Below are 58,037 nucleotides of genomic sequence, written 5' to 3' on the forward strand. Positions count from 1 at the left end.
TTCTATGACATCACTGTGAAAAAACATTATTGGAGAATTAGCTTATCCAAAAAAGAATATTTGGTCATCATTTACTCACCCTCATGTTGTTTAGATCCCTGGTGGCTTTAATTGTTTTGCGAAACTAAAACAATGATATTTGAAAAGGTGTTTGTATTGTCTTTAGTGTGTATGGTGAATGGTGAATGTCTCCAGCTTTAAAAGGACACCAAATAAAAGTGTATCATGCACGTTTTGGACAGTGTTCGAATTATGTCAAAGATTATGGGTGGTCCCCTAGCTAAGCCCCACCCACCCAAATATCCCCCCACACACCCACAAAGAAAGATGTGATCCTGGAATAACATTTTTGTTGGTTCTGCATCAATGTTTTAATCAAAGAAACCCCAAATTACCCCTTTAATTCAAACCATAACCATTTTTACCCTTCAAATAAGTATAAAAAAATAATATTTGCTAACCCTAAAGATTGCTAAAGATAATAACTAAAGATAGTAACTAAATTTTTTTACTGTCAATAGGTGAAAATGATCCACAAGACATTGGCCGTCTAAATCCGAAGGCTGCATCCTCCTGAGGCCGCATTTGTAGGCTGCATACGTCATCAAGACTGTTCTATTTTAGAATATTAACAATTATAAAGTTGACTATTATTCTTAGTTCATCGTAAATTGTTGTAATATGCTTATGACTTGCGAATGTAATGCTCAGTTACCGTAACTTAAATAAACCAGGCTTGATGACGTTTGCAGCCTGCATATGCGACCTCGGCTTTGACTCGGCTGTGTCAATTCCTCAAGAAAACAGCGTGAGGCGCACTTGAGAGTTTACATTTCAGACAGAAATCTTTTAGTTTATTGCGAAATTGGGACAAATATGAATTTAATATTTTTAATTTATATTTTTGTGTTTTATATGGGGTCACTCATAAGAGGTCCGGGACCACCCCAGTCCCCAGCCCCTCTTAATTCGAACACTGGTTGTGGATATCACTGCTGTTTTGGTTGTTACAGAGATTGTTACAAGTTGTTACGGGGGCATTGTTTTAAGTAATGAAGTAATGTCTTCAAACTGCAAGAAAGACGTAGGCCTCCTACATGACAAAATACTGTACTTTAGTATTAACTATAGTAAACTGTAGTAAATTATAGTATATTATAGTACACATACCAGTATTAACTATAGTAAACTGATAAACTGTAGTACTAGGTACCATAGTATACTTTAGTTCTTACTACAGTAAACTTTAGTGTATTGTAGTATACTATAGGATATTATAGTAGAAATGTTACATTTCCTATAGTAAGTTTACCATAAATTGCTATAGTATTTTAATAAAGTTTACTTTATTATAGAATGGTCAAAAATACTATAGTATTTGCTAGAGTAATTTTACTTTATTTTTCTATAGTTAGTTTACTATAAATTACTATAGTACTTTTAATACAGTTTACTGTAGTACATTTACTATAGTATGGTTCAAAAACACTATTTACTAGAGTAATTTTACTACATTTTTCTATGGTAATTTTACTATAATATACTATTTTTTCATTTGGGCTAGTTCATGCATAGAGAGAGAAACACAAGTTATAAAAGCACCATCAAACAATCATTATATTTAATATATTTAATTGTATAAATATATTTATACAAGTTATTTAATGATCTGTTTGTGTACTTTTTAAATTTAAAGAGGCAGTTAGGTCACTATCCACTCCTATTGTAAAAACAAACAAACAAGCAAGCAACCAAACAGTCATTGTGGGTTTGACCGACATGAGAGTAAATAAAGACACAATTTAATTTGTGAATAAACAATTCATTTAAACATCTTCATTTTTCAGAGTGCAAGGTAGTGCACATAAATACAGAAATGTAAATATAGAAAAGGATATGCATATGTATTGTTTAAGTAAATGTGATTTATTATTATTATTAATTAAGTTTTATTTTAAAAAAATCATATCAAGAATTTGATATGAAAAGACTGCTGATATCTGCAAGTCTATGGTTTATTTCACTTCAAAAATATAATTAGGAAGCATTTCCGGAAACTCACGCTAGAGGTCGCTGTTTCACAATATGTGCGGTCACATCGTGGCCGGGCGCCGCGCTCCAATACTCCCAGAATGCAGTGCGGCTGCTAGTGCGGTTAGCCGTAGCTTACCTGTGATCACACACAGCATACGGTATCAGAATTTCTCTACTTTTATAGTGGTTTATCTTACACGAGATGCCTCCAAAAAAGCCAGCTCCAGCTACGGGCAATAAGAAAACCCAAGAGAAGAAGAAAGAGAAGATCATTGAGGTGAGATCTATAACATTTTCGCACACATGCAGCATGCCGAACACCGGGCCTTGTGCTCTGATTCACTTACTGACACATTTCAGCAAGTTTTATTTACGTGTAATGTCTAAAAAGAATAGAATGACACGACGTTGAGTATAAAGTAGTTGTTAAACCGACAGTTTATCTGTCTGTCCGTTGCTGTCACCACGATTTTGTTTAAAGAGAAAATAACTAAAGAGATAAGCACTGCTGCTAACATTTAGTATCTCTCAAAAAGTCAAAACTCAGTGAGTCCTATAAAACATAGACATAATTTTTGGGTCTTGTGATTGCCTATAATGGACAAATGTATAGTGGTTTGTAGCTTGCTAGGTTTTGAGAGACCCTTACAAAAATATATTTTTTTATTTCTAATATGTTGAATTAATGTACTTTTGTTAATAGATATAGAGATATACATAAACTGTGTGAGACCCGGTCTGTGAAATCCAGGCATACAAGTATGATTTCATTCATTGATTTTACACCGATTTCAATATTTGACAATATTTCAATAAAGATAGCAAGGTTATCATTTCACAATGTTTTTTACATTATGCGTTAATATGTCAGATAATTTTGGTATAAAAGAGTAAATCACAAAAAATGACTTTAGCTGGCTTTTTACAGACTAAATATGTCATCTCTAACCATGCAAACCATTGTTAAACAGTTTGTTAATAAAGGTATATAATAATCCCATGACTATATTGTCACTATGATCTTTATTGAGGACAAAACCTTTGGGCTGAAAAACAAAAAGGGAGCAAAACAACAGAAGTTTATCAAAGCAGTCACACAGCAAGTCAAGTTTGGACAGCAGAATGCAAGACAGGTAAGAAATCGTGTGACAGCAGCACTGATTTTAATAGTCGGATTTCTATTATGAATTCCCTAGCCAGTGATCCAGAATTGTGTGATCGTTTTTGTTTGTTTGTAGATTGCTGCTGCTGAAGGTGAAAAGGGTAAAAAGAAGGATGACAAGAAGAAGGAGCTCTCTGAGCTGAATGAGCTCTTTAAACCAGTCGTAGCAGCTCAAAAAGTCAGCAAAGGTAAATAATGATTGACTTCCACAATTTGATGAGGGAAGCAAATTTAAACCTTTTCATAACCAATGTATAAAATGACCACACACTTATTAAGGGCACCAAGTAATGCTTCAGCTGACCAATTTTACAGCCATAACTGAATAAAAAACTGAATAAACAGCTGTGTTGAAGTACCGTATTGTCTTGAATATAACACAATTCTAATTAAAATACCAACTTTTGTCTTAGTATATTCAAATTAAAGAATTTTCTTTATAAGTCAAAAGGGAAAAGTTTGGTTCCCCACGTTCTTCAATGCTTTTTTTATATGGCATACCATATAGAGGGTTTTCACGGCGCGTCATCAGAGCGGACGTTGCCATATTGGAGGCACTCCGCATCACAACCGCAAGCACAGCCACTGAAGTATATCCCGAACGTCGTCAAGGAAAATGGTTCATTATTGCTGTGTTTAAGGTTATACCAATAGGACAGATCGAGAAAAAACTTTTGGAAGATTATCGACTTCCAAAAGTTATTAAAAACCAGGGAAAGGAATGCAAGAAATTATCAGAGGAGGCGCTTGTGGTTGGCAAAGCTCAAGAAAAGAGTAGTATTGTATTAGAAATATGATTGAAGTACTTAAAGTATAAAACAAGTATGCTTCTATCTGTTGTGCTTTATTTAAAGAGCAAGTTATTTAATATGTACTTTTTAAAGTATACTTTTAGTGTATGCACAAAATATACTTAAACACAACTAAAATTTGCCCTGCAATGCCTTAATGCCAGTGGCCTTAATTGCTCATAACACATTTTCTATTGTAATGACAATAATATTTTTAGTAGAGGGTTTTCACGACGCGTCATCAGAGCGGAAGTAGCCATATTGGAGGCACTCCACATCACAACAGAACACAGAAACTGATGTATATCCCGAATATTGCTTTTATAATTTTACTGTGTGTTTATTTTACTGTAAAGCACTTTGGTAGGACAATGACTATTTAAAATTTTCTATATAAATAAAGCTGACATTGACATATGGGCTCGGCATGAAAACCAGATTGTTGACTATATCGCGATCGGGAGATGCAACTGAAGGAAGAATCGCCGGGTCGTCACGGATCCTAGAACAGGGAGCTAACTCGTAAGGATCTGCATTGCCTTTAAATTGTAATTTCTCGAATTATCGTGCCTTTTCTTGTGGTCCAAGTCCTTCCCTATATGCCTTTGCATCTTGGACGCGTTTTCTGTTGTTTAGACATATCTTCATTCACTGAAAGTATCCAAAGCGCACAATAATCCATTGTACTCCGTTCAGTTCTTTACACCGAGTGCCTCCACAATGGCTGCGCATCCGGGTTACCACCCAGAACGTGACGTCGGTGAAAACCCTCTATAGTAAATTGTAAAAACCATTATTGCTTTTATTGTTTTACTGTGTGCTTATTTTACTGTAAAGCACTTTGGTAGGATACTGGCTATTTTAAATTTGATATATAAATATAGCTGACATTGACATGGGCTCGGCATGAAAACCAGGTAGTTGACTATCGGGATATGCAACTGAAGGAAGAATCGCCGGGTCGTCACGGATCCAAGAAGCAGGAGCTAACTCGTAGGGATCTGCACCGCCTATAAATTGTAATTTCTCGTAATATCGTGCCTTCTCTTGTGGTCCAAGTCCTTCCCTATATGCCTTTGCATCCTGGACGCGTTTTCTGTTGTATAGACATGTCTACATTCACTTAAAGTATCCAAAGTGCACAATACTCCATTATACTCCGTTCATCACCACTTAAAATAGTTACAGATTTTAGTTATGCTTTCTGAATAATGTATGTCTTTTGTAGTGATGATTTGATAATATTGTTCTTCCTTTTTCAGGTGTGGATCCAAAGTCAGTACTTTGTGCTTTCTTCAAACAAGGCCAGTGCACCAAAGGTGATAAGTGTAAATTCTCCCATGATCTCACCTTGGAGAGAAAATGTGAGAAGAGAAGTCTGTATGTTGATGGAAGAGATGAAGACCTTGAGAAAGGTGAGAGCACTGAGTTATTCTTAAAATGGCATTATAAGGCGCATTGTTTGTAGACGCTCACTTCGCAGTCATCCAACATGTATTCCAGAAGTTAGGTTTGTTTTTCATTTTAATTTATAAAATGAAAGTACTCTAATGTAAAATTAAGTAATTTTAAATTACATGTAGGCCTACTGGTCCACTCAGTTAAAAATAGATAGCCTTGCCACTGATGGACAGATTATGGCCAAATAAAATTATTGCTGATCTAAAATAGTAAGAGGATGCCACTTGTTACAGCTTTGCATATGTATCAATCCAGTTAATTACTTACTAGGTTACTAGTAAAATTTTTGCACAAAAGGCAGTCAAGTGCATTTCGGAGAATAGCGTGGACGTGCTTCACACCACGAGCGGGCTCACGTTATTTATGTGCATTATTTACATTACACTCCTTTAAGATAATGTAATTATTAGTGTGAAATAATAAATTTTTACAATCTTCGCGCTATCTATCATCATTCGCCAGATGTTCTACAACATCTTCTTCAGTTTGTGTTTATTAACCCTTTAGTTTCACTTATCACGCAGCTATTCCGTTATGGTGCGTTCAGACCAACCGCGGTAGAGGCATCAAGCACGAGTGATTTAAGTGTTAAGTCAATGCGTTGACGCGCGTCTGGAGGTCTCGCGGCGCGAATCAGGCGTTTAGCGTGGCGCGGTAGATGCGATTCCGCCACATTCGTGCGTCTAGTTCGCGTGGATGGCCCGAATTGAGCGCTGCCCTGGGAAACACGCGAGTTGAAAAATTGGAACTTTCGCGGAAAACCGCGCCACAGGAGCTTGCTCTAGTAGTGACGTGATTACAGGAAGCGAGCGAAGTCGCAGAAGCCTATGGAAGGCCCTCCCATGACGTGAATTTCTGCGTAAATGTCTCTGACTAGAATTTCATGCGCGAATAAAGCGAGCAGACTCAAAATGTTCAAGCGGCAAACTAGATGGGGTAGACGCGAATTTGACACCTCAAACGCGGCTGGTGTGAACCCACGGTTGGAGGTATCTGTTAAAAAAATTGTATTCATTAATAATCTAGTATGTGTTCATTTTCTGTCATAGTTTCTTCAAAATTAAGTTTTATTTGAGTGTTTTTAAAAAAATATTTTCATCATGACACATACGCCCCGCCCCTTTGATTAACTAACAATTTTTTTGCTGGAAACCCTGTGTGCATTTTGTTTCCGCGCCAGGGGTGTGGCGTTGGGTTCCTATCTACTTTTTTGTCCTTGGCCAATCACATGCCTGAATATTGTTATGTCAGTACAGTATTTGTGTGTATGTTATTTCTGTAAATTGTAAATTCATCTTTTATAATTTGTATCTTTGTTTAAAATTTACAGACACAATGGAAAATTGGGATGAAAAGAAGCTTGAGGAAGTTATAAACAAGAAACATGGAGAAAATGAAAAGAAGAAAGCAAAAACACAAATTGTACGTTTTAAAGAGTTTTTAATAAAAAACACTGAAGCAAATGTAACCAATGATCTAATAGTCATTAGTATTAATGTTTGACATGTTACTAAATGATTAAAATTTCCTATTATGATTTTTTTGTTAAATCTCATCTGTCTGTTTTTTAAGGTCTGCAAATATTTCCTTGATGCTATTGAAAACAACAAATACGGCTGGTTTTGGGTTTGTCCTGGAGGCGGTGATAACTGTATGTACCGCCACGCACTTCCTGCAGGCTTTGTTCTGAAGAAGGACAAGAAAAAGGAAGAAAAGATTGAGGAGGAGATTTCACTGGAGGACTTGATAGAGACCGAGGTAGGGTAAAGAAAAAAAGGATATCTCAAAATGTGTACATTATTTGAAAATATCTTGTCATAATGATTAACTCTTATTGCAGCGAGCTGCCCTTGGAGTAAACGTCACTCGAATTACTCTGGAAACATTCTTGGCCTGGAAGAAAAGGAAAAGGCAGGAGAAACTGGCTAGAATAGAGCAGGACATGGAAAAGAAGAAAGCCGACTTTAAAGCTGGCAGGGCACTGGGGGTCAGCAAAGATGATGTCAATGATTTTATTCACTTCTGTGTGCTTGCGCCGACAGCCACACGAATGTATTATTTAGTTGTTTTCCCTCATGTAAATAGCCATTTGGAGTGTGATGCTATAATTTTACCAGGTGGTGGCAGCAAAGCTTTGGCATTATGGACAGCTAATGCGGTCATTTTGACTCTCATACAATCCTGTGCATATTGTCTTTAACTTTGAATTGTTTCATGGTTTGTCTTGCAGGTCAGTGGAAGAGAAGTGTTTGAGTTCCGGCCTGAGCTTGTTGATGATGATGATGAGGAGGCTGATGATACTAAATACACAAAAGACGACGATGACTACAGTGAGAATGGGACAAATGAGGTGAGAATATCTAATATAAACTCTGAATGCAACACTGCACCTTTTGTTATAGTCTAAACTGTACAATATAGAATTAGTGTTTTAATGTTTCACCATCATTGAAATGATTGTTTCTCTCAGATGGACGACATTGATGACATTCAGGATCTCGACCTTGCTAGATTTGTACCTAAAGAGGTTGATAACGCCAATATAACAGTGGCATCGGCTGACAGATTTTCTACCAAACCCACGAATGACACGGATGGTAAGTGTTTTTTTTAAATATGTTAATAATATTCCGTTTCTGTATATGTTTGAGTACGAAGTTAGAGGATTAAAGGGCGAGGATGAGAGGGTCACTGGCCCTGCATGGGGTCGAAGTTATATGTGTTGTGTGTTTAACAGTTGTTAAACCTGTAAGGGCAGGGACACACCAACCCCGATGCCAACAAAGTAGTGCCGACTGTGAGGTTGGTTCACATTGCCCAAGTGCTGGCTGTGTTTTGGTCCAAAGTAGCCCTGGCACACAGACGACGGTCAAGTTGCACATTCGTTCTGCGTGAGATAATATTTCCCTACCAACAGGTGGCGATAGATGTTCATTACTCAAAATGGGAAACTGAAAGAGCTATGACAGCTGTGATAAAAAATAAGCAAAACAGTGCTCACTCGTTTGTGATTTATTGAAAATATTCACAACATTTGAGTAAGAGATAAAAAAATGTGATGGGCATTGTGATTGTTCCCTCTCAACGACGTTGTTTGTTTTGCTTCGTCACTTTCGTTTTTCGTCTTGTGCACTGGTTAGCTGTGTCGATCAGCCAATCAGAATGATCCGACTCTCAAACAGATGCTGCCAATGATTTGACATGATGAATCAGCCGAAAAAAGTAAAATAAGTATTTGACAGTAAGGGGATTTCTAAGTGGGCTATTGACACAGAATGTCCACCAGATGTAGCCATCAAGCCAAACATTGAATTCATACAAAGAAATCTTAACATTTAAGTATACAATTTGAGTCATAATAAATAAAGTGAAATGACATGGAGAATAAGTATTGAACACACTTTATTTAGTACTTTATAGAAAAGCTTTTGTTGGTGATTACAGCTTCTAAACGCCTCTTGTATGGAGAGACCAGTCGTCTGCATTGCTCAGAAGTGATTCTGGTCCATTCTTACACACAAATGGTCTTTAAATCTTGAAGGTTCCTTGGGCCTCTTTTATAAACTTTGATCTTGAGTTCTCTCCATAGATTTTCTTCAATGATTTGATTTTCTTTCTTTGGTATCAGTTCATTGTTTCCTTGGCGTTGTGTTTGGGATCATTGTCTTGCTGAAATGTCCACCCTCTTTTCATATTCAGCTTTCTGGTAGAATTTCACAGTACATTTCTCCATTTATCCTGCCTTCAATAATATGAAGTCTGCCAGAACCCCTTGCTAAAAAGCAGCCCCAAACCATGATGCTTCCCCCCTTAAACTTAACTGTTGGTATGGTGTTCTTGGGGTGGTGGGCAGTGCCATTCTTCTCCAAACATTGTGTAGAATGACTGCCAAAAAGTTTCATTTTGCTTTCATCTGACCATACTATCTATAGTCTCCCAATAACCCACAGGCTTCTCCAAATGCTCTTTCGCAAACTTTATCCGAGCTTCAACATGCTTTTTGTTCCGCAATGGAGTCTTGCGTGGTGAGCATGCATGGATGCCATGGCGGTTCAGTGCATTGCTTATAGTTTTCTTTGAAACAACAGTACCTGCTGATGCAAGGTCTTCCTGAAGTTCTCCCGAGTGGTTCTTGGCTCTTGGAGAACTCTCCTAAATATTATTTGGACTCCTCGGACAGGGATCTTACGTGGAGCACCTGATCGTGGCCGGTTTATGGTGAAGTGATGCTCTTGCTATTTTCGGATAATGGCCCCCACAGTGCTCACAAGAACATTCAGCATTCTGGAAATGTGCCTATAACCATTCCCATCAAAAAGCTTTTCAACGATAAGATTACGAAGATCTTGATTGAGTTATTTGCTTTTACCCATCATGAATCAGCTTTGTAGTGTGCCTCCTGAGTAATGAGAAGCCTTTATAGGCCATCAATTAGGATTAAAGCAGCTGATATTAATTAGTACTGATAGCGGGCAGGGTTTCTCTCTCAATATAAGATTTTAGGTGATCTCCCGGCTTTCTATGCCATTTTGCACTTTGTTCTCTTCATGTTTTCAATACTTATTCCCTGTGTCATTTCACTTTATTTATTATGACTCAACTTGTATACTTAAATGTTCTGATTTTTTTGTATGAATTCAATATTTGGCTTGATGGCTACATCTGGTTGAAATTTTGTGTCAGTAGCCCACTTAGAAATCCCCTTACTGATAAAAATGCTGATGTGTCAAATACTTCTTTTTCCCTTAAATACCTTAAACATTTTTTCTTTCTGAACCAATGAAATTATTTCAAATCAGGTATTGGTTGTCGTCCAGAAATGCTATTCTGTGATGAAATAGAATAAATGTTTATTGCATGCCTTCAGATGTTATTTAACAATAATTAATTTTGTGGTTTTGATCACCCTATAGACAATAAACTTAGCGAGGCCTCAGGTGGAGCCATGGAGAACGGAGAACACAGCCAGGACCAGACACTGGAGGACGGTGAGGACAATGAGTCGGAAGACGTGCCTGTGGATGAAAACCTTTTTACTGGTGAGGATCTAGATGAACTGGAGGAGGAGCTAAACACACTGGACCTGGATATGTAAAGATTGGGACTATTGCATCAATCATGAACTACACATGGCTTAAAGTGAATGACAGTGTTTTCACTAATAACTACCACCAATATCGCCATGACCGAAACCTCTCTGCCTGCAATACTCGCCCTCATCACCCAAGACTTCATCCCGGGAAACTACAGGATAGAATGGAGTAATTGTGGCTCTTGTTCTTTCTCAGATTTGATGATTTGTTTCCTTTATTTTCAATATTTTTCTAAATCTCAATCTACCCCAAAAGCACAGTTTTGCAGGTGAAAATCTTACATTTAGATCCATCTGATCCCATGCGGTTCTACAATGGGAACATGCTAAAATATTTATGAGGCTTTTGATTTGATTCTTTGAAATAAGATTTGATTTGATAATCATCTTTGTAAGGCCATGCTGCTGAAAAACCCAGCATAAATTACAGTGACCTCCTTTTAGAAATGTAATGTTAAGCACTATTGGAATCCGTTTTCTCCTCTTGTGCTGATGTGAAATGTTACTTTAATGACTACGAAGAGATCAGTTGAGTTGTATCATTTCAGTTTTAAAATGTAACCAACTGCATGCCTGTATCAGGATCAGAATGTAAGTGGTGAATAAATGTAACGCTGACCTTCATGTGCTCAATAATCAGCTGATGAGATTGAGGCGTTGAATGTGAAATCTCTCGGATGCAGACGTGGCATCTGGCCTTACAATATGAGATGAGGAAAGAGGCACCATTGCTAGTCTGATCTGATGTTTGAAGTGCTTTTGGAAAGCGAGAGTGAAAGATGAGCTAGTAATTTGTCTTCTTTTGTATTCAATTGTTTTAAAATTCCCTTCCACCAACACGCCACAAGAAATTGTAAATAAAAGGATATCAGATACGGATTTTGAGTTGAGATGATTCATTTGTTGCATTTTGTATTGAGAGTTGAGAGTTTAAGACTTAAGTGATCTCATAAAAGAATATGTTGGGTAGAATGTTACTTTTTTCCCAAAAAAACGTGTTTAGGCTTAGTAAATGTCTTGTATTTTGTTGCAGTGGAATTTCTATATTCTGTGGTAAAACATTGTACGTGTAAACATGTCTTCCTGAGCTTATCTTGGAGCGGGCATCTGTTTAATCTCATATCTTTAATAATGCACGGATCATCAGACAAATCCATGCAGATAATTTGCAACAGGTCATAAAGATTTTTGAAAGCACGACTCTACTAATAGCTTGGCCTGGGATGTTGAGAGAGGGATGACATGCAGAAACGGTCATAGGACTGGTATTTCCTATGATCTGCACGAGAAGGCATGACCTCACCCCGTTTCCCTGCCTCCCTCACTTTAATAGAGGTCAAAAAGGAGTGATGTTTGTTAAACAGTTCGGTTCTTACAAAAGAATCCTAAATAATTTATCTTGAGTTGAAACAGTACTAAATGCTTTAATCATATATTTATATTTAAAATGATGTAATAAAAATGTGTAAATGCAGTAATTTAATACTATGTAATATACAACATGGCTCTTAAGATTTTTTTGGCATGGTTTCACAGACAAGGCTAAAGCCTAGTCCCAGACTTTGAGCTGTCTCAACTAAAAATAACCTGCCCTGACAGATCTTAAAATAAGCCAGTGCCATGTCTTTTTTTAAGACATGATTATTAAAGATGCATAAACATCCTTATTTAACTAAGGCCTAGTCCTGGCTTTAGCTATTGTCTGTAAAACCAGGGACCAGTTGTCCTTGTTTTTCAAAGCAACTTTGGATTGGATCACCCTGATCCAGATACATACTTTTTCAGATTAGCAAATCTGGATTAAATGGGATCACATGTCAATGTTAACTATTAGCTATGTAAGAAACCGCAGGTAGTTTGGTTGGTATGGGGTCACTAAGTGTTTTTACTTGAAGAGACAATAAAAAAACACAACATTTCCTTACTTTTTATTTCAATTTAACATTCAGTCTGTTCGTCTGGCCCTCAGAAAAAGGAAAAAAAAAGAATATATTATACACAAACAGATTGGTGTGGTTTCCCAAACAGGGATTAGCTTAAGCCAGGACTAGGCCTTAGTTTATTTAGGAAATATAACTAGTTTTAACAAACGTGCCTTACTAAAAACATTACTTGTGTGCATTTTGAGGCAAAACAAATGGCACTGATGTATTTTAAGATATGTCAATACAAGTAGTTTTCAGTTTGGACAGCTCTTACATTTATTTTAGTCTAGGACTAGTCTAATCCCTGTCCAGGAAACCGCCCCATTGAAACATGAATTTTAAGTCATAAAGAGGCTATGTACAGTAGTTTCCATTTGTAGAAATTCCAGTTCTTAAAACTTTTGACTGTTTGGTTTCTGATGATTGCGATTTAAATGAATATACTGTACAGTGCCAAATGACGGTTAAAGTTAAAGGAACAGTATGTAAGAAATGTATATCAATTAATCCTAAAATGGCCCTGATATGTCACTAGACATTAAGAAATCATTTTCATTTCAAATACTTATATCACTGACAAAAGTGGTCCGGCCAGGATTTTGTCATTTAGAAAGTGGAGTTGCAGCCCTGAACTGATGTTAATGTTGTCATGTTGTGTATTGGCCACCATTTGTGTGATTGCAGTACCAGTTTTAGCCACAAGTTTTGTGATTGCAGTACCAGTTTTGGCCACAATCCTACATACTGTTCCTTTAAGGATTACTTTTGTTAAAATTAAAGGACAAGTTCGGTATTTTACACTTAAAGCACTGTTTTCAGATTGTTTATGATGAAATAGAAGGGTTTTGACTGAAATTTCGACATATGCGGCTGCCCCGAGAATTTTCGGGTGTTTGTGTTTCACCTCCCACCTCTACAATGGGTTGATAGGTGCACAGGAACAATCCTTCCTAAAATGCATTAAACTTTCGCTTACAAAGACATTAAACTCACTGAGTGGTCAGGGGTGTTCACTGGTATGCTCACACAAAAATCGCTGCAAAATACGCATTCCAACGGGTTTTATTGTAGTTTTTGCCAACTCCATTGACTTGTATTAGATGTGCTGTGAGGTACGGTATTACTCCGCGCCGGGAACTTTGTTTCTATTACTATTGCCAATGGCGGATTAGCGCCACCACCTGGGCTGGAGTGTCTATTATTCAAGCTCTCAGCGGAAGAATGTACGGGTGTGAGGCGTTTGGAAAAATAGGTCCACAAGTTAACAACGAATGCTAAAGCACCTGTTGAAAGGCATCTTTTGCGGCGATTTTTGTGTGAGCATATCAGTGAACACCCCTGACCACTCGGTGAGTTTCACATCTTTGTAAATGAAAGTTTAATGCATTTTAGAAAGGATTGTTCTAGGGCACCAAACCAAATGTAGAGGTGGGGGGTGAAACAACAAACACACGAAAATTCTCGGGGCAGCCGCATATGTCGAAATTTCAGGCAAAACCGTTCTATGTCACCATAAACAATCTGAAAACAGGGCTTTAAGTGTAAAATACCGAACTTGTCCTTTAAATGTTAAATATTTTGTTTTTTTATTGTCTGCTGTATGAGGGATTTCTATGGACTTTATCTTTCTTAATTGACTGGAAGGTTTATATGGTAGCCCAGTGTTATATTTTGAATACTTTATCATTAAACTGAACTCAACAAAATTTCAACAAACAAATGATACATTTATAAATATTACATACTAGAAGTGTTGTATTGTAGACTAACTGTAGGTTTATAAGTTTTAGTAACATTTTATTAGAAGTTTTATTACATTTCTGTCCTGAAATCCACCCTTCTGATTGGATCAGAATAATCCTGCTTTTTGGAATAAAAAAAAATTGTGATCCAATCCAAATTCAGAATCCATTTTTTTGAACAACCCATTTTGAAATTTTGATCTAATCTGATAGCCGAAATCCAAATTGATTACTTTTGAACAACTGGCCCCAGGCCTTTAACTTTTAAAAACACTTAAAACTCAGTAGGAAATTGTGCATGTAGTTTAATCACAGATCAATTCCTCTTCTTTTAAAAAACAACATCTTCCTGTTTAATTATGATAGATAGCTAGATAGCTAGCTAGATAGGTAGATAGATAGATTTTATTATAGTCCACAAAAAATACTGAATAAATTCCAAAAGTACAGACAGATATGTAAGCAGAGCTTTTGGAAAAAAAACTGGTTCAGCACTGTTTCATGCTAAAAAAAAAGTTAATACACAATTTGGCCTACAAATAAATCACTGTAACCTTGCCAAAAAGACAAGCTTTTTGTCCACAAAACAAATTGTTCTTCCACTCTAATGTCACATGGTACCAAATCCCCATTGACCACACGCACAACCAAACAAAAGTGACTTTGTTCCTCTGAGAGTGAGTATGTTGCCTCTGTGGCAATTTACAACTAGTGTCTTTAATTGCATCATTACAATGTGACACTGCAATATGTCACTGTATCATCTCAATTTGAGTTTCCCAAAAATATCCAACATTAAAATCCAGCCAATGTTTCCTCCTAAAGTGCAGCGTCTGTAACACCTTACAGAGGGACCCTGGGGGATTTACAGAGCGCATTCTTGTAGGCATACTTCACTGTGAAAGCAATGATTCACTGACAAGTCCATATATGAATAAAATATCCGCAGTTTCTGAAATGTTGTTACTGTGTGTTTGCCACAGCTATCTAGAACTTACAGATAAAGTTTAGGCACATCTTATTGATAAAAAGTAGACTATTCATCAGGGTCATTCAATACTTAAGTTTAATGTTGATGTAAACATGTATTTTCTGTTGTCACGTTTAAATGGGTTACAAATGTTAACTTTTCAAATGTTTCTTATCAATATTTCTTTTCCGTAGGTTTGAAAGACGCTTTAGTTTATTTAGCGAAAGCAACCTGTTGGATGTACAATGTCCTTTACTTATATCAAGTGAAATGTGGGTTAAATAATAAAAAATAAACTCATTGTTTTATTGTAAACCAACCGAAGATAAATCTCAACACATGGCGCTGTTTCACTCTTCTTAAACGTGTAAGGCACTCCGTACGTTGGGATCACAAATATCTTAAACTTTTATGGGATGATAAAAGATTGAGCATCTAACGTTACCCTTATCGTGACCAGTTAATTTATGCAGACGATGCCCACCGATGAAAATTGCGGAAGTTCCCCATGACGTACCGTCCGTGACGTTTCAGTAGGCCGGTTTATGATAGGCGTAATCCACTGCATGTAGCGCTTCGCAGACCGATGATATCAAAGTACCGCGAGAGCGATTATAAAGAATACGGAGCAGTCTACTCCCGTATCGCTCTCGCGTTACATTGACGTCAAAAGACGATCATTGTGCGAAGCGCCGGATGAAGTCGAACACGACTTTTTACTTCCTGTACAGTAGGACATCCCGATCCCGCTGCACTCCATCAGTCCTGAGTCCTACTTCAGAGACGCTTGCTTACATTTTCCCGGACAGGACTGGACTGGAAACCGACAGCTTTGTTTCAGTCGTCTGCTGCAATAATGTAACGGACCTTTGCGTGTGATTAAAGTCATCTCGTGTGTTATGGAGTGTGGAGTCAGTGCTGAACATCTCTGCTGCTGATCCAGACACACACACAGAGCGCGATCTCCTGCTACCACTGTTTTACTGTAGACTTTTGAGATACAAAACATGGGCAAACATCTCATCTGCTGTCGACTTTGGGCTCTCGTGGCTCTTTTCTGCCTCGAACACGTCTTGTCTTTTAATTTGGACATAAGCAAACCCTCGGTGTTTTTAGGACCTCCAGGAAGTTATTTTGGATTTTCTGTGGCTTTCTTCAATCCTGATAACAAACAGTAAGTGGACTAACGTTGGTTAAAGATTTATCTTATACGGACGAATCTGAAACAAAGGGGTGTTGATGCCCAAACTAAAAATGTGATCGCTATATTTTGATTCATAAACAGATCATTGAACTCCTAAAGATACACAACAAAGATACACAAATGTGCAACGTGGAAAGAGATCGACCTATTTTAATAGTAATTAATTGTTACTTTTAAAATCAAATGTTATATTTTTTATAGTGGCTATATTGTCATACAGTTTTCATTCCTGCATCAAATAGTAAAAAATAACATTTTTATATTTTCTATAGGGTCGATTTTAACATACAGATATATATATAATACTACTATATTTATTACTTATTTGAACTTTTTGTTTACACATGCATTAGCCAATATTCGCTACTTTATTGTTGCCAAATCCTTTTCATTGAACAAGGATTGTATTAGTGTAACATTTAACAGGCCAACAGTAAAAGAGAAGTCAAAATACATAAAACAACATGACAATTTTGAGTGGTTATTTTTGCTTTCAAATATTTTGTAGCAATATTAGCTCATGGCTTATTATTATTGAACATACACATTTCTTTAATAAACTCATTAGCAATGGCAGGGTTCCAGACTGCCACCAAAATGTAAGAGTGTGCCACTGAATTTTACATCCAGTCTCACATGTGGGACCAGTAAATATAACCTTTTTTTTGTGATGTGACACTGAAAACAGCACATTATAGTGTCTGCATCTATCATTAAAGTATTTATTAGTAATACAGTGGAAATTAGTAGAAATGTGAATATTTGGTTAGCATGTTGATTTACGGTGTGTGCCCCTAAATTTTCTTGTTGCTTCCCTAAAATTTTTTGTTGGGGGCCACTGTGCTCCTTGTGAAAAAAGTTAGTCTGGAGCCCTGAATGGGTTGGGTGATCCTGTTGCTCAGTGGTAATGCATTGCGGTAGTACATCATAAAGTTGTGGTTTCAAGTCCCGGGGAACACACACAATGATAAAATGTATACCGGCTTGTAATGCATTGTAAGTCACTTTGGATAAAAAAGCATCTGCCCAAATACATAAATGTGAATAAAAATGCTTTTTATCAGATATTTTTGCTCCTTCAAAAACAAAAAAATCAGCCAGTGCAATGATGCATCTTTAAATTTCCTCTCTGATTACAATTAAATATACTGGTGGGTGCTCCCAGGGCAAACACTTCAGATCAAACCCCTTCAGCGGTCACTGAGAGGGGAGCTGTCTTCAGTTGTCCCTGGAATAAAAGTGGCCAGACATGCACACAGATTGAGTTTGACAGCACTGATAAGCCGTGACGCTGTGTTTTCAGCAATAATAGTGTACTGTGCGCCATGCAATTATTTAAAGCTTTTTTAGTGTATACATTCATACTACTTGCTAGTAGAAAGGGTGTCAGGGTTATTAGTCCTATTATGAGACCATCTGCAATAGAGTTTGTTGGGTCATGTATTAGCTTTGCACCAAATATTTTTAAGAGGTGGAGGAAAAAACAGGGGAGGGAGTTTGGGATCATGTCAAGACTCATCTAGGGCTACGCGATTGTTACGGTTGTTTTTCTGAATCCACATGCTTGCCAATAGCCTACAATGGAGTGTGAATAGATGAGTTGTCTCTTCATTATAAACAAATTCTTGTGTTTGACTGCTAACTACTAGATTGCAGATTTTAATGTTTCTTTTGGAATTATTTTACAGAGGAATAAAATCAGTTTTGGCTTTATTAAAACTTTATAATGAAGGCTTGAGAAGCACAAACATTAACAGGAGGACTACATTTTGCTACCCTTGAGTTGAATTTAATGTATGTGCCAGCTTTTTTGTGCCAGATCTCATTGGCATTCACTAGTTGTTTTAGGCTGGTCTGGCCTAATTCACCCTGCAAGCCAAGCTGGATTACTACAAGAGCGCTGCTGTTAAAACAATACAATGTTTTTGTTTGGATTATCCTGGCGTTCTTAAGAGATCTCACTAACAGCTGAACTAATTCTCTTGGTTTCTTTGACATAATTTAGGAAATCTATTTAAAAAAACACACGCAGTGGCCTCGAGAAGTATCTAGACGTAACATATGAATGTTATCGTGTTGGGAAACATAATATCGGGAATCAGAAAATATCAGGAATTTGCAAGCAATTGATGTTGGACACTTGTTTATAAAGAAGTAAATAGCTGTAACTATAGCTCCAATAAGGAAAGAAGCACAATCATATATGAATACTGCATAAGAGTTTTTCCTCTGATGTCATACAAGTGCTTTGTTTAAGACAGACTTTACTTTATACTTAAAATTATACTTACAATAATAATACAATGTATTATTGAATAAATAAATGTATAAATATAAATGAACATTTTATGTGTTGCCTGGGAATTCGAACCAAGAGTCTTATTGTTAGCACCATGCATTATCAGTTGAGTAAGAGGAACAGCTGTTGTAATGCTTATTTACCTTTTTTGCATTAGATTATAGTTCACAAAGCATATGGGCTGCTTTTGTAGTAACCCACCTTTTCATCTTAGAAGTGAAAAACACTTTATTTTGGCATATGTGTGTATTTCTGCCTGTGCCTAAATACTTTTTGAGGTCACTGTATCTTCAGCTGCCTACGATTTAATAAAAGAAACATTTAACATTATCGATCAAGTTGTTACCAATACCATTACCTAACTGTATCCTGACATATTTACTGTAAAACACATGGCTAGGCTGGATAATAGTGTATTGTGTTGGCTGACCCACTGACTGTTGGAGGAGTACTTGACCTAGATTAAATCACAATGTTTTAAAGTATGAGATGGAAAACACTGTGTATGGAGTGCTGAGCTGTTACAACATGGTGTTACACAACAATGTTTCGGATGCCTGTGTTTTAAGCCCCTCTTATGGGTTGTTTGGCAATAAATAAGTGCTTAATTCTAGTAAAGCCTGGGTGTTGTTGACCATCTGTATGACTGTTGACCATGAAACACACAGGGAGTTTCCCAGCTCAGTAGCACAGACAGATGAACAGCTGGTGCTTCCTAGGGATAAAACCAGGGCTTAGATAAACCAGTGCCTGAGGGAAAGAATACAGATCTGTTTTACTAAGTGTGCTAATGTGTGGATGAAGCATTAAACAGGTTCGCACACAGCTCAGCTATGTGTGGACATGTACAAATACACCAGTTGCATCAGTGCTGGTAAAACTCAGTTACAAATTGTCCACATTTTAAAATCAGTTCTGTCTGTGGCTACATTTACACAACAGCTTCATAGAACGTAAATTTTCCTTTGCATTTTGAAAAATTCACGTACACACGACAATGTTGTAAAAAAAAATGAGTTTACATGGATCCACGTACACAACTAAAAATTCTGTATTATGTGTGCCATGCCAGTAGATAGTGATGCACAAATGCATTTTTCTACAGAGTGATAAATACAGTCAACCCTACTGAAAAATTCAGCTTAGAGCAGCATCAACTGGTGAGCTGGTTTTCCCAGCTTGGTTTTAGCTGGTTTTGCTGGTGTAGCAAGCTGGTCTAGCTGTGCTTTGGTCCCTTTTTAGTTGTGTTTTGGTCACTTTTTAAGCTGGTCTATTTGGGGTTTGGTCACTTTTTTAAAGCTGGTCTAGCTGTGTTTTGGTCACTTTTAAGCTGGTCTAGTTGGGGTTTGGTCACTTTTTAAGCTGGTCTAAAAACCAGCTACTGCAACCTAAAACCAGCTACCATCTTATGCTGGTCTTTGCTGGATTTTTCAGTAGGGAAGACGCAGATGATTGTCATTTCCGCAGATTGACCATTATCACAGATAATTCACGTTTACGAAACCCATCTTTAAAGGATCCCAAAACACAGTTAAACCACATAAAACATTAGCCTGGCTCCGCCCTCCTACGTGCATCTGCTTCATTTTCATTTCGATTCAGTACAACGTCTGGGACTGCTGAGTAGAGTTTCGTTTTCTCCGGCAAAAATCTGCAGGTCCAATCAGCTAACAGAGGGGGGTGGCTAAGACCAATGACGTTGAGGTCGTTTGCCAGACACGTTATGGCCCTCCTCCCCACGGGGTTCGGGAAGTTTGATTCGTTAGCGATTGGTTATGGCAGATTCAGAGTGACTCTGGGCATATCCAATAGTTTTAAACTTCAACAGAGGACCCTCCTTAACGGAAGTAACGCTTTGCAATAGAGGTTGGCCAGACTCTCTGTACAAATGAAATGAATGTACGAGAGTCTGGTTGGACCAGGCTAATAAAACGTTCCCGGTTTTGGTAAAAAATTTTTATTGTGTATGTGTAATTTGCCCCGGAATTTTAGTGTAACCTTAAACGGACAATTTTTAAGTATTTTATTAGTCAAAATCAATGTCTTTATTCATAAATTTGTCCTCATTGGTGTCAAATGATCTCTGCCAATGATCTGACTTTTCTTTGTAAGCTTGAATTTCTTTTTTTAATTTACATCTAACGGGTAAGTCCAAAGAGGCTTCCGTGTCGTTACGCCATATTGAAAAACTATAATAGCAAAGACGGACAAAAAGCACCAGCTCATCGCAACGCGTTTCCACAACGCGTTTTCATTCAGAACACGTGAACCAGCTAAAACGGACAAGGAGATCAGTGAGTACATAATGTTTACCGTAGTTGCAGCACGCATTTGGAAAAGCGAGGCGCTAGAGAGCACTATTCATTTGAATGCAAAATACAATTTCACCACTAGATGGGGGAAAATCCTACTTACTGTCCCTTTAAGCCTGGAGTACAGTCAGTTTTTTACGCATATGCACACATTCGAATGCACAGCCTTGCAAAGCACAGTTTATTTGACTTGTACGATGTGTATGCAGATGTTTGGAGAAACTACTTACTCATGTACACGCATGCGCGACCTAAGCGTACAATATACTCAGAGTTTCAAAAATCTGGCGGTATGTGTACAGTACGCGGCTACGCACACAGTCTTCTGATAACGATTATTATTATATTGTACGCAAACCCTCACATACACGTAAAATGTAGCATGTTTCGGCCTTTATTCACAAATGTAAATTTTTCTAAGCTGGAACATTCAAGTCATGGTCAACTTAGGCCGAAACACAAATTGATCAGCACTCCAGAGATTCTATGTAACTATACGGAAATAAGAGTTTACAACTAACTAACCCTTGTCTTTAAACAAGCAACTCTATCACTTGTTTTATTAGTCTAAAAGTTCATTGAATAGACTCAGCTGTTGTATTTGACCTTGGATTGAAATTCAGATGGTTTGGCTTTGGAGAAGATGTGATGCCTATTAGCATATTAGCATATAAGAGTTTAAATCATGGACTTTTTGATTCATGATTATTTCATATGTGGTTTTAGTGATGAAGCAGAGCAGAGTGTGACGAGTATAGGCGTGAAAGGTCATGATGACAGTTTGATGAATGTCATTTCCGTCTCCTCCATTCATCTCTCTTCCTCTACTCCTCCCTTTTCCTCTATTTCTTCTATCACAGATAACAAGAAAAGTTCCAATGGACAACAAATGGAGTTTAAATCGAATCAATGGTTTGGAGCGACAGTGCGTTCCTCTGGGGATCATATACTGGTCAGTCTTAATATGCAGAAAGCGCATCTGTATATAACTATATAACGCCTGTCAGCTATGAATTTATAAACATACACAATTTGATTTGTGGGTTTTTTTGTTTTCACCCCATTTTAATTGATGTTTCCAAGTCAGATAAACAATGCTTCCCCAATAACATATATACAGCAAAAAAAGTTTATGTTTGCATCTGAAATGTAAGAAGCAGTGTAACATGTATGTCTCTCATATTTTAGGCATGTGCTCCTCTCTATCAGTGGAGTACCCGTGGATTATCAGAGAGAGAGCCTGTTGGGACATGTTTCCTGAAGAAGGGCAACAGCATTGTGGAGTATTCACCCTGTCGCTCCGGTATGTACACGATTACATGATTTTTTTTCCTCTCAGGCTTGCTCATGCCCTTATTGGGTCAATATCCACTTTCAGAAATGTCTTAGCTGTGATTTATGGGATGCAATAGTCATTTTCTTTCTGTCTGTCTTTGTCTTAAGCAAACATGATTTTAAGACACGTCTGAGTTAATAGCAGGCGATGTGCCAGACGTCATATGGTGGTGACAGTTCCTCTGTCTGAATGTGGCCTTCCTGTTTCTATTATCTTTCCCATTCAGATTTCTTTAAAGCTATTTTTGCTTATCTTGAACATGTGAATGACTTTTAATATTTTTGTCTGTCAGACTCAAACACACCAGAGGGACAAGGGTTTTGTCAAGCCGGTTTTAGTGCAGACTTTGTGAAGGTATTTGTTCATTGAATAAAATTGTTCACTTTGTATAAATATGTAACCCTGTCTGTTCAATCCAGACTGAAGTCTTATAATCTAATTATGAGATTAATAGGAGGAAAACATTTTGATTTCAATCTTTGACATGACCTTACTCAGTATAAATTATAGATATTAAGGTTATTTTCACAGAATGTTATTTACATTGCATAAGATGATTTTATGTAGTAAACAGTAAGTCACATAAAGAGCTGGGTTTTCACAGACTGGGTCAGAAATATATGAAGGAGTCCACCTTAAAAATACATTTTTAAGATTCTTCATCTTATCTAAATCACTTATAAAATGAGCAAATTTGTGATTTGGGGCTTTTTTACAAGTCATATTTAGCTTGAATGAATTCTTGTTGCTAGGATAAATGGATCATTAGGTTTTGCACAAACTTGTCGAGTCCATGCCAGCTGGAATGGATGTTGTCATAATGGAGGCAAACCAAAAACTACAATATCCTGAAATTTAAGTTAATTTTTCAAATATGATAGACGGACAGACAGACAGACAGACAGACAGACAGACAGACAGACAGACAGACAGACAGACAGACGAATGAATGAATTGATAGATAGATAGATAGATAGACATACAGACAGACAGACAGACATACAGACAGACAGACAGACAGACAGACAGATAAATAGGTAGGTGGATGGATGGATGGATGGATGGATGGATGGATGGAAAGATAGATGCATGAATTGATGGATGAATTGATGGATGGATAGACAGACATACAGACAGGTAAATAGGTAGGTGAAGACAGACAGACAGACAGACGAATGAATTGATTGATAGATAGATAGATAGATAGATAGATAGATAGATAGATAGATAGACAGACAGACAGACAGACAGACAGACAGATAAATAGGTAGGTGAATAGAGATGGATGGATGGATGCATGGATGGATGGATGCATGGATGGATGGATGCATGGATGGATAGATAGATGCATGAATTGATGGATGAATTGATGGATAGATAGATGCATGAATTGATGGATGAATTGATGGATAGATAGATGCATGAATTGATGGATGAATTGATGGATTGATAGACAGACATACAGACAGGTAAATAGGTAGGTGAAGACAGACAGACAGACAGACAGACATACATACGGATAGACAGACAGATAGACAGACAGATAGATAGACAGATGAATTGATGGATGGATAGACAGACATACAGACAGGTAAATAGGTAGGTGAATAGAGATGGATGGATGGATGGATGGATGGATGGATGGATGGATGGATGGATAGATAGATAGATGCATAAATTGATGGATGAATTGATAGATAGATAGACAGACATACAGACAGGTAAATAGGTAGGTGAAGATAGATAGACAGACATACGGATAGACAGACGGACAGACAGACAGAAAGACGGATAGACAGACAGATAGACAGACAGACAGATAGATAGACAGATGAATTGATGGATGGATAGACAGACATACAGACAGGTAAATAGGTAGGTGAATAGATAGATAGATAGATAGATAGATAGATAGATAGATAGATAGATAGATAGATAGATAGATAGATAGATAGATACAGATGCATAGATAGATAGATACAGATGCATAGATAGATAGATACAGATGCATAGATGGAAAGATACAGATAGATATATACAGATTTCTAAAACATGTTTTCTTGTCTTCTCCAGAAGAATCGGGTTGTTCTTGGAGGACCAGGAAGTTTTTACTGGCAAGGTAAACCATTTTATTTTATTGTCCTCTATGGATTCAACAACATTGAGAAGCATTATGGCAAACAATGAAGGACAATGTGTGTGACGCAGAGTTTAACCACATTAGCATCGGCAATGACTCTTTAAATTAAAAATCTTCTGTCTTTGTCTTTCTGATCTATGTTTTGAAATTATACCCTGTGCTGTTGAAATAATTGTTTACTGACTGGCAGTTATGTTATGACTTCATGTAGGGTGCGGTCATTTAAGAAACTGTGCCTAGAAAAAGCCTTTCATTCATTACACATTTTTCTTGATTTCATGACCTGCAGTGCCCGTTTTAAACAGTTTATTTTATAAGCATGTTTAATAGCTGTTTCTTTTTACTGTGTTTTGTTTTTCTGCTGAGTCCCTTTTTCTTGAGGGTAATAATGATTACACACCCTGCTGTGAGGGTAAAACACTTTCAGAAATGGTAATGCCAGCTTGTGATGGTGATATAGATAGAAACTCTAGTGTTGAACAAGCAATGGTTTTACTCCTGGCTAACTATGTTTTAAGGGTGTGTGATGACAAATTTGCTTTGTATAATAGTTTTAATCTGTTAAATTAACCATGGCTGAAAGTTTTGTCATCACATATTTTTTTACATAAGTAAATTGCTTGTTACTGGAAATGCTACACTGAAAAATAGTAGCATTATGTTTTTACTGAGCAATACTCCCTAGCATTGATACTAAGAGAATGAAACATGCATCATGTACAGCCAATGTGTCTTAACATGTTTAGAGAGATGTGATCATTTGAAATTTAAGAACAAAATGTCCAAAACTCTTTCATATGTGTGCATATGTCTGCATTTGACACTTTTTATCAAATGCAGTGTCCCTGGGATCAAAGTGCTCTACCGGTTGAAATATAAACTGGCAATGAATTTGGTGATGTAAAAATAGAGAATTAAGAAGACGTCTGTATCGTTCTGAGGTCATCTTTGTGTATTTGACATGGAGAAGGTTACTGATATTTGTGCATATACTGTTTTCTCCTTTTCAGGCCAGCTGATCTCAGATGACATCAGTGAGGTCATCAGCAGATACAATAAGGATTCACTCATCACTCCATACAGTAAACAGTTATCAACTAAGTCAGCCGCGGCTCAGTATGATGATAGTTATTTGGGTGAGTCTATTTTTGTTTTGATTATGAGGCCTCCTGAAAGATGCAATTATGTTTTACAGTAAACAGAATGTGTCCACTACACTGTTTTATTCCTTATACAACATTCATACAACAGTACAATGCTACAGGTTATTATTGTCATTATGTCTTAGGTTACTCTGTGACTGTTGGGGATTTTAATGAGGATGGTGAAGACGGTAAGATTTGTATCTTCAATCGTTTTTGCAGATTTTGGCAGTAGATGGATGGATACTCTAGATTGATAGATACGATGGATGGATAGATGGATTCACTGCTTAGTGAAGGCATTGTTGTTTCCATCTCATTTCTAATTCTTTCTGCCTTTCTAGATTACGTCACAGGAGTTCCTAGAGGCGAGAAGGCTCTCGGCTATGTGAGTTTAAGGCTATTTTTGGTCATGATGTGAAGATGTAAATCATTACAGTCCTGCTGGAAACTGCCAGCATGAATCCAATCCATGTCTGGCTTTGTCTTGTTAGGTCAACATTTTCAACGGGAAGAACATGGAGTCTATATATAATTTCACAGGCACACAGGTAGGCATTACACAACTCTTCAGTTAAATCCTTAGACCTTAGCTAATAATAGCACACATGAGTTGGGATGTCTGTGGGCAGCCCACAGGTCACATGATCTGCCCATGCTATACGGTGTAATGATGCTTGTGGTCATGGCCCAGTTCTGTTCAACATTTGTTTACAAGCATAAAGTTTATGTCCTAAATCCATTGCAGCATCTGGAGCTTGGTATAGGGGTAACTGAAAAAATAACCATAATTGTGTCATATGGTGTGACATAGCAAAAAAAAGAAACAACTCTCATGTTATTTGTTACTCTAACATTAAGATACATCTCTCATATCTGATGTGTAACTTTTTATTAGATCCTTGCATTACAGTAGATCTTAAAGCTTTTGTCTCAATGTCAATCAAACAATTAAAGAAAGAAAAAAGTTGAACATTCATTTTCTATAGATATTGTTTTTGACTATAAGTTTTCTACTGATTTTGAACCTTGAAAAAGCTCCCATAACACGCTGTTTCTGGATATCTGATGTTAATCTTGAGTACCTATAGAGTAGTATTACATCCTTCATATCTCCGAAGAGTCTTTAGTTTTCCCAGATTTATAAAAGACAGATCAGCTTTACAGATTCTTTCCGATAACGTACGGACATTTTTTGAAGGAGGAGTTACGAACTGCGGGAGGAGCGAGTCACAAGCCAATAAAATATAGATTTTAGATATCAGCCATTATATCTCTATTGGCTCTATTGATGTTTACTGAAGAAGTAAGAACTAGCTTTAAAACATGACAGTCGATTCAGGTTTTAACTGGTGCACATTTGGATCACGACTAGCATATGGCAACCACATTCAGTTAAATTTATCCGCTTGTCTTTTTATACCAAACCTCAGTCGGTATATTTAAGAAGCCATCAGTAAGATGCTCACATGACGTTGGTTGGTTCCAGTAGAGTCATAGTATTACATTTATAACAGCCTGCTTCTTTAAAAATCTCTCTAAAACACTTTTATGATGGGATTGTGAAAATCACAAGGATGTTACATTAAGACTTCACCAAAATGATTTCTTATAGCTGAAAATATTTGAATCTTATGACTTTTGATCGGCACTGTATATAGTGCATATTATACATGATACATATATATGGTTGGGTTTGTTTACTCACTGTAAAGCTGCTTTGCAACAATGCACAGTGTAAAATGCGATATAAAGCTAAAAATTAATAATTTGTTTTATAGATGTAAAATAATGAATTGTTTATACGATTGATTTACACATTAGGAATGTGACTAAGAAAGCACAAGCTAGTCTAGTCATATCTAAAATCTCTTTCTCTTTCCATTAAGATGGCTGCTTACTTTGGTCATTCTGTAGCAGCCGTTGACATTAATAATGATAGGTAAGTAACACTGCACTCTTCTGTTACATATTATATTTACTAAATGGAGATTAATGGTTGCTGCACAGACGTTTTGCTATCTTGTTCCTGATGCAAACAAAGTTTATTTCAGGAAGTTCATTTTTCATTCGTGACCAGTAATCAAAGCCTAAATATATGCATTGCATGGTTTTGAGAGGTCTCTCTGGCAGCATTTCAAAAAATTGAAAAATGAGGCTGGGTGTTGCGTAACAGCGAAGATAAGGTTCTCTAAATTTTCGCCACAAGTTGTATGCTGCCTGAACTTGTTGACCATTTTTGTGTTGAGAAAGGCTCCTCTTTATCATGAGCTGACAAGTTTGATCAGTATTATTGTGTTTTTTACAATCAGTTTAGAAACGAGTACATTCAACTGCAGATCAGTTTAGACCAGTGTAAATTTCTAGCATTTGTTGATGAAAGAAAGCTTGCTGGTTAGGCTGTTTAAGCTAACTAGTCAACAAAAATAACACATTACTTATCTCCCACAGGAAGATGGATTTATTGGTAGGGGCTCCTTTGTTCATGGACCGTGGTTCAGATGGAAAACTAAGGGAGGTGGGTCAGGTATATGTTTACCTAGGCAAAGGTGGCTTCACTTTCAGCGGTGCCATTAAACTTACTGGCTCTGAGATCTATGCCCGATATGGAAGCTCTATCTGTGGCCTGGGAGACCTCAACATGGACGGATATAATGGTACTATTTTGACTCATCTCACTTTATGTATTTGTCTGCCTGCGTAACAAATATAACTGGAAGGCAATATGGTCTTACACTGACTTCCGACACAAGGCGTAGAGCAGTAATGATGACTCATAAGCCACTGAAATGTTTACAATACTTCTCATGCTATTTCTAAATCACCATGACTTGGATTGTTTATATTTCATCCCACTGTTCTTTTTAGATGTGGCCATTGCTGCTCCATATGGAGGGCCGTTCCACCGTGGCCTGGTTTACATCCATAACGGGCGTCCCACAGGGCCCAGTCCTGTGGCCTCTCAAATTCTAGAAGGGACGTGGGTGTCGAATTCCATGCCTTCAAGCTTTGGTTATGCCATGCATGGAGGCACTGATGTAGATCAAAACGGATACCCTGGTTAGAGTTCAACCGTGTTTTACATACATGTCCTCTGCTGTTTCTCCGATTCTGTCACATCAATTCAAAGTGTCTTCAGCTGCCTCTGTGTCTTTTTCTTTCTCATTCTCTGCTTCTTTCTCGTTCTTTCGTCTTTTAGACCTGATTGTTGGCGTGTTTGGGGCTGACAGAGCTGTTCTGTACAGGTATAGTATGCCTATGCCCCCCGTCTTGCTTTGAAGCCACACATGCATTTGATAGACTTTTATGGTCAAGGCCGGATGAGCCATTAAAAGTTCTTTAATTTAATTCAGCAGGATTCAATTTGCTGTATGTGCAGGTAGTGAAAGCAGTTATAAGCTGTATTAAAAAGAAATAAAAACATGCTGGAACATCTCCTGCTTGCCTATATATGTGACCACCAGGCATTGGTTGATTTTAGATGATTGATTTGCATTTGCACATTAGGGGAGAAACAGAAGCATCTGGTTTAAAAGTTTAGAAATTACTCTAAATTCTATTACCCTGTCTGTGAGATTTTACTATCATCTGTTCCTCATCCTGTCGAAAATCACAGAGGGGTAATGTCTGCTTTTTTGTGCCTCTAGGGCTCGTCCAGTCATCAGTGTGAACAGCACACTGGATATTAGCCCACAGATCCTGAACCCTGAGGACAAGAGCTGTACTCTGCCGGGATCAACCAACAAAGTGTCCTGGTGAGTGACACTTGTTAATAGTTTATCAGTCAGGTTTAACCAAACCATTGCTGTTGCAGCCACTGACCAGTTATATTAAAAAAAGTAGTTTATGAAAAAAGTTTGCATAACTTTGATCATCAGCAAAACTATTGAAAATGTAAGTGCTTGAAATATTATCCAGCTCTGCTGTCCTTTAAATATCAATTCACAGTTTATGTATTTTCTTAAAGTGAGAATGCATTTGGTTTTTGTTGTCAATAATGTTGTGTATTGACAGTAATATTCATTTACACAAGTTATCACATTTTTTCTCTTAGCTTCACTGTGAAATACTGTTTGAAGGCAAGTGGCAAAGGAGCACCATCCTCTCTTAGTAAGTATCCACTTTTATATATAAATGGGCAAATTGTGAAATGTATTATATTTGTGGCAAAGATCCTATTATTGTGGAAGGAGCACTCAAGGCTGTAAATGGAGCCCTGCTGTTGCGGGGTGTGTGTTATGAGTATCGCTGTAGGGGAAACCAGAGCTTGACGTGTTGGCCCTCAGTGTGTTTGGAGCCGGACAAACGACGCAAAGCCGTTAAAAAACAGCGTCCGGCATTCGCTAAGTCTTCACAGAGATCTCACAGTTTGAGGTGTAATGGCTACCAGACCCACAGACCATACACTTGCTAGATCACTGCTTTGAAGTTCCTCTATGGTCTAGTTAGGCTAATAGCTACCGTTTCGCAAAGCTTAGGATGCGGATGTATGTCTCAATCTGATCAAATACTTACAAATTGAAAAGTACATGGCTAGTATGCGTCACTGGTTGTATTTCAAAGGTAACAATTGTTAAATCAACCATATTATGCATTTTGTTTTAATTCATTATTTATCGTCATTGGTGTATAAGATTAAAATACTTAACACCTTTAAATATTACTTTATTTAAAGTAGAATATATAAAAATAAATGTGACATATTTGTAAATAACAAAAACTTAAAAAGTGATCATAACAGCACCCAAAGTAAAAAAAATTTTATATGATGACGCTATTACTTCGATTAAATTTAATACAATATCAACAATTAAATACAAAGCTGATTTGACTCGAACGAGAACGATGTCATTTGAACATAATAGTAAGTGCAAAACAAAAGTGTTGGTTGTTTTTTGAATTTGTGCAATAATTGTGGTCATCTAAAATAACTGGTGTTAGATCACATAACTATAACGTAACTGTGACAGCAATAATTGTACTTTTCTGTTTACTTGTGCTTTCACTAATTTGATTATTTTTAAATGGGAAAATTAGCTCACTGACCGGGAGAAACCTTTCCTTTACAGACTTTCAGTTAGACCTGACCCTGGACCGCCTCAAACACAAGGGAGCCATCAAACGCGTGCTGTTCCTACACAACCAGAAGTCTCACTATTCAAAAAATATGACTGTCTCCAACAACGAGGGAATGAGCTGTGAGGAGCTACAGGCATACTTAATAGTGAGAGCATTAATTTATGTTTACATTTATACATTGGCCAGACAATTTTTGCATGATTTTCTGTGACTTCAAGATACAGTACATATTTTCTGTGAATCGAAGCTGTGATCCGCTAGTGTGTAGATTTTAGCGGCATCTAGCGGTGGGACTGTGAATTGCAACCAACGGCTCAGTCCACAGCTCACCCCTCCCTTTCGAAACGCATAGAGAAGCTGCGGTAGCCGCAGGACAAACGTGTCATCGTTTCAGACAACGGAGTTACAAAATGCGCTCTATACGGTTTGATCTTTAAGGGCTACTGTAGAAACATGATGGCGACTTCCATGTAAGGCGACCTGCGGCCTATGTAGATAGAAATGGTACATTCTTAGGTAATAAAAAAAGAGTTCATTATGTAAAGTCTTTATACACCACTGATAATATAGTTATTTATATTATATTGTTTTCCTTGAGAGTTACATAATGCACCTTTAAAGAAAAAACTTTTTAATATTTTACTATGTTCTTACCTCATCTTAGACAAATTAATACATACCTATCTTTTTTCAATGCGTACACTTAATCTTTGTACAGTGTGTCGTGAATGTGTTAGCATTTAGCCTAGCCCCATTCATTCCTTAGGATTTAAACAAGGATGAGTTTAGAAGCCACCAAACACTTTCATGTTAGTTATAGTACATGAGTAGTTAAACGAGTAAGTATGGTGGCACAAAATAAAATGTGGCGATTTTTAAACAGATAAAAATAAGAACTATATTGTGTGGCGGAGGAGCACTGGGTTTGCAGCACTTCGACCTCGGGCGCAGTAATATTGACGAAAGTCGAGCGAGACAGGGAGTAGTCAGGAGTGATGGATGATGTTACTGCATGCCGAGGTCAAAGTGCTGCAAACTAAGTGCTCTTCCGCCATACAATATAGTACTAATTTTTTATCCGCTTAAAAAATTGCCACGTTTTATTTTGTGCCACCATATTTGCTTGTGTAACTATACATGTAACTGTCTTTAAATAGGGAAAACATGAAAGTGTTTGGTGGCTTCTAAATTTATCCCTGTTTGGATCCTAAGGAATGAATGGGGCTAGGCTAAATGCTAACACATTTACAGCGCGCTGTGCAAAGATGAAGTGCACCCATTGAATAAAGATAGGTATGTATTACTTTGTCTAAGTTGAGGTAAGAACATAGTAAAATATTGAAAAATGGTGGTGTTTTCCTTTAAGCTGAACTTTAGCTAAGGTCCGGCCAATCACAGATTGTTTATGGCACTATTGCTTTGTGAAATATAGTAGCCATTCTCAAATTTTGTTTGATTCTGCTGTATTTGGCCAGTTAAAGAAGTGTGAATGCTTTAATGTCATGAAACGCACGTTTGCACTGTGTTTTTAAGCCGTGTTGGCAGATAGCCCAGATGTTTGGCACTGAGACATGGCATTATTTTGTTTTCTAAAAGAACAATGTGTTACAGGACTAAAGAAGGATTTGCTGTGAAATTTCCCAGCCCTGAGCTCATTTGACATAAAGTCCTTGTTTCTCTCTCTCTCTCCTCTTTTGGCTCTCTCTGTCTTTTACAGGATGACTCAGAATTCAGGGATAAGATCACACCCATTGCCGTCTTTATGGAGTACAGCTTGGATTACAAAACAGCAGCAGATAAAACCGGCCTGTTGCCCATTATTGACCAGTCTACTCCTACAAACGTCACCAAACAGGTACAGCCGTTTCCCAAAATACTGTTTAAAGGTGTGCATGTGTATGTGGGTGTATTTCTTTTTATTTCAAAGCTTTGTCTCTTGTGCAAGATCCCAAAGAAAAATTCTAGCAATAATATTTCAATGCACACAATCTTAAAACACTCCCTTTACAGCACACATAATAATGCAATGTGTTAGAGATGAAAAAAACACACATGAAATAGGAAAGAAACATTACATGTATTTGTTCAGCTTTGTGGTAATTACAGGTACATAAAAAAATGATCAAAGATAATTAGAAAAGCATCTTATTACCGTAGAGGTCTGCACTCCCGCGGGAGTCCCGCGGGACCCGCGGGTCCCGATGCAAAACAGTGCGGCGCGGGACAAATTTTGAATGGTCATTGCGGGAGCGGGCGGGATGATAGAGATGCACTTGCGGGTGCGGGCGGGAGGGATGATACGCGGCACTCCCGCAAATTTAATTTTAGTTAATATTACAAAACTTTAGATTTATTTATGTTTAAAGATGGGTAAATGTTTTCTGTCTATTAGTTTTTGTTAAACGTTCTGTTTAATAAGCAAGTCATTTTACTAATTTATTGTTGTTCTGTTTTAACAAAAAAATAAAAAAAAAAATACTAAGCCTTCGTAATGGAAAATTATGTCTTTCATTTATTCGTTGTAACGCAGATAGCATCCGTCGAATTCGTTTTATTAATAAAACAAACTGTTTAATATAAGTGAGTTTGTCATTGTAAGCCTACTATTTTATTGGTGCTGATTTTGAGGCTGCAAGGGTCGCTCTGATAATAGTTATACATTGCGAGTTATAGCAACCCCGTCTGGCGGCTTGATGTGAATATAATTCATATTATAAACGAGAGTATTCAACTGCAATAGGGCAATATATATCCTCACAACATTATTATTTCTCAAAACTTTGACAAAAATTATTTTTAAGGATTAACTGTATTCTTACAGTTATTCAAAGATGCACACATTATTCCGCATATGATTTGAATATTAGTCGAGAGTAACGGCAATTAACGTCTTATATGGCAATAAATATCCACATAACATAATATAACAGCATAATGAAATTAATAAAAGACAAGGAAGTAGGATTGGCATGTAAATTGTATTATTATTACCGGAAAAACAGCAAAATAACTGAAATAAACTCTGAGGTAAATGCCGCGAGGTAAACACGTTAAAATAAATGAGCAATCACAGTGGAAAAAAAACATTATTACCTCTCAAAACTTTATATGACAAAAATGATATTTAAAGAAATATTCTTACAGTTTTTCAAAGATGTAAAGAAAGTATTCCATATTACTCCCGTTTATGAGCACGTTCATCTCTAGCCTTGCTCTGTTATGTAATAGCTGATTGACAGGTGCGCATCTCCGTCTTTTAAACAGGTATCATTGTGTAAAGTTACTCATTTAGGGAAATTATCCATTATTTTATTATTTTATTATTATTATGAATTTTTTTTTTTTGCAGATTGATTGCGATTTGTATTACCGTTTTACTACAAATACAAGACCTTTTTTTTTTTTTTTACCACGGAGGGCCGGTGGTATACGAAATTTCCCGGTAGATTTTTTGGTCCCACTCCGCCCCTGATATATATATAATGAATAATAATGAACAAACATTTAACAAATTTATTTTATTAAGAAATGGAAATATTTAATAATCTAACGATAATTATAAAACGGTTAGTTCCAATCCTTGATTCTGATTGGTCAATAGGTGTGCTTTATTCGCAATAAAACACTGCTATGACCGCTTCACACAACGGTTCTATTTAATATCACTGCGCCCTTAGCAACACCCTTAGCAACACATAAACATATAATGAGACAAAGTCTGAGAACAGTTTGTTGTTTTTATTTGAACTTTCATGTTGTTTTTCGCAGTCAGGGACTATTTTTTCTAGCGGAAGGAATGCTTTTATTAATTTAACTTCATGAAAGTTGCACTAATATTTTTTTTTACTTTAATATTGTGTGGTAACCGTTTTATAAAAGCAATAAGGTACTCGAGGCAAGTGCTGTATCGTGAATAAGTAACGGCTGAAGGGGTTGCAGGCACTCCGCTTCGCGTCGTGCCTAACAACGCCCTTCAGCCGTTACTTATTCACGATACAGCACAGCCTCTCGTACCTTATTGCTTACATATCAAATGTAGCCTACTGGGTAGGATTTTAAACGTCTTTGCCAAATATATTTTCGTTTAAAATATGCGGTGTGTTTAATACATTCAGAAGGTGAAAAAAATCCTCACCTGCATATCCCTAAATCCAACACATCTTTGTAAGAACGTAAGTTAAGTGTCCATGTTATTTTTACATTCTGACTTTAAAGAACAATTTGGAAAAAGAGATCAGAGCAGAGGAGCGTGTAAATGCTGCAATTACACTTGCTCTGACAGCAGCTTATTTTTAAAAGACGCTGTATTTTATTGCTCTATTCGCCAAGTGTATTTTAATTGGCCACACTATGAAATTTATATTTAAATTCAGAACTTTTTAAAATATTATTCAATTAAACTTATTCAAAAACTACTAAAAAGGAAATAAATGTGTTTGTTTTTTTAATGGTGGGTCTTGAGATTACCTGTTGGGTTGAAAAAGTTTGCAAACCCCTATAATACATAAGCAAGATTGATCAAAGCTTTATCAAATCTTTTTAATTCTTTTATTAGTAATTATATCATGTTATTCATGTATATAAATAACGTCATAAGATACGCATACTTTGTGTCCAAAAAGAATTAATATAGTGGATTTTTTTTTACTTAACATCATATATGAAACTTACTTTATTTTCCAATAAACTGATGAGTTTTGCATCAAATAGATTTTTGATACTCTTGCAATAGACGATTTATGACTATTCACAGACGATTCATTGTTACATCTATGACTTAAAAAATAACGATTTGTATATCCTTTTCTTTTTAGAGACCGTTTGCATCAAGTTGCCACGTTTATTTTAAATCTTGATGCGCGGCAAGCGCACTCAAATATAGACGCGTCTGAAACAAAACTCGTATTTACAGGCGAACGTTTGAAAAGAAGAAATTCAGTGCGTCCTGCGTTTTCCATTTATTTTAGATGTTAAGTTAATGGACTCGAATGCAAAAATTCTTCAGGACACAATCAATTTGGGCATAAAGTGGTTGGGCTGCTGTGACTGCAGGCAGCCTATGACAGCAACCTTCAACCAGCATGACAACAACCGGCCTCGTTGCCAAAAAACAGACCGGCCCATCAGGAATTCTCCTTGTCCGATTAGCCATCTGGGCCTGTTACCATGTATTGGTAAGGAATTATATGTGCACACACGTTTTTTTAAGACCTTTCCTGAGACAGAAAGTAAACATCCATCCATATCCTGCCTGCGGGCATTTGCGGGCGGGAGCAGGACAAAATATCACAGATGCGGGCGGGAGCGGGACTAAAAATAAAAAATCTTTGCGGGAGCGGGCGGGAGTGGGACTGAACATTGCGGGTGCGGGCGGGAGCGGGACTGAAAATTGTGTCCCGCGCAGACCTCTACCGTACTTTCCGGACTATAAGCCGCACCGGAGTATAAGCCTCATCATTAAAAAATGCGTCATTAAGATGAAATAACATATATAAGTCACAGTGGACTATACGTCGCGTTTATTTAGACAGTTATTTCACAAAATCCAAGCCGAAGAACAGACATTTAATCTGACAATAGCAGACAGAACAGCAGGCTGAATAGATGTCTGTACGTTAAAGTAATATTATCAGTTATTTAAACGATAAACCACAGCATACAGAACTTACCTGGAAGGTTGAATAGGCTAAATTAACCGAACAAGCCAACTAGTGTGAAGTTCGCATACTCGTCATTCCACATTACAGAATCGATTGAATTACATAAATACAGAAGCGGTATATTGCGGACTCTCGTGGCTAGACGGTAATGTTGTCTCTTGCCTCATAAATGTCAAAATGAATTCATACTGACTTACAAGGCGCACCTGACTATAAGACGCAGTACCAGCCAAGTTATGAAAAGAAACTCAGCTTATAGACCGAAAAATACGGTATATTGACTGGAGCATAACTTTTATGCATTAGGCAGAGGCTTTTATCAACAGAAGTATTTAAGGTGTAAATTTTTGTGCCAGGCTGTACCAGTTGAGCTAAAGGAAAAACTAAACTTCTCTGCTTTTTCACAGAAAAACCTCCTCCTTTACCAAACATTGCAATGCCCTGCATCACACAGTCTTATATAGACTACCTTTCGCAGTGTGGGAAACTCTGTTTTTATACACTGTTACCAGTGCCATACTGTATTAAAAATCATTGTATCTTTAATAAGACATGGCTTTTATCAGTGTCAAGAATATATATTTTTTTAATTATCCCAAGGTTATAGAAAATGTGAAAATATAAGGACATTTTTAAATAGTCTTGCCTCATTGACTGAAAGAATCATGTCAATTATTGAAATATTAGTAAATTAAATGATCTATATCAAATACTTTTTTATTCACCAGGTTGTTCATTATCAAATGTATAGGAATGTGAATGTTTAAAAAAAATAAAAAAAAATAAGAACAACTAGGAATTGCAATATGATAAAGCAGTCACTCTAAAGTAAAAACCTGATATAAACAAAAATGTACATTTACATCCTTAGTTCTCAAATTGTTTTTAAATGTTCAACATCAGTGTCGGATAAAAATAGAAGCTAAATTAAATACCCCATAATTCACTATGATTTTTCAGGCCCACATACTCCTGGACTGCGGTGAAGACAATATTTGCAAACCAGACTTGAAACTGACTGTTGTGAGGTGAGTCATTGGTTCATCTAAGCTCTGGATTCCATCGAATTGTCTGCGGTGTGGAGCAGGGGATTAACGTGTGTGTGTTTGTTTGTGATGCTGTTTTGTGCTCCAGTAACCAGAAACAGATCTACATAGGTGATGATAACCCACTGACCCTAGAGGTGACAGCAGAAAATGAAGGGGAAGGGGCGTATGAAGCTGACCTTATTATCACTTTACCATCTCAGGCAGATTTCATTGGGGTCGTACGGAACAGTGAGGTAAGCACTGCATGGCCCAGGTAACCATAAAGGTTTATTTAAAGGGTTATGTTAATATGTTAATATTCCAGTTTAAAAAAAAAAAATCATCTGTGCTGTTAAAGACCATTTTGACTCCTGTAATGAAGATGTTAGGTTATAAAACTCATTAGAACTCATTGTACATGCATTAATGTAGTTTTTGTTTCATTTAAACTATTGTACAAAAAAAGTGTTATGAGGCCACTAATGCTGAAGATTTAAACATTCGGTTTGCGTTTTATATAGCCATTAAAGTGATTTTTTTATTGATTTGAGATGTCATTTATGTATCTTAGACATTATCCAGGCTTTCCTGTGCCTTCAAAAATGAAAATCAGACCAGACTGGTGGTGTGTGATCTTGGAAACCCAATGAAAGGAGGCACCAAGGTGACCATCATCTTTCCCAGCTCAAATATCTGCACATTTGTGACCCAGTCGGTCTATGAAAACCCATATATTTTCAACATAAACCATCCTACATAAAGAACATTGTGTGAAAATATAACCTTGATATCTTTATAATTTACTGAGTAAGGCCAAGTCAAAGATTGAATTAATGTGAAACCAATAATAGACATCAAACTTTGATGCTCCTAATCTCATTATTAGATGATTAAAGCCTAGATTTAACAGACAGGGTCACATATGTTTTTACAGAAAGTTACTTTTGTTCATTATATAGTAACAAAGTTTTTTTTTTTAAATGATGTTATCCTGTAGATTGCAGCAGGATTACGCTTCAGCGTGCATCAGCTGTCTGAACAGGACACCCAAGTCAAGTTTGACTTGCAGATACAAAGGTATTAAGCTCACTGCTTGTATTTACAAAATTCAGACCGCAGTATTGCTTTGGAGTTAAATAAATGTTTCGGACAAAAGGAAGGCTTAAAGGAGCATTTCACCCATAGAAACATTAATCTTTATTGAAAGTGCATCATATTTGTTGTCGAAATGTAACATACATTTGAATTTGGTGCCTATTTGAACGAGCAAAGGGGTGTTTGTAGTCTCACTCCCTCAACAAAGATATTAGACTTCCTGCTTTCAATGATGCAAAATGATGATTTTTACATCATTGAAAGAAGGAAGTGCAACACTGAAATCTGTATTTCTCCTGTCTCAGTGACAACTGAGGAAATGATGCACAAGCATTCAAAAACATGACTGGGGTTCTAACTATACAAAGCTTAATGCAAATGGGTGAAGTGTCCCTTTAAAAGTAGAGCCACTAATAAGTTCTTAACAGATAAAACCATTTCCTGTTTTTGTCATCTTTTTATTTAATTCAGTAAAAACTTCAGACAGTGTTAGTTTTTAATCCCACAGTTCCCTGCTGACTGCCAGCAGTTGTTTTTAGCACTGTAATTATAGTAAACTGTTGTGGTTGTCTCTATTTGACGACATTCTGTTTGCGTTACTTTCCACATATCTTCTTCACACCCTCATATCTATGTCCATCATCAACTAAATTATATGATGAGTTTTAAAATATAAAGGGGTTGTTTCCTGGACAGGTTTTATTCTAGTCCCAGACTAAAATGCATTTTTGAGCTGCCTTAATTTTAAAACATCTTGCACTAACATATCTTAAAGGACAAGTTCGGTATTTTACACTTAAAGTCCTGTTTTCAGATTGTTTATGATAAAATAGAACGTTTTTGACTGAATTTCGACATATGCGGCTGCCCAGAGAATATTCGGGTGTTTGTTGTTTCACTTCCCACCTCTACAATGGCTGAATAGGTGCACTGGAACAATCCTTCCTAAAATGCATTAAACTTTCGTTTACAAAGATGTGAAACTCACCGAGTGGTCAGGGGTGTTCATTGATATGCTCACACAAAAATCGCTGCAAAAGATGCTTTCCAACAGCTGTTTTAGCATTCGTTGTAAACTTGTGGACCTATTTTTCAAAACGCCTCACACCCGTATATTCTCCTGTTGAGAGCTTGAATAATAGACACTCCAGCCCAGTTGGAGGCGCTAATCCACCTTTGCCAATTGCAAGAATACAAACAAGGTTCCCGGCACGGAGTAATACCGTACCTCACAGCACATCTAATACAAGTCAATGGAGTTGGGCTAAACTACAATAAAACCTGTTGGAATGCGTATTTTGCAGGGATTTTTGTGTGAGCATATCAGTGAACACCCCTGACCACTCGGTGAGTTTCACGTCTTTGTAAACGAAAGTTTAATGCATTTTAGGAAGGATTGTTCCATTGCACCTATAAACCTATTGTAGAGTTAGGAGGTGACACAAGAAACACCCGAAAATTCTCGGGCCAGCATCATATGTCGAAATTTCAGTCAAAAACATTCTATTTCATCATAAACAATCTGAAAACAGGGCTTTAAGGGTAAAAAAACAAACTTATCCTTTACCTTATATCAGCGCTTTGTTTTGTCTCAAGATGCACACCAGTATTGTTTTTTTTTTTTTAAGGTGTGTTTGTAGAAACTACTTAAATGTCCTAATATAACTAAGCCTAGTCCTAGATTTACCCAAAGCCCTGTCTGGGAAACCAGTCTAAAGAGTGATCCATCTGGTTGTGTAGAGAATTGTGTGTCAAAATTGAAGAAATGCTTACTAGTTTTTGGAGCAACATCGCCACCTTCAGCTCAGTGTGGAAATTAATCATTGCATTTTGCTTTCAGCTCAAACCAGTTCAATAAAACCAGTAATCTGGTGTCTGTGGTGACAGAGCTCGCTGTGCTGGCCAAAGTGGAACTAAGGGGGTATGATTATTAATATTTTGCTTTCAATTATTCATATCGCATGTATTTATGGACTTTTCAATTATCTTAACTTTAAAACTAACAAGAAATGCTGTGTACAATCTATAATTCTTTAGTATCGTGTCATATTTTAGTGCATATTCAATTAAAAATGTAGGGAAGGACTTGTATGTATAGGAATTGTAAAAGAGGCGTAACATACCAGAACTGAGCCAGATGGTTTTAGTTAAGATGGCCTTGTTGTATATTAGGGCCTTGTAATGTTAGATAGGAAAGTGATTTGTAAGGTGCAACAAGTTACATTATGATAAAACAATGACATGCACTGATAAACTCTGCATAATAGGACCAGTATTGTCCATTAAAAGAGTAAATACAGTCAGTTTTGATTTCATAAAGACTAAAGAGGTGAAGAATATTATTTATAGCAGTAATATAACCGACACCCCCTTTACATCTGAGAGCTCTTTTTAATCCTTATAGTTTATTTATCTCCTCTGTACCCCTGTAGGGTGTCTGCACCGGAGCAGGTCTTCCTACCCATAGCTAACTGGCAACCAAAACAAAATCCTGTTCTAGAGGACGACATTGGACCTCTAGTTCAGCACATTTATGAGGTAGGCGCATAGTGAAGATCATTATTTTGGACATTGTCTTTATCACTTGTGATTTGTATTCAAATATGATTTGTTTTAGTTGCGAAACAGAGGACCCAGTACCTTCAGTAAGGCCATTTTGGATGTGCAGTGGCCCTACAGGTTCAACAATGGATCTCTGCTTTACATCACCAAATTAGAAGTGGATGGAAACATGAATTGCAGCTCAAACAGAGAGATCAACCCTTTGAATGTAACCGTATGTATCTTGCTCTAAAGGTTTTAAAAGCTTGTAGCTGTGTCATAACCAAGCAGCTAACGACAGGACATTTATTAATCACTTGGTCTCTTATTGCAATATGTAGCCCCACCCACAGACAATCTCATTTGTCTAAGACCTTGTTTATGTCTGGTTTTAACAAATATTTAGGGCAGACCACAAACACTAGCGTGTACGCCCTTCAAGCCTATCCTGATGCATTTTGAATGGTGTTAGTCATCCATTGCACACTTAAACAAGGGTTCTTCTAACTTTGCCTTCCTGTTTGAAAATCGAACACACTTCAGTAAATGTCTCTGCTTTGCCTTTGGTTGGTTAATACACCGGTCAAACATTTAACTTTTTCACAATTTATGAAAACTTAAAGCAACACTAAAGAGTTTTTTTTTACCTTAAAATAACGTTTCCAAAAAAGTTTCAGTCGTTCATCCACTAGAAACAGGGTGAACAGCACTTTCACATTCGCTTTGCAGCCCTCAATCGGCCAAGACCGCACTAAAGAAGTTTCCAACCGTTGGGGCACGGTCCTGTAGTTCAAGTGAAAACTACAAAAACTGCTGCATTAGGATAAATTATTTACGACAGTGGTAATGGACAATTCCGCTTCCAACCTGTAGGGGGAGCAAAGAGCAAAAACTCTTTAGTGTTGCTTTAATAACAACTAGAATGTTGTTTTAATATGTTTCCTGTGAAAATGTAAGGATCTCATGTAAAATATGATTTTGCATTTATCTAGAATCCCAGATTGGTTGACAAAAATGAGACTTCTGGCAGAGAGGACAGGGCAGAGGGAAGGAACCGCAGACTGCACCGCAGAGACCTGGAGGATAAACAAGGAGTGGAAAACTTAGAGATTCTGGTACAGTCACACTTTTTAAAAAGTTGCAAGCCAAAAAGCAACTTTATGTGCTTTCTATTGAATTGTGTTTCTAATAAATTGTGACCCAGTCTGTGAAAACCCAGCTTAAAGGTGCAGTGTGTAACTTTTAGAAGGATCTCTTGACAGAAATGCAATATAATATACATTATATTATATAAACTACATTATCAAAGACCTTACATAATGAACTGTTATGTGTTTATTACCTTGGAATGAGCCATTTTTATGTACATACACCGTGGGTCCCCTTACATGGAAGTTGCCATTTTGTGCTGCCATGTTTGTACAGTAGCCCTAAACGGACAAATGTCTGTACGGAGCGCATTTTATTACTACATTACAATAACATGTTTGTTCTTTGGCAGCTACCGTAGCTTCTCTATATGTTTCGGTGAATGGTGGACTGGGCCGTTGGTTGCAATTCACAATTTTACTGCTAGATGCCGCTAAAATCTACACACTGCACCTTTAAGTCTCTTATTTACTGTGTTTTACATAAAATCATCCTAAATGATGTAAAGAACATTCTGTGAAAATATTACTGTGATGTCTTTCATTTTGACTGAGTAAGGTCATGTCAAAGATTGAAATAAATGATTAAAAATGCTCCTAAACTCATAATTGCATTATGATACTACACAATTTATTGAGAGATGTTGTCTTACATATATTATTAAAACATCATTAGACAATGTGTAAACATCAGTAAACTGTCCTTTACAACAGTGTGCTTTAATGTGCAAGTTTAATTGGTTGTGTGTATCTGCACAGGATTGTGGAACTACTGAGTGTCAGGAGATAAAGTGTTGGATTGGGCGTCTGGAGAAAGGACAGAGCGCCATTTTATTTATTTACTCCAGACTCGCTGTCAGCACATTCCTCAAGGTAAAAACATAATTTGACTGTAAATCCAGTAAAATACAGCTTTTGCTTCACAACTGCTAGTCAAGTAAAACAAAATGTTTTCTTTCAGGCTGAAAGTCAAAACAAGTCATACACTGTTCGATCATCCGCCTCCTTCAGCGTGGTAGAAATGCCTTATAAAAATTTAAAGTCTGAGCTTCCAACCAGCATGACATCGGTAAGTACTGAAAAAATATCACAAAGAGATGTTTAGAAACACAGTAATTTCCTTTAATCTAGGCTCAGTGTTAAATGTGATATGATGATATATTCTAACACCAGTGTGAAACATTAAGATATACAGTACTGTGCAAAAGTCTTAGGCCACCACAACCAGCTTTGTTGTTTTAGCGCAGTTTTAATATCATCCATATTTATTTTTCACTCTTTTTATTAAGATACAAACAGAAAATACAGGAAATATGTACACAAAATGAATAACAAAAAAATTTTTTGAACTAAATGTCGTCTTCATACATTACAGTATTTAGTGTGACCTCTCTTGGCACGAAACACATCTTGAGCTTTTTGAGAAGACTGAAGTCCTGAAGTCATTCGATTAGAAATTAGGATTTAAATTAATTTGGGTTTAAGAGATCCTGCAGTTTCCTGCTATTGCTCAAGTTAAAGGGGAGTTTAGCCTAAAGACATCAGTTTACATTTTAATACCGTTTTTAATACTATATACACATTTCCTTTCTTTTTCTGGATGTATTCTATTAAAGAGACTGAGAAACAATTATATATGATCATTATAACATTGCAAAAACAACAAATCTAGTAGTGTAGGCATGGTGGCCTAAGACTTTTGCACAGTACTGTGTGTATATGTATACTGCTTAGACAGCAGCTGGTCCCTGAGTTCAACATCATTGTCATTACAATGTGTCTGTCCTCTCCAGGCCTCTCTGAAGGTGATTTGGGTGAATTCAGAGCTCATTCAGCCTGTTCCTGGATGGGTGGTGTCTCTGGCTGTAATGGCTGGACTTCTGCTACTTGCTCTGCTCATCTTTGTCATGTATAAGGTAAACAAATAGGTGATCTCACTAGTTTCTCAGGTTGATTTAAAGCATGACAAGAGAACGACTAAATACAGTAGCACCTTCTCACAACAAGTTTCCTCCCATTTTTTTAGCACTAGCGATACATGTTACATGATTACATGTAACATAACTATTGTCAATAGCACTGTAATTACATTAAAGGCCACAAATTATCCCCACAGTTTTACTGGATGTAATATCAGTCTTAGGTGTGCCTACTGCCTGGAATGTGTCTGTGGAGTTACAGCTCAAGATACTCCACAGATCATTTTATTATTTATTATTATATGTCCAAAATGCCTCTGTTTGGGTTGGAAAACACATTGCTGTTTTCATGTGTACACCTTTAATCCTGGAAAACCCACGGGTCTAATTTGGCCAATGTTAATTGATGCTAAGAGAAGGGTTCTTGGGTTCTCCAGGGTTAAATGCAAAGCAGCTGCTGCTTTCATTTTAAAATCTGATTCCTGTCAATACAGTAATGCTTTTGGGTAGAATTAAACCAGTCAGTCATTGGGTATGGGCGTGGCTTTATCAGTGTGATGCCACATTAACAAGAAAATCAAAACAGCATGTCTAATGAGACTGCTTTGGTTTAAAGCTCCCATAACACAAGCTGTTTCTGCATTTCTGATGTTAATCTGGAGTACCTATAGAGTAGTATTACATCCTTTATATCTCCAGAGAGTCTTTAGTTTAATCAGATTTATAAAATACAGATTAGCTTTACCGATTATTTCTGATAACGTACGAAAAAATTAAGAATGAGGAGTTACTACCGCGGGAGGAGCGAGTACAAGTCATGCAATACTTTATACAACACTGTATTATCTTATGATTCACTACATGTTTGTGTCATTTACATATGCACTTACACGCCTAATTCCAAAATAACACAAAGGTCTTACTTGCAACATGTAACTCATGACCCAGTTGAGAAATCCAGCATTAAACAAACACACATGCAAAACTCTGCTTCCCACACTAAACACATGTCGTCTTTCATGCCATTGTTGAGTTTTGAAATGAAACAAAGCTGTTGCGTGATGTGATGTTTGTAAGTTCTATCGTCTCCCGCTGATTGACGGGTGGGCGGGGTTTTCCAGGGGAAGTGCCCATAAAAAGAAGTGATACGTTTAGAGACCCCTGAAACGTAAGCTGGGCCTATAATCGAAAAATACTTTTCCGAAACTTGTACGAACCCTGGCGAAGTGCATTCGGCACAGAAATACTCTGTAACACGCCCAACTGCTTTTTTGTGAGGCTTAAGGACAAAGACAGGGTGACGCAGGACCCAGGAAGTATATCGCTATCTGAAATATTGCCAAAGACGGCGTTACAGGGATGCATGAAGTATGGCAAGGGAGACGCAGCGTCTCGTTCCCTTCTCAGGGAACAACAGTTACATACGTAACCCAAGACATTTTCATGTGTCAAACACAAATATGCAAAAAGGAATTTGGGTATTAATCAACATTCCCATATAGAAGATATAAGCATTTAAAGCGAACAGTATAGCACCTGTGCTTAAAAGGCTAGAAATTGTATGATATTAGCCTACACTACACAGGGAATAATATGGATTTTTTTCCATTGCATAAAATATATTCAAGCACTTTCAATGACCTGTATCTATGTATATTTTCAAAAACTTCCTAGGGCCTTGCCCCCCCCCCCCAAATTCACAAACTTTCAAGAACCCATGGGAACCCTGAGTCTTAAATTCATATTTTTCTTCCACAGCTGGGCTTCTTTAAACGTGTCCGGCCACCACAGGATGACAACATAGAAAAAGAACAGCTCCAGCCTCAGGAGAACGGAGAGAGAAACACAGAAGCCTAAAGTCTTCATCTTTAGCAGTTCATTACAGCACCAATACAATAATAGCACACCTGCAGGATTATGCCAGAAATGCAGGCTATTGGCACTACTGGTGAGAATAAAATACATGCCTTTAGAAGATTTTCTCTTTATTAGCAGGTCAGCATTTCAGTGAAGGCATCGGAGCGTGATCATGCCTACTTTTAATATGTGGATATCCCTAATGGCGCCTGTTGTTGTTTGAATGGTACACATAAGCATAACATGCAGTAATGTTGAAAGATTAAAGCCCTGCGTCCCTTCCTTTTCCACTGTGCGCCTTTTCTGTTTACCTGCACTGAGACTTCGTGAGGTTTGATTTCAATTGGGTGTAGATATTAATACATTTAAAGTGTTTTTTTATAATGTTTTAACCTGTAATAGATTTAATGTTGAGGAACAGTATGTATGCTTTGGTACAAATTTCTGGTTTTCATTCTTTTGTGGGAGAAACTTGTGTGTTGTTTTGTTTAGTGCAGCCAAATTTCTATTTTGGACTCTTGGCAGCAGTTTTGGTGTCCTTAATTTACAGTTGTTTCAGAATTTGGGGATTTTGACTCTTATTGACTATTTGGGCTGAAAAAGTATTCTTATGTTTGTCTACTGTAAACACATATTAGTGCAGGGATTTAATTCGGTTAAATTTCTATAATTAAAAAGAAATAATCTGTTTGCACAAAAGAACAGTGAAATTGTAGCATGTTTATTTTTTCAACCACCCTTTACCAACAGAACGCATTTGTCATGAGTCGCACAGGTATATTTGTAGCAATAGCCAACAATACATTGTATGGGTCAAAATTATTGATTTATGCCAAAAATAATTAAGATATTTAGTAAAGATCATGTTCCGTGAAGATATTTTGTAAATTTCCTACCATAAATATATCAAAAAATATTTATCATTAGTAATATGTGTTGCTAAGGACTTCATTTGGACAACTTTAAAGGCAATTTTCTCAATATTTAAATTGTTTGGCACCCTCAGATTTCAGATTTTCAAATAGTTGTATATCATCCTATCTTAACAAACCATACATCAATGGAAAGCCTGTTTTTCATCTTTCAGATGGCATATAAATTGACCTTTATGACTTTTTTTAATTGTTCATGGTTACATTTTACTATTTTCATCCATGCTTACTTTTAGGACTCATTTCAGTCAAGCGACAAGTAATTTTTTTTACAGGTTCTTACAAAGATGCTGCCATTCTATAAAACCATAATTTTACAAATCTGAAAGGATTTTTTTATTTGACTGATGTTTATTGATTCTCTTGGTTAAAGACTTTTCAAAGCAATTAATTTTTATTTTGACTGCACATATACAGTAAATTATACTGCAATATAACACCCATCAAATTACAAACCTAATATTGATTTCCTATATTATACTAATGCTGCTGCCCATATTGGGTTGCCGTAAGTATGTTGTCTAAATGAAATTTTGTTAACAGTTGTAATACAATCAAGTATGCTTTTAACACAGATATTAAAAGATGTATGTCTCAAGTTTTTTTTAGTATTACAAAGGTTGTTTGTAAAAAAAAGTCTGTAAAAATCAATAGAACTTAATCATTGTAACTAAAAATATGTATTTTAGAGAATCAACCCTTTGTTTAAAAAAACACAAATCACTGCCTGGACTTATTTTTCCTAGTAACATTTTTCTTGAGTTTGTTCAGCAATATGTTATTAATGCTTCCATAATTCAATAAACAAAAGTACTGGTGTAATTTGGATTTTTTCTTATTCATTATGGCTCATACATTGGACTTATTTGTAAATGGCATGACATTACTACCTACATTACCTTATCTGTGTCTAAAGTTCCTGCTAACACACTTACGTAATCTAGATTAATGACCAGGACCTTGCAGGATTTGCGAAACAGTTAACACTTATCTGGTTGATGAATAACCAAATGCAAGCTTGTGCTAAAAGCAAAAATTGCTTGCTTTAACCCACATGAATTTTTTTTATTGTTAAAAATATAGTTTTGTCCATTATACATAAGCTTATTGTGCATCAGTCAGGAGGAAGCTGAGATCACTGCCAGGTTCATACTCTGTAGTTTGCTTCCCTCTGAGAAAGAAATAAAAAAACAACACTGTTACTTCAAAATTTTTCTAATAATATAACTGTGTTTTCCATGTCGGCATGAGGAAGGGTTTTAAAAATACCTCTGGAAAAGTCGTGCTTTGGTGCTCCCAAGCAATGTGGCTTTGTTTCCCTCCACTAAGAGCATAGATCCCTCCCTCAGACCCTGTCATTACAGTATACTGTATTATTACACATCAATCACATTAGTGAAAAACAAGTAAACTGGATACCATTAATGTGACATACCAGCACACATGGTGTATCCGGCTCCTCGTGGTACTGGATGATTCTCTGCTCGCGAGTTTCCTGTAAAATGCAAAACTCAAACCTTTAAGAATCTACATATAAATGTTTTATTGTAGCATCTGCTTATTGAACATTAATGCAACTACACACTTGACCTTTATTTAATGAAAAGTAAATTTTTAATGTTGCACCGCATGCTATTTTGTACTTCAATAAACACAGAAACAATAGATAAAGCCCTATTGAACATCTATGGATTTTTGTCTAAAGTTGTGTTGTGCTCAGCTTTACTCACCCCCATATGTTTACTGTTGACGTCAGTATCCAGATAGTGAGGGTTGATGTTGAAGGGCACTAAACCAATAGCAGCAAATGTTGGTGGATAGACGATAGGCATGTCATTTGTAGTGTTGATGCTGATGGTGGAAACATTGGTACCGGCACTGGATCCCATATATGGTATTCCATCCTGTAGAACAAGTTATGGTACATAACTATGGTACAGTTAATAATTATATTGCAGCTTTGTTCCATTTTGATGAAAACCTTGTCGACTAACCTGTAAAACTCTCTTTCTAATCTCAGTTACAAGGTTGTTGTCATAGAGAGCTTTCAGCAGACGAAATGTGTTACCACCACCTAAAAGACACAAAAATAAGCATTAGCCCAATGCTGTCACCAACATTATGCCTTTTTTAAATACCATGCAACTTTAGCAAATGGAAATCCCTCATACCAATAAATATCCCTTCAGCTTTCCTGACAGCTTCCACGGGGTCTGATGTCTCGTGGACACTGTCCACCTCGTAGCCTGAAAGAACGTTTAAAAGAGAGATGAACAGAAACCCAAAGGGACTGCACTCAACTTAAATAAGTTACAATGAACCAAGCAACAAACCCAATGTTTTGAACTTGTCTCTGGCAGTCTTAGTATAGGCATCTCGGTCATGGAGTGCATACGGGACAAAGAGGATCCTCCTTACTTCCCTGTTGTTAAAAATGCATGTCGTACTTAAGCCTATGCATGGTTAGATTAGACAATTTAGGTGAATTCAATAGATTTTGTATTTCTCCAGTTGGCACTATATATACAGTCAAAAGTATAAGGATGTCTTTATTAAAAGTTTGTATTAAAATGTATATAAAATATTTTTTCAGGATTGCAAGATCAGCATGTCAAAATATTTATAGAGAACTTACTTCCTTTCCAAAGAAGTCTTGGATCTGTTGTTGACAGTGTTGCAGATATCCTCCTCCATGAAGTGTGGAATTTGATACCAGCAGAAGTCTTATTTTCATGATCCTTTCTTTGGCTGATTAAAAATGTAGATGGGAAGCGCTGAGATCAGCAGCACATGACCAACACTTCTGTTTGCTGACAACAGGGCTGCGTTCAGCCCCGACAAAACGTTGCACAACGTTTATTAAACTGAAACTGTGATGCATTGAACACTGTGTTGTGATGACGCAAGAGTTGCAACTACGGTAGCTGAGAGGCCATTGTTTGTGTTCTTTTTTAAATGTTTAAATGCCTGATGAAATCGTTATAAATGTGTGTTTAATACTGTAAAATACCCTCGATGTTACAGTCACTGCCCTTGCCGTCCAGAATGAAAGACAACATTCCAACTTGAACCCATTGAGCGAGCTGTCTGTTTACTATCGCGTGGTTTTATACATCTTGCCGCTGATTGGGCTGACATTTCTGACACACCCACCGACCCCCACCAAACAAGAGAAAACGCTTCTAAAACCTGTTGGGTCGGTCCCGTTGCATTCCGTTGCACACCGTTTCAAGGAAACATGTCGTTAACCCCAAAACGTTCCGCACCGGTGTGAGATTGAATGTGCAACTGTTATAAAAATACAGATTTGTGAGCATTTGTGGAACTGGGGGCGTGAAAATACACACGAAACACACGTGATTGTCATGTGGTGAATCCGACCAATCTTGAAACAGCTGTGTCGTCATTACAGCCCGTGCAGCTCCTCTTCAGGAACTGCGCTGGCTAACTTCAGGCGGCTGATCTCGAATCGCTCTCGCGGTACTTAAAAACCACATGACACAGTCACGTGCCTGCAGCGCCTATGACGAGTGGATGCTGCCAATTCAAAGCCTAACCTAGTATGGCGAGTGATTGCTGCCAATTCAAAGCCTAACCTGGAGAAGGATAAGGAGCAGCCTAACCTTCCGTCGCCGCCAGTCCGCGTGGAGTTTTGAATGGATTTGATAGGGACTGCAGACGTAAGACCGGCGGTGACGTCACGGCGAGTGCATGGTATGGAAGAATTGTTCACCGGCGGCGACGTGACGACGGCGCATGTTCGAAATTTACAAAAAAATTAGGTGTATGGGGTGTGAAAGCTGAACTTTCTATGACGAGTGGATGCTGCCAATTCAAAGCCTAACCTGGAGAAGGATAAGGAGCAGCCTAACCAGGGGCGTCACTAGCCTCATTTTAGGGGGGCTTCAGCCCCCCTAAAATTCTGTCCAGCCCCCCTAAAAAAATATTTGATTCATTAATTTGTGATCGCTTCAGTCCCCTATAAAAACTCTTTAGAAAAGGCGGCATGCTGCGTCAAGTTTCGGCTCCTCCCCTGATCTGAGTCAGCATGGATTTAGCGCGTTTTTCAATCCGCAGGGGGGCCGAGCAGAGCGAACATCAGTAGTACAGGGCGGACTGGCCATCTTGACCTGGCGGCTGTTGTAACCTGCCGTGCAGTCAGCTCAGGTTGACATGTGAAATAATACGATATGAATGAATGACGGACCTCTTAAAATCTACGAGTCAGTCAATCGCGGTGAGAAAATGCCACCACATGACCAAACGACGGCAACCCACTGCTTTTTGGCTTTATCTAACAAATATGCAGCGCAAAGGAGACGCAGAGAGAGACAGACGCAGCGAGATGCTGCAAAATCAATCACAGAAATATTCGCCAAGAAGGGAGCAGGACAGCAGGTCAGTCAAGTTACCAGTAAAAGCACGCATCTATATTGCTTATTAACGTTACAGGTTTTTAAGTCAGGTGCTGGCGTGATGCATTGCTTTACAGTTGTTGTTCTGAACGCATCAGGCAGATAATTTCATGCAGCGAAATACCAGGTTATTGTGAAGTGTATCCTTTTATAAAACTAGTTTTTATTGTGTGGAAAAACTGGATCAAACGTGCAAATCGAGCTTTTAATGGGCATTTCACCTTATATTTGCAGTAAAATAACTTTTTTAAAATCTAACAATATAAGTAAAGTATAGCTTAATTAATTTGTTTGTTTCATTTCATTTAAAATATTAATATTTCAACATTTGAACTCCTTCCTTTTAAAAAGTGTAAGGCACCTGTGTATTTGTCTTTGGCATTGTGTATTCCTAGTAAGTTTTTGAGGGTTCAATGTGGTATTTTTAATATTAGCTTGGCTTGGTTTACCTATCTTAACATTTTAAACAATACTAAAACGTATCAACAAGTAAAAGAAAATAAAACAACAAGTAAAAGAAAAAAGTTTTGATTAAACTATATCAGAAAGTAGTAAGTACCCATCCAGATAGTTTTATCCATTGTGGTAGCCCTTGCTTATAAAAATGTTGGAGACCCCTGACCTACAGTATAGACATAGGGGCTGTTTCCCGGACAGGGCGTAAGTCTAGTTCAAGACTAAAATGCCTGTTTGAGTTTTAGTTCTTAACTAAAAGTAGCTTGCACTAACATATCTTAAAATACATCAGTCACATTGTTTTGTCTCAAGATGCACACCTGTAATATTTTTGTAAGGTATGTTTGTAAAAACTACATAAACATCCTAATATAACTAAGGCCTTGTCCTGGCTTAATCTAAACCCTGTCCTGAAAACCAAATCATACTGCATCTTGACAACTCAGTATTAAGGTAGATCACTTGTTGGTCATTCCCCTTTTCTATATTTTAGATCTGTATAATTCCCAGATTAACACAGTGGCTATCAACTAATAATATTAACCTAAAAAAATCCGGTTTATGTTTACATTTATGTTAACACACACATTTATCTTATTTTCTGGTTAAAAGTTTATTTTGTCAAAAAAATCCTTAGCTAAGGTTTCTATGTGAGCATAGAAATGCAAACAGTAAAATGATGTGTTTTTACTGGAAATATGTAGGTGTATTTGCACAGTGAATAATGAATCAGGAAGTCTTCATTGTAAAAAATTCTCCATTCCCAAATGAAAATTTTCTAGTCCCATATATGACACACATGGAATACAATGGAATAGTGGATTGCAATAAGGTTAGTAGTATACAACCTAATAGTTAAATAATATTTTTTTAATCATACCCTTACTGGGGGCTGAGCCCCCCTAAAATGAAAATCCTAGAATCGCCCCTGGTCAATATGCCATGATAATACAAAGTATTTTAGGATGAAAGCAGTATTTTCAATGTGTGGCAGCGTCCTGTATCATAACTAAATCTCTGCCGCTTATAACAGCTCAAACCGTGTGAAAATCCGGTAAAAATTAGGGGAGTTATGATTATTCCTCATTAGAAATGAATGCAAGGGAGCGCACTGGAGACCCATCCAAGATGGCGGCCGCGCGATACGTCAGCTCCAATAGGCAGCTCAGTCTACGAGGTGTCTACGTATATAATAGGCTTGTTTGAGATGCACCTTGCCTTATGGCGAGTGGATGCTGCCAATTCAAAGCCTAACCTATGGGGTGTATGGGGTGTGAAAGCTGAACTTTCTGCTGATTGATTAGCTAACAGACATGAGAGCTAACGTGTACGCTCGCCTGCCGTCTGGCCAAAATCCTATAGGATAGAGCCGTCAGACGTATAATTTAATGCGTTTGACGTCACGGTCACGTGTTGGAGCTGCACCAAATGTCAGAGGCGGGGTGGCGGCGGCGTATGGCGAGTGGATAGTGCCACGGATAACCAAGCAAAGGAGACAGTCGTGTATGGAAGGCCAACGGGGCAAAAACGTGTTAAAAATACGTGTTAACACGCACTACGTGTTAACGCGTAAGTCACGTGTTTACACGCATTACGTGTTAACGCGTAAGTGCGTGTTAACACGTAAATCACGTGTTAACGCGTACCTACACGGTTTTCTTTACCACCACCTACTGGTGTGGAGCTTTGAAAACACAGAAAGAAAGAAGGCTTGGATATCACAGGATGTAATCTAAAATATATTTTGAGCATTTTATAAAAGCATTAGTAGGCTACAACTACATATTTTTAAACAGTTAACTATAATCATTCAACCCTTGAAATTCATGACCACTTTCACACATTTCTCCAAACTATATTTTTAAATACACTTTAACTTTATCATGTTTCTAAAGCCTAAATGGTAACTGACAAATGAAAACAGGACATTATGTTTTTACAGGTCAACCCATATGCATTATATTTGTTTGTTAGTCCCTTTGATAACCACCTTAAGTCTTATGAAGCTGCTAATGGTTCAGATAGCTTTATAGTAAATATAGTAGTTTTGCTTAATCCTTCAAAGTATAATTGATCAATTATATTTTTTTTATTATCATTAGACACACACAGGAAAAAACAATAAATAACACTGGTGAGGATCATATACGTCCTCCAGATGCTGTGTTGTCTGTGCAAAATGTGTCGCGGTTGTAAAAAGAGGAATACTATGTGAATGAGTCCTTTTTCTTAGGATGTTTTTATCTTTGCTGGAGATGGAGCAAGCAGTACTGTAGACTCCAAATACTCATCCTTTTCAATATTGTAATGAAAACAGAGATGTATACCATAGTTTAATGTTGCATGTGCAAATAAACAGTTGTTTTGATATGATGCTCTCTATTTTCCTTGTCTTTTTTCAGAAGGGTTAAAGTGCCTGACACACTACTAGTAGAATACATTAGGAATGAAAAAAGATACATGATGCTTTTAAAATAACAAAATATTTAACTTTTATTTATGCCATAAAACAGTAATTACTAAATTTAAGACTCAAATTCCACAGGAAGAAATATCTTTGCTTTTCCATAGCATTTCTTCATTTAATAATTGATTAGTTCGTAAATTGTTGAGGAGACAGGAGCTTTGCAGTATCCAGATGTGATAAGGAACATGGCCCTTCCATTGTATGGCACATCGCATGGAGTATGAACTACCCTATCTTATGTGATTTTGTTAAATGGTTTATGAAGCCTTTAATGGACAGTGGTCCCCTGCTTCAAAAACAGCAGACCTCCAACATTAAGCTTAGCAGAGCTGGGGTGGTTGGTGAGAATCATTTTGGTAGGCTGAAGAAAGATGGTGATGACCTCAGAAGTGCAATGCCTGCAACACATAAATGGTAAAGTTTATTGTGCTGCCCTGGGAAATGGATGACCTAGGAATGTTAGTATAAGTAGGCCTAATGCACATCACAGCCTGTAAACTGTTAAGTCTTATAACTTCATACAATCAGAATGTACTGTAGTAAAAACATAAATGACAAAGAAAACTTTATTACATGTACTCTAGTAAGAATTAGGCAAATTATAATGGAATATAAACTCCAAAAGGATTAATTTTTTTGCTCAGTTATAAATGAATCTTATTTAATATTTGATTATTAATAAAACCCATAAACAACAAACATTGGCAACAAAGGCATATAATTGTTTTCAACCAAAAACATTGTAATAGGTAGTATTGACATAGGAAACAGAAATACAGACTCTCTAAAAAATGCTAGGCCCATCATAAAGACAACTGTGTAACTAGAAATCAATATTAAAAGGTATAAAGTTGAGACCTTACTTACATCACTTGGTCAAAAAAAAGTCACAGACTCAACTGTAGGCACAAAACAGTTTATTGAATGGGCAATGAAAATCTCAATTCCAGAATGCATAGACTCACCAATCAGCAGGGTGGCACTAAATTGAGTCACTGCTGAGAATGGCACCTTGCAGAAAGAGTCAGAGTGCAAGGCATCAGTCAGGAAATGTTATCAGGGAAAGCAGCGAGGCAGGCAGACGGGATGAAGAGAGCCAAAGAAGAGCCAACCGATGTGAAGCTAGGCATAGAGAGGGAAGATGAGGCTGGGAGAACGGGGCAGATGGCATCAGGGCACAATCTGGAGAGAACAGAGAAGAGTCAGAAAGAAAAAGCACTGACAGCGCATCTCATAATTAATGAGATGATGACTAGACGGAGGGGAGGATATAGCCTGGGATACACTGCATGATTTTTGGCGGTCCCAAACGAAAGATTACCATCGTGAAACATTTGTGGCAATTTCTGTGATCGTGGCTCTTCGGTGGTCCTATGTCGACCAGCGTACCAGTATTTGTTTAACACTAGCACATGCTGGTGACATTGCACTTAACTGGAGTCACAGTCGTCACAACCTATGAGAGAGGTGTCATCTTTATACAGTCTTCATGCTTGTCGTACCCAAGTTTAAATGATCCATGTCGCACAGTGTGATAAGGTAATGATATTATAGGAGAGCAAAAATCTTGCAGTGTATCCTGGGCTTAAGACAATGACTGGTACGTGCATGGCCACCTGTCAAAACAAACCAATGAATGACAAAACACACAGCGTACAAAACACATAAACAGAAACAACCGATCAGAACAAAGCTGTGACACACTTTTAGCTATAGTATTCAATCAGATACTGGTTGCCCAAATTCATTGATTGTTTCTATCTAATGAAACAGGTTTTGGAATGTTTGGTGTGATGGTTGCTGTATCGGTCAGGTTAACAAGTGAAAACTCTTCTGTAATCAAGTGCTATTTGGGGCTGAATATTTCATTTAGTATGAAAAGTAAAAGTTACACTCTGATTTTGACCTAAAATGTTTAAAAATGTCTAAATTAAGTGCAGGTGCAAAGTCATAGATATATTCATTTGTGACAGTTCTACTGTTTGCACTTGAAATAAACACAGATATGACATGTAGATAATAAAAAATCTTTAACAAAAATATAATCTGAAAAAGGATAAAGATGTTTTAACAATTTAAAACAAAACTGTTTACTAATAATAAAACAGACAATAGTAAAAAGAATAAGCATGCATGTTTAAGTTAAGAAGAATAATGAGCTTTTTAAAAAGTACTTGTATGTCCAGTTGTGCGGTCTGGAGTACATTGCTTTGCATGTAGTCCTATATTTATTTATTTATTTATTTGACATTTATTAGAGGATCAACCCCATGAGATGCAACATCTCGTTTTCATGGGGGTCCTCAGGATCATGAACAAACAACAAGTACAAGCGAAGTATACTTGACAGTAAATACAATTATAATAGATTCAAAGTAAAAAAAAAAAAAAAATAGAATACAAAACACACACACACACACACACACACGCGCTCTCAATATCCCCACCCCCATCCCCATCACATGGAATATGTCTCCAAACAGCCAAAGAAACATTTTACATAACACAATAATCCCAGATATTCCTAAGAAGTTCCCATCGCTATAAATGTGCATACATACACAGATACATAACATGACACATATCAATGCTAAATCTAAGAAACTAGAAACATTGACAGGAATTCTGGAAGTATGTTAACAAAGCAGTGCTTTGCTAAGGATCGCTTGGTCTTCTTGAATATATTAAGTCTTATAACTGGTTCAAGTACGCATTCTCTCATCAGGCACACTCTTACAGCCTCAGGGTGGGTCATTGTTCATAATTTGGTCATCTAAATAAGCTTCGGTCAATCTTGTGAATAAACACTGGGTGAATAATCTGTGAAAGACAAGCATATAGAAAACCATAAAAACTTGCTTGTATTAGTAATAACTAGAATCAGATTTGTTTTTATGATTTTTGAAACAATGGTTATTCAAATGTAAAATCATAGTATTAATGTAAAATCAACAAGGAAATTATATAGACCAACTTACTCTAATAATGCTACACAGTAGGCCTACAAAGGAATATAGTTTCCCTCATATTTGGACAGATCTGTGTTATTAACTCTCTTGCCAGTTTGTCATGAGTCATAACTTTATGTTCATATTTTTAAATGAATAACAAACACAACGCATTCATTTAAACAGCACTAAAATTTTACCTCACTATATTGTCTCCATCTGGGAAAGCCTGACACTGTTTCCACTAACTTATGTGATTGCAGTTATAAAGACTTTTGCCCAAGGCCATTTATCTAACAAAACTGTTTTCTGTTGTTGTTACTACTGCTGCTTTTGCGTTTGTATTCCTCAATAGTACTTTTTGGCTCTTCCGTGTGGTTACGTTACGCTTCCGTCAGCAAACCTGGCTTATGATGGCTATGAGGTAAGCTTACGGCAAACTAGACGTAATGCTTGGATCACTATATCATTAATTATTCACACAATGACACTGCCTGTCGTAACGCATTCGCTGCAATATAATTATTCATAAGCTTGTGAGCGAGCACTTACCTAATGCTTACGATGAGCTGACGTTACAATCTTCATCTTCTTCTTTTGGTTTAATGGCGGGTTACGAACCAACTTTAAAGGTGCATACCGCCACCTGCTGTGATGGAGTGTGAAAATAATGATCTGCCTCTTCTATATCCTGTTATATAACACACTATTCTTAATAAATCTCAAACTGCATTTGACTTCCTGATTTTGGATCTTCATTTAATAAGTTGGCTATAGTAAAATCATTGCATGCTATTGCTTGTAAATCTTCCTTTAAAATACGACTCAAAATGATAGTGGCGAAGAAGTCACCTGCCATCTTGTGCTCATTAGTGGTAACGA

The 58,037-nt window shown here is 37.0% G+C and overlaps 3 protein-coding genes and 1 long non-coding RNA gene across 5 annotated transcripts; 2 read left to right on the forward strand and 2 right to left on the reverse strand.

The window, feature by feature from the left end:
• The first annotated feature begins 2,112 nt into the window (after positions 1-2,112).
• Positions 2,113-11,419, forward strand: zc3h15 (zinc finger CCCH-type containing 15). The gene is made up of 10 exons (XM_055215662.2): positions 2,113-2,311; positions 3,066-3,167; positions 3,273-3,384; positions 5,250-5,402; positions 6,779-6,870; positions 7,021-7,206; positions 7,289-7,435; positions 7,679-7,798; positions 7,919-8,045; positions 10,362-11,419. Exons 1-10 carry the CDS (start codon positions 2,237-2,239, stop codon positions 10,541-10,543), a joined length of 1,296 nt encoding a protein of 431 aa, XP_055071637.1. The 5' UTR covers positions 2,113-2,236; the 3' UTR covers positions 10,544-11,419.
• A 4,475-nt stretch (positions 11,420-15,894) lies between these two features.
• Positions 15,895-47,691, forward strand: itgav (integrin, alpha V). 2 transcript variants are annotated; one of them, XM_073855053.1, is made up of 30 exons: positions 15,895-16,348; positions 17,517-17,658; positions 21,852-21,944; positions 22,181-22,295; positions 22,621-22,682; positions 24,405-24,447; positions 25,479-25,604; positions 25,757-25,801; positions 25,955-25,998; positions 26,105-26,161; positions 27,500-27,552; positions 28,062-28,267; positions 28,479-28,670; positions 28,810-28,855; positions 29,258-29,365; positions 29,665-29,720; positions 30,680-30,834; positions 32,407-32,544; positions 37,310-37,377; positions 37,484-37,631; positions 37,949-38,041; positions 38,375-38,454; positions 40,313-40,393; positions 40,905-41,010; positions 41,090-41,248; positions 42,006-42,128; positions 42,921-43,034; positions 43,123-43,230; positions 43,955-44,077; positions 45,839-47,691. In XM_073855053.1, exons 1-30 carry the CDS (start codon positions 16,185-16,187, stop codon positions 45,935-45,937), a joined length of 3,147 nt encoding a protein of 1,048 aa, XP_073711154.1. In that variant the 5' UTR covers positions 15,895-16,184; the 3' UTR covers positions 45,938-47,691. The 2 variants fall into 2 exon arrangements, with proteins under 2 accessions (XP_073711154.1, XP_073711152.1); XM_073855051.1 differs by having other exon boundaries at positions 15,896-16,348; positions 24,402-24,447.
• LOC129451594 (alpha-aspartyl dipeptidase) lies at positions 47,467-49,704 on the reverse strand. The gene is made up of 8 exons (XM_073855054.1): positions 49,500-49,704; positions 49,203-49,282; positions 49,041-49,115; positions 48,864-48,943; positions 48,600-48,773; positions 48,305-48,364; positions 48,139-48,221; positions 47,467-48,040 (listed from the first exon to the last, which is right to left on the reverse strand). The coding sequence occupies exons 1-8, from the start codon at positions 49,601-49,603 to the stop codon at positions 47,974-47,976; spliced, it is 723 nt and encodes a 240-aa protein (XP_073711155.1). The 5' UTR covers positions 49,604-49,704; the 3' UTR covers positions 47,467-47,973.
• Positions 49,705-54,206: 4,502 nt separating this feature from the next.
• Positions 54,207-56,434, reverse strand: LOC141350252 (uncharacterized). Its single transcript, XR_012358302.1, has 3 exons — positions 56,382-56,434; positions 55,173-55,823; positions 54,207-54,605 (listed from the first exon to the last, which is right to left on the reverse strand). It is a non-coding gene; the product is annotated as an uncharacterized lncRNA (long non-coding RNA).
• Positions 56,435-58,037: the final 1,603 nt, after the last annotated feature.

The sequence above is a fragment of the Misgurnus anguillicaudatus genome, chromosome 17 (genome assembly GCF_027580225.2).
Source record: "Misgurnus anguillicaudatus chromosome 17, ASM2758022v2, whole genome shotgun sequence".
In the NCBI taxonomy this organism is placed as follows: Eukaryota; Metazoa; Chordata; class Actinopteri; order Cypriniformes; family Cobitidae; genus Misgurnus; species Misgurnus anguillicaudatus.

Excerpts from the sequence above, each read along its gene's own strand:
- zc3h15 (XM_055215662.2), top strand. The coding sequence starts at position 2,237 with ATGCCTCCAAAAAAGCCAGCTCCAGCTACGGGCAATAAGAAAACCCAA. Across the intron at positions 2,312-3,065 it reads AGAAAGAGAAGATCATTGAG|GACAAAACCTTTGGGCTGAA; the intron begins GTGAGATCTATA and ends ATCTTTATTGAG. Across the intron at positions 5,403-6,778 it reads AGATGAAGACCTTGAGAAAG|ACACAATGGAAAATTGGGAT; the intron begins GTGAGAGCACTG and ends TAAAATTTACAG.
- itgav (XM_073855051.1), top strand. The coding sequence starts at position 16,185 with ATGGGCAAACATCTCATCTGCTGTCGACTTTGGGCTCTCGTGGCTCTT. Across the intron at positions 37,378-37,483 it reads TTGAAACTGACTGTTGTGAG|TAACCAGAAACAGATCTACA; the intron begins GTGAGTCATTGG and ends TTTGTGCTCCAG. Across the intron at positions 38,455-40,312 it reads TTTGACTTGCAGATACAAAG|CTCAAACCAGTTCAATAAAA; the intron begins GTATTAAGCTCA and ends TTTTGCTTTCAG.
- LOC129451594 (XM_073855054.1), bottom strand. The coding sequence starts at position 49,603 with ATGAAAATAAGACTTCTGCTGGTATCAAATTCCACACTTCATGGAGGA. Across the intron at positions 48,944-49,040 it reads AGCTGAAGGGATATTTATTG|GTGGTGGTAACACATTTCGT; the intron begins GTATGAGGGATT and ends TGTGTCTTTTAG. Across the intron at positions 48,222-48,304 it reads CGGATACACCATGTGTGCTG|GGTCTGAGGGAGGGATCTAT; the intron begins GTATGTCACATT and ends CTGTAATGACAG.